At 49.5% G+C, this 72089-nt stretch overlaps 1 protein-coding gene across 1 annotated transcript; it reads right to left on the bottom strand.

Annotated features, from left to right (window-relative positions):
* Positions 1–47808: 47808 nt before the first annotated feature.
* Positions 47809–51339, bottom strand: LOC135397835 (uncharacterized). The gene is made up of 2 exons (XM_064629379.1): positions 51128–51339; positions 47809–48363 (listed from the first exon to the last, which is right to left on the bottom strand). The coding sequence occupies exons 1-2, from the start codon at positions 51260–51262 to the stop codon at positions 47914–47916; spliced, it is 585 nt and encodes a 194-aa protein (XP_064485449.1). The 5' UTR covers positions 51263–51339; the 3' UTR covers positions 47809–47913.
* Positions 51340–72089: the final 20750 nt, after the last annotated feature.

Raw genomic sequence — 72089 nt, 5'->3', positions numbered from 1 at the left:
GGGAAGAAGTGGAGAAGGAATGTTTCAGCAGCGAAAGTCCCCGCAACGAGCTCGTCATCACCGCTTTTCGCTACGTGATAGACATGGTAGGCTTTGGCAAAATAGGAGAGATCTCGCCAGGGCCACTGCAGGAGATGGTGCGTCGGGTCTACGCCCGTTACAAGAACGTCTGCATAACGGTTCCTGACGGACCCCTGGGACTGATGAGCGAATTTGTGAGTCTGGCCAACTCAGAATTCAACTACATCGCTGCAGACATCGTGGACCTTCTCGCTCGTGCCATCGCTCATATTAAGCACGCCCTGCGGAAGCAGCGACATTTGCAAGCAGTCTATATCGCCAACTTTGTCATTGATTTATTGAAATACCGCTTAGTTATTGACATGCAACGCATTAAACAGTCCGAATAACGTTGACGAGACTCTGTCTTTTCTTTCACTGAAACATGTTTATTGAATACAAACAAAGGAGTTGGACGATAGATGCCTGCCCCCTCCCTGACTTGTCTGATCTAACGAACAGAACGAGATGATCAGACGTGCCAGAAAAGGGGAATCTTCATCGCAGCGTCGTCATTGCGCGGGTTACGGTACCAGCACGATGACGGTATGGTCATTCTTTTCGTACACACATTCCGCTACCGCACTGCCACGATGACCCCTGCTTCTCCTGTCTGCGAGAGAGAGAGAGAGAGAGAGAAGTGTAGCAGCAGCGTCATAATCATCACCAGCACCGCCATCGGTTACGCGCAGCACTGCGCGTGACCCGAGCTTTCGTTTTCGGTTCATCGCCATTAACCGTCATTAAACCCATCAACCTCAGTAGAGCCTGGTCGCCTCATTTCTCGCTCTACAACTGGTGACCCGAACGTGATCCAACGTTCCACCATCATGAACGGTGACCAGCACTCCACCAGCTCTTCGCCTCCCAGCCGGCCACCGCCACTTCCACCGCTCGAGGCTTCCGTGGCACCGCTCCGCCTGCCGCCTTTCTCCATCTCCGACCCTCAGCTGTGGTTTGCGCAGGCGGAGGTTCTCTTCGACGGACGCCGCGTCACTTCTCAAGCCTCAAGGTTTGGCCACGCCATCGCAAACCTTCCTCCCGAAGCTGCGGCGGAAGTCCGTGACCTAATAATCCACCCTCACCCCGAGTTGCCCTACGACACCTTACGGGACGAGTTAATTCGCCGTACATCTGCTTCGGAGGAGCGGCGATTGCAGCAGCTTCTGAACAGGGAAGAGCTCGGCGATCGACGGCCCACCCAGCTCCTACGCCGCATGCGCGACCTCGCCGGCAACCCTACCACGGACGACTCACTACTACGCGAGCTCTTCCTACAACGTTTGCCCCACAACGTACGCATGATCCTGGCCGCCGGCGAAAATTCCCGCCTGGATGACTTGGCGAAGATGGCGGACCGTATTATGGATTTTGCTGGCCTTCCATCTCCAGGAGCCGTTGCCGCCCTGGCCCCCCGCACCTCCCCTCCACCGGTGGACGTTGCAATCAATGCCATCAGCACGTCGCTCCAGCAACTCCAGACTACGGTGGCGGCCCTTGTGAACCGGGTGGACGCCATTCCCCCGCAGCGACCACGTTCCCCTCGCCGCCCGTTTTGCCGTCGCTGCTCGCCATCCCGTCAACGGTCTCCTTCGCCCTCTCAGCACCACTTCTGCTGGTATCACCGAAAATTCGGCGATGCCGCAATGAACTGCCAGGCCCCTTGCTCGTGGCCGGGAAACGCTCCCCCCAACCATTAACGGCTGGCATGGCTGGGGGCGACAACAGCCGGCTCTTCCGGATCACGGACCGCGTGTCCGGCTGTCGCTTCCTGGTGGATACCGGGGCTGACGTGAGCGTCGTTCCACCAACCCCCGCAGAAAAACGACACTGACAACCAGACTTGGCTTTGCAGGCCGTCAACAAGTCCACCATCTCAACTTACGGTCAACGCTCCGTCACCCTTGACCTCGGCCTGCGCAGAGTATTTCGTTGGGTTTTTACCATCGCCGACCTCCCCTTCGCAATCCTTGGCGCCGACTTCCTCCACCATTTCGACCTTCTTGTGGATATTAGACGCCAGCGCCTCGTCGACAACACTACTTCTTTGCACGTTTATGGAGCTCCAGCGCATATAGCCGCCATTAGTCCCACCATACGGCTACCGTTGCCCACTGCTTTCGCCGACATTGTCACGGAGTTCCCCGCTGTCCTGCGCCAATCGCACGCCTCTTGCCCACCTCGCCACAGCGTCACTCACCACATCGTGACACGAGGCCCCCCTGTCTTCGCTCGCCCCAGACGGCTGGCTCCAGAGCGCCTCGTCATTGCCAAGAGGGAATTTGAGCACATGCTCGAACTGGGGATCATTCGGCCTTCCTCCAGCCCGTGGTCTTCCGCTCTCCACATGGTGCCCAAAGCAACACCTGGTGATTGGCGCCCATGTGGGGACTACCGTGCACTCAACATCGTCACGGTACCGGACAGATACCCGCTTCCCCATATTCAGGACTTCACCGCGAATCTTGACGGAGCGACCATCTTCTCCAAGATAGACCTCATCAAAGCCTATCACCAAATTCCCGTCCATCCCCCTGACATCCCGAAGACTGCTATAACCACCCCTTTTGGCCTCTTTGAATACGTGCGGATGCCCTTTGGCCTGCGTAATGCTGCGCAGACATTCCAACGATTCATCAACGAAGTGCTCCGCGGCCTGGACTTCGCATTCGCATACATGGATGACATCCTCGTCGCAAGTCCATCTCCGGAGGCTCATCGCGCCCACCTGCGCGCCCTGTTCTCGCGCCTGGAGGACTACGGAGTCTCCATCAATGCCGCGAAGTGCGAGTTTGGCGTTACCACCCTTACCTTCCTGGGACACACCATCACCCCGCAAGGCATCCGGCCACTCGCATCCAAGGTCCAGGCCATCCGAGACTTTCCTGCCCCCACTTCTCGCAAAGGACTTCGTTCATTCCTTGGCCTCGTGACTTTCTACCGACGTTTTGTGCCTCGCTGTGCTGCCTTGCTCCAGCCTCTCTACGCAGCTCTCGGCGCTGACCATCCGAAAGAGGCCCGTGCTGCCCCTCTGGAGTGGACACCGGCAGCAGAACGCGCGTTCGCAGAAGTCAAGCAGGCCCTGGCAGATGCTGTGCTGCTCCACCATCCTCGTCCTGACGCCGAGACAGCGTTGTTCGTCGACGCCTCCACTGCTGCTGTCGGCGCAGTCTTGCAGCAGCGTCAGGATGGCCACTGGAAACCTCTCGGTTTCTTTTCCCAACGCCTCTCGCCAGCCGAAACACGCTACAGCACCTTCGGGCGTGAGCTCCTCGCCGCCTACCTGGCATGCAGACACTACCGCCATTTTCTCGAGGGCCGCCCGTTTGTGCTGTACACCGACCACAAGCCTCTCATGTTCGCCCTGCGCTCGGCCTCCCTCAACCACTCGCCTCGTGAAACCCGCCACATGTGCTACCTCTTGGAGTTCACGACCGATGTGCGACACGTCGCAGGCGAAGACAATGCCGCTGCCGACGCACTCTCGCGGCCGGACGTCAATGCTCTCCATCCGCCCCCCGCGGTCGATTTGGACGGCATCGCCCAGGCGCAACAGGCAGATGAAGAGCTCGCCGCCCTTCGTTCATCCCCCGCCTCATCCACCACTTTTCGGGAGATCTCGCTCCCCGGTTCGACGGCAAGTCTATGGTGCGACACCTCTACTGGTACCCCGCGCCCTTTCGTTCCCCTGGCCTTCCGCCGGCATGTTTTCAACGCCCTCCACTCACTGTCCCACCCTGGCGTGCGCGGCACGCAAAAGATCGTCGCAGAGCGCTACATATGGCCTCGCATGAATGCCGATGTCCGTGACTGGGCGCGGGCCTGCCTAGCCTGCCAGCGGTCCAAAATCTACCGCCACACCATCTCGCCTCCATCGCGGTTCCTTCCGCCAGATGCACGTTTCGACCAGGTCCACATCGACTTGGTCGGCCCGCTTCCTCTGGCCAAAGGCTACCGCTACCTGCTCTCGTGCATCGACCGCTTTACCCGCTGGCCGGAGGTAACGCCGATTCCCGACATCACGGCAGAGACGGTGGCCCATGCATTCCTCTTCTCCTGGGTTTCCCGATTCGGCGTCCCGTCCACTGTAACCACGGACAGAGGACGCCAGTTTGAATCGGCCCTCTTCCGTCACCTGTGCAGCGCCCTCGGAACCCATCACATCCGAACCACGGCCTACCATCCGGCTGCCAACGGCCTGGTCGAGCGCCTTCATCGGCAGCTCAAGGCGTCCCTCCGCGCCACTGACCACGGCGACACAACCTGGCCCGAGCGTCTACCCTTCGTCCTGCTTGGCCTTCGCGCCGCGATCCGCCAGGATGACTGCAGCGCGGCCCACATGGTCTACGGCTGCCCGCTCCGCCTTCCCGGAGCATTCTTCAGCCCATCGGCCCCGCTCGTGCACGACCCTTCCTCCTACATCGACCGTCTCCGCCAGCTCTTCCGGGACCTCAAGCCCACGCCTACCCGCTCCGCTCCCGCAACACGCGTGTTCGTGAGCCCCGACCTTAATCAAGCCACCCACGTCTTCGTCCGCCGGGACTCTGTGCGCTCCAGCTTGCAGCCTCCCTATGACGGCCCCTACAGGGTCATCTCGCGAGCCGGGAAGTTCTTCCGCCTCGATCTTCCGCGGGGACCTGACACTGTGGCCATCGACAGGCTCAAGCCCGCATTCCTGGAGTCGGCACCTCTGGTATCGCCCGACCCGCCCTCCCTACATCCGTGCTCAGCTCCTGTCTCCAGCATTCCTCCCCCTCCACGTCGAGTGCATTGGGCGCCGCAGCTCGCACACTACGAGCCGCCCGCCGCCTCGGGTCCGGCTCCTGCACTCCTTGGCCTCGGCGCCCGACCTTTCCGCCAACCTCGGCCCTCCTCGCCAGCCTTGTCATCCGCCACGGGGGGGAGCCCTGTAGCAGCAGCGTCATAATCATCACCAGCACCGCCATCGGTTACGCGCAGCACTGCGCGTGACCCGAGCTTTCGTTTTCGGTTCATCGCCATTAACCGTCATTAAACCCATCAACCTCAGTAGAGCCTGGTCGCCTCATTTCTCGCTCTACAGAAGCATATCTCGACTACAACTTTTATTCTCGATTACATGCGCGTGCAGCTCTCTGTTCCGCGGTTACTCGATCCCTGACGACGACGCTCTCGGGCTCTCTTCCGGGTTTTCCGATGCTGCACAAAGAGAGAGCACTATCGTAATCCAATACGCGTCAAAACACTAGGAAAGCTTACCGTATTCGCAGCTTCCATAAGGGAAGGAGTGTACGGCATCCACGAGATAGCGCTTGTCGTCGTAGGGGACCAAGCTCTTCTTGAGTCTCGAAATGATGATGATGATGATGATGATGATTAGTATTTTAATGGCGCAGCAGCAACGGAGGCTACAATGCGCCAAAACATTGTTAAAAATGTCACTAGTTAAAAATGGAATGATAAGGTTAAAACCAGTACATGATACAAATTAGCTCAAGTACTGTGTTTTCAGAAAAATATCGTTAAAATTACAAGGCGTTTAAAAAACCAGTGTCTCTACTAAAATTATAGACTCTACTAAACGGTAAAAGAGCGTCATCACCCAGCAGTAGGGCTGGGTGGAGCGGTAGGTGATTCCTATAAACCTCCTGGAAGTGACGATGGCGAAGAGATTCATACGACGCACAAGAAATAAGGATGTGCAGAACAGAAAGGGGTTCCCCACAGTGTGTGCACTCGGGTGGCTCCTCCCTGTGAAGAAGGAAACTATGGGTGAGGTGAGTGTGGCGAAGTCTTAGCCGTGTCCGGGTTACTGCATGTGCTCTCTTTTCCAAGCTCTGTATAGGGTGTCCTATGTTATTTTTAACCAGGTGGAGTTTATTGCGTATCTGTGTATCCCAATATTCCTGCCATCTTTTGTTTATCGTCCTCTTGAGATGGGGCTTCAAGTCCTGAAAAGGTACATCAAACGGCGTCACATCAGCAGAGATCGCAGCAGCGGCAGCTTTGTCGGCAAGCTCGTTGCCTGCTATCCCTCTGTGGCTAGGCACCCAGCAGATGATAAGAGAAAGACCTCTGTTCACTACTCTGCTGGCTATATACTGTGCTCGCTGCACGAGGTGGTTCTTCTGTGGTTTAATGTTACATACCGATTGCAAAGCACTAAAAGAATCTGTGTATATGACAGATGATTCGATGTTATTTTCTAAAATGAAGTTCAGTGCTAAAATGATGGCAAAACCTCTGCAGTGAAGATGGGCGTGATGCGCTTTAAGCAGTGCGACCTTGTACATGAACCTGATACCATGGCACAAGAAACACCTGTGCTTGTTTTGGACCCATCTGTATATATTTCAGTGTGGTTCCGAAAACCACTCTTCAGGTGCTCAAATTCCTGTTGTAGCACTAACGAAGGTGTTACATGTTTCTTATACTTTGTAAGGTAGCAGTTATATTTCAGGGGTGGTTGCCATGGAGGTACCCTCGGACTGCATTCGGCGATCATGTAACTGTAAGCAGTGAAGCCATACAGTTGAATATCATTTGAAATTCGCATGCTAAATGGTGGGGTAATTGTTGGCTTGTTTAGGAAGAGTTGCTTAAAACGTGTGGTCTTAACGCAGGATAAAGAAAGGTGTTGAGGGTAGCCTCTTATCCTCAGTGCATACAAAATCCCAAGATAGAAGCGACGTTTCGCTAAGGACCACTCATTTGCTTCCACATACAGACTTTCAACAGGTGTCGTACGGAATGCCCCCAGTACAAGTCGCAGTCCCTGGTGGTGGATAGGATTCAAAGCCTTCAGCACAGATTGGCGTGCAGACCCGTATACAATGCATCCATAATCTAGTCGTGATCGGACAATACATGTGTACACGCGATATAGTGTTTCGCGATCTGCACCCCAAGATATGTGTGACAGGACTTTAAGAATATTTGAAGATTTCAAGCATTTCCCTTTCAGGTTCTTTATGTGAGCTGCAAACGTGAGCTTTGCATCAAAAATGACACCAAGGAATGTGTGTTCCGATCGTACTGCCAGTTCATGTCCATTTACGCTTAGCTTGGGATCTGGGAATACACCTCTTGCTCTAGAAAAAGGCACACAGACTGTCTTTTCAGCTGAAAACTTAAACCCGTTCTGCGATGACCATTTGACAAGCTTATTAATTGTGAGCTGGATTTGTCTCTCACACATGGCCAAGTTCGTAGATGAATATGCTATCTGAAGATCATCTACGTACAAAGAGTACATAATTGAGGGTGGAATTACATTGGCGATAGAGTTCATTTTGATAATGAAAAGTGTAACACTGAGCACTGACCCTTGTGGGACACCATTTTCCTGTATGAACAGACGAGAGAGTGATGTACCCAGCTGTACCCTGAAAGTCCCTCCCTGGAGGAAATTAGAAATGCAGCGGAACAGACGCCCACGTATTCCAAAATCGTGCAGGTCCCGGAGGATGCCGTATCGCCATGCTGTGTCGTAAGCCTTTTCAAGGTAAAAAAACACGGATAGGCAGTGCTGTCTCCTAACAAAGGCTTCACGGATGGTGGTCTCTAGTCGAATGAGGTGATCTACAGTGGAACGTCCCACACGGAAGCCACACTGGTATGGAGTGAGGCATTCATTCTCCTCCAGGTAGTGAATGAGACGGTTACTCACCATACGCTGAAAAGTTTTACCAAGACAACTTGTGAGCGCGATAGGTCTGTAACTAGTGGGTATGGAGGCATCTTTCCCTGGTTTGAGGAAAGGGAGGACTGTAGCTATTTTCCAACGAGAAGGGAGCTGTCCTTCTCTCCATACGAGATTGAAGAAATCAAGCAGGCATTTGAGTGATTCAGATGAAAGATGCCTTAGCATAGAGTATGTTATCCTATCTGGCCCCGGGGCCGTGTTCTTGGATGATGGCAATGCTCTCAACAACTCCGTTATGTGAAAAGGCATGTTGTATGCATAATTCTCACCATGGCCACTCGGTATATTCTTCTTTTCGGCAGATGCCTTGACTTTAAGGAAATCTTTACTGTAATGAGCGGAGCTAGAAATGTTTTGGAAGTGTTCGCCCAGTACATTTGCTTCTTCTTCAAGGGTCTCGCATGGTGCTCCATTAACCTGCAATAGTGGAATACATAGGCTGGAATATTCACCCCTAATATTTCGGAGCCTTTCCCAGATTTTCTTCGAGGGGGTATTATAGTTGAGTGATGAAACAAAGTTTCTCCAAGATCCCTGTTTAGCTTTTTTCCGTGTCCACCTAGCCTTGGCACGGGCTCTCTTAAAAGCAAGGAAGTTTTGTGAAGTTGGGTATCTGCGGAAGGTTCCCCAAAAGCGGTTTTGTTCCTTCCTTGTCCTTTCACAATCGCCTGTCCACCAAGGCTCGGGGCGCTTAGGAACACGTGTAGACGTTTGCGGAATAGCCTGGCTGGCAGCCTCTATAATTGTGGTAGTAAGTGTTTCGTTGGCTTCTTCAATACTTAACCCACGAAAGGAAGACTCAGACAGTACTGCTTTCTTTTCAAAGGAGTTCCAGTCCGCCAAACGCAGTTTCCAGCGGGGTGAGCGCGCAGTTAATGTATCTGTCTGACCACTTAGTTGCAAGATAATGGGGAAGTGGTCACTTCCCCTTGGGTTCTGCTGGACTGCCCAGTCAAAACAATCAAAGAGGGAGGGACTGCATAGTGAAATGTCCAGACAAGAGAAGCTTTGTGTTGCAGAGTTGATGTATGTAGGTTGTCCTGAATTGAGCAGGCAAACAGGCCTTGACATCAAAACCCTCTCTAGCATTTTCCCTCGACCATCCAGTCTTGTGCTACCCCACAAATGATTGTGAGCGTTTAGGTCACCAAGTATCATGAATGGCGGAGGAAGCTGGTCACAAAGATGCTCAAAGTCCTTTTGTTCGATTGAAATTGAAGGTGGAAGGTACAGTGAGCATAATGTAATGACTCTGTCGAGGCATATTTGTACAGCCACGGCTTCCAGGTCTGTGACAAGAGGAAAGCGGGTTGCAGGTATGGACTGTGGGACAATGACAGCGACACCTCCAGATGCGCGGGTGCTGTCTGTGCGGTCTTTTCTAAACAAATTGTGTCGGCGGAAGGGATTTATACTGTTCTCATGTAGATATGTCTCCTGTAAGCAACAGCCAACTGCCTTTTGTTCCTCTAAGAGGTCATTAATGTCATCAAGGTTGGAAAAGAGACCTCGACAATTCCATTGTACAATATTACCTAGACCCATGAGAAGGAAGACAGAGAGGAGAAGGAGCAATATCTTCATCGTGCCTTGGATGCAAGTACATATCCCTATGGACTGTGTGTACATGAATGTCTTATTCAAGGAGGGGTTATTCTTCGTGGAGGTAATTTCTGCATGTCTTTTGTTCTGCTGCCCCTACCACGACCAGATGTTTTCTCTCTCTTTTCTTTGCCCTGAGAGAACACCTGGCAGACTGGATGACGATTTCTGGGATAAGCAGTCATCGTCATCCAATTCCATGCTTTGTGACATGGTCTGGGATGGTTCCGTCGGTTAAATTCGATTCCACAAAATTCGCAGTGCGTAGCGCTCGCGTGCCGAAAGTGGTCTTCCACACTCATGACCAACGGTGAGGGAAGACGGTTCAGCCTATGGATTTGTTCGCTAAATCCCTTGAGCGCGAACAAGCATTTTTCTGCCGCGTTGGGTCCCAAATAGCCATCTACGCCCATTATTTTCCCGTCACAACTCCGCACTACAACGGTGCTGTACGAATTCATCCTGTGCACACTCACGGCGTCCTTAACAAGTGCATCCTTTTCCAAGACGCTCTCCGTGTCTAACACCGCGAAATAGGGGTAGGGATGCGTGTACTGTATCTTGTTGAAGGAGACACTCTCCCCCGCTTTTGGCATTTCGAGTATCACTTCGTCTACGTCTCGACACAGACGTTCGTGCTGCTCCAACGCCTGTCTTGTCCCATGGCCGCTCGTACACTTCTCACAATAAAAATAGTCACCACGTCCCATGAAAGTGCTAAATTTTTTAATGCCATAGAAATGCTCCCTAACCTCGAGCAGATAGACTTTATCCTTATAGAGCGTACAGGGAACCCGTCCGGTAGATATCGAACTCGTCTGCTCGTCGAACACGTCGATGTACACGGAGATTTTGTTTTTTCTCTCCCACAGGGTAATGTCTTCGCAAGTGACTGGGAAGCAGGGGGGCCAGTACGTCACGCGCGTCTCCGGGTTCCGCGGATTCATATATATTTGTGATCTGACATAATGGTTTGCATTCCTCTTTAACGGATGCAAGAGTGCCAGCACGCTATACTTGAAACACTCGTTTTCGTGATTCGGTGGAAGTTTGACATTTGTGAGAGTCTTTCCTTTTCTTTTTAGCAGCTCGGGAAGCTCGATCGTGCACCCAATCCGCTTCGGTTTTAAGCGCGTTAGTTTTAAGTCGACACATTGGACGTCGTTCGAGGTGAAACCAGACCCTTCTCTCGCATAGTTTTCAACGCGTTGCGAGGATTCTGCGATAGCAGCATTTATCGCGCCTTCGATTTCTTGACGGATGAACCACTCTCATGTGAAGGTTCACGTGAAGGAGATGAGAAGTCAACCCGTCGGCTCCGTCCTTAACCATGAGCGCCTTCGAGCACAGACAAAAATTGAAAGGCATGGGATAAGCTTCGAGGACGCGCGCGATTACTGGAGCTATGCTCGGTAGATAGAGTCGCAAATCGTCGACGTTGTCGTCGTGCGGGGAGCAGAGAAGCGTGTACCTAGTAGCCGTTCCGTCGAATGCCTCGTCTGTGACAAAAAAAGGAAGGAATCGTCTCTCCGTGACGGAGGGATGATTCTCTACGACGTGTTCTCGCAATTCAACGATTCTACGACCCTGGACAGGCTCAGCTTCGTTTTGAAATTCTGGACTTGCATCTGGTGATTCATCTCTAGCCCTACCAGACAGAGGAATGAAATCTGCATAGGACTGATACCCTTCCCACATGAGCAATTCGTCTGCATTGTCGTGCCCATTTAGGGGTTCGTCGTCGTCGTCGTCGTCGTCGTCGTCGTCCGTTTCTGGTATCACGAAAGGAGGGCTACTGACTCTGTCGTCGTCATCTGAAAGGACGACTGGGCTGTTACCGAGATTCTCTATTCTAGCTTCGTGCTCTCTTTCTACGGCCACGAGCATGGCATCGATGGGGTCGTACTGACATACGAGACAGCGCGGCACTGCGGTCAAACAAAATCAGTACGAGATCCCCCTCACGAAACAATGCTCACTTTTCCCTTCAGTTGAGGAACGCTTGAGATTGATGATGAGAAAGGATGGGATGAGTCCCTGTGTGTGTGCAGTGTCATGCGGAGACAGCGGCTATTGGTTCCTGAAAAACAATGTCATACATAGAATACACTCTCACAGCAGAGACGGTCAACTTACATTTTACTCCATGAAACGCCTCGCGTCGTGGATGGATGCCCCTCGTGGGCTTTCGATCAATCGTCGTAGAACCAGCGCACCTTTTATAGTCGCTACACCACTCTCCTCCTCCTCCTCGCATTGCGACGGCGTCGTCTGTACTTTGACCACCCCGCCTTCCGTCTTTCGCGCCTTTTTGCGATGTCGCATATGACAATGATACCATCGACGTTGAATAAAACATTACACTAATTTCTAGCTAACACTCTGGGCCGACTTGTATATGACGACGAGAAGATCCAGTGTGGGATTCGAACCCAGGATCCTTCTACACTGGGCGCGACACACTAACCACCAGTCTAATTTGTACTGCGTGACGTTTTTCGTATTGCGGGGTTCGTGTCTACACACGTCACAACATGTTCAAACACATCCAAACATGTTCAGACATGTTCAGTGACGTCACAACATGTTCAAACACGTCCAAACATGTTCAGACACGTTCAATGACGTCATAGAGAGGGTGAGAGGAACGAGTGTGTCCAGGGGCGACTTCGACGGTTCGCCGCCCGTGTCTGAACATGTTCAAACACGTCTTAACATGTCCAAACACGTTCAATGACGTCATGGAGAGTGAGAGGCAAAGCTTTATTATAAATGTCGAAGCGAACGTTCGATCGTCATTCTCGTGCCATCATGATTAGCTTGGTAGATCCTCGTAAGTAATACCCATCATCGTCGAAATGTTTGAAGAGTTTCGTTTCCAGTGTACAACACTTTTGCTGTGCGTGAAGTCGGTTTTTTTCCGCCTCACATATTTCGGGAGATTGGTAGCGCCCGCTTCTTCTGCACCAATTGCGGTGGATTGTGGTCCAAAGGTACGCTTCCTCGTTATTTTTTTTTTAAATACGTTCTATAATCGTTCACATTTTTTCAGAGCAAAAGCATTGGACGGACCGATTGATTCGCCCGTTTCTCGGCTGTCGGACGGTACCGTTCGACGTACGTTGCGAAGGACTTCGACTATTGAAGGAAGATGGAGAAGATGGACCATCAGTGTCACTCTGTGACTGAAGAAGATTGTACGTGTGTGTGTGTTTGAGATTTAAAAAAAACAAAAAAAACACGCGTTTCTCACGCTCTTTTTGTTGCAGATTACGAATGGCTACTGACGGGAGATCTACCCCTGGTCTTAACCTTCAAGCCTCCTCCGAAGACCTTCTTTTTGCGGATCGGCGATCAGTTGACAACCTGTCGTTGCGGTGGACTCTGGTCGAGAAACCCCAGCCATTGGTTAGACTCGAGCCTTCGTCCGTATTTGGGCTGCCTTCCCGGCTACGAAACCAAAGCTGGAGCCTAATTCATGTGTAACTAGAAATAAAAAAAGGTTGTCTACTCTCATTCCGTCTCAGTTATGATGACGCCCGAGCAGAGGTTTGCAACCTTTGTGCAAACGCGAATGTAGCGGGACTTGCTGCGATTACGCGATTATATTCACGGCGATAGCTGCGAGGGAGACTTTGGCTCGATTCTCAAGACGATACCCTTACGTCTGTTCACCGTCAGTGGGAAGATTGCAAAGAAAATGAAGCGTTTCGTAGATTACAAGCTCGAGCTGTTGGAAAAGTATAGACGAGGAGAGACAGTCGACCCGTGTCTCATCAACGCGGGTTTCAACCGACCTATCGTCCGTCGCTACTGGCTTCTCCACACATCCCTCGACGTCACGGTGCAGACCGGCGACGACGAGCGTCGGGTCAGCACGTTGGAAGATCGTCTCGCAAGGGTCTTGTGTATGTCGTGAAAAAATAAATAGTCTATTTTTACGAAACGAGTTCGCTCACGAGGAGACGTTTTATTGTTTCGTCATTCTCTTCGAGGTTACAGGAAAACATGGATACACAATTTTTCAAGCCGTAGCGTTTCGACATGCGCGTGGCTACGTAGATACAAAAAAGCCTGCAGTAAGGCGAAAAAGGCGATTGAATACACTTGTCGTTACACTCGTTCACTACAGGTAAAGTCCTTCGAAGGTTTGCTTCAATGGGGTCCGTAGCTGTCGAAAAACACGGCAGACTCGTCGTAGTTTTTCAGGTAGAGCACCCAGTGCTGCCCACGCCTTCTTCGCTCTTCCGTATTGATGATTAAATAGCCGGGCTTGCGTAAAACGAAGGCTTCGTCGGAAGCGCAAATGCCTCTCAGCATGGAGGAAGCGAGGGGGTTCAGGGACACGAGTTCCAAGATGTCGCTCTCGTACATCTTTTCTTATGAGAAGGTGACCGTACGGTCCTTGTCGACGCACATGAGCTTGGGACACTCGGAAATCAAGAGGACGGTGACCGCGTGTGGAAGGGCTTTAGCGAAGCGTAATTGCAGGCGAACGTTTCCTTTTCGCCACTTGTTCAAATGCGAAGGAGAAGAACACTTGTCCACGTCCAAGTTGAAGAAGAGAAGAAACCCGTTCGTTTTAAATCGCTCGTAGCTATACTTGAAATGTTTCTCTCCCAGTTCTTGCAAGAAGTTAAAGTAGGGAATTTTGACGAGGTCGTTCTGAAAGTCGTACTCGGCTCGCACTTGCTGGCCGTCCACGGAGAGCATCGAATGAGATAGGTCGTAATGGCGGAATTTGTAGGGGTTCGGTTGGATGTCGCCGAGAAAGTCGGACGTGGCGAGCAGGGCGACGCATAATTTGGAAGGCACCCTTTCGGGGTAAACGTTTTCAAAGTGAGCGTCCAAGCTCCCGGCACTCAAGCTCCGCACCTTGGTTTCCAATCCGCGTAACACGTAGATGGCTGGCGTGGTCTGAAGCCGCCGCTCGTATTCCAAAAACAGTGAAGGTGCCAGCGTCACCTTTTTCAAGTGTAACGTCATTTCTTTAAAGGGACTATGAAACGATTTTTTTCTTCGTTTCGTTCGAAAGAAGACATTTTTCTGAGTATAGAACCGAAATTTTACTTTCGTCGCGCGAGCGGATTTCTCGGGAGTGAATTTAAACGGAGCGGCGAAGGGAGGACAGCTAGCGCCGCGCCGTGGCGAGCTGCCGAGCGGAGACACAACGGGCAACTTGACGCGACCACGGCCGGCTCAGCAACACGTCATCGTGACGTGTTGCCGAGCCGAGGAATCCCGCCAGGAGCATGCGCCGTATGCGTTTATCGGGAGTGGAAATCTCCATGACAGCAGCTTTCGCGTGATCGGCAGATTTCGGCAGTGGCGGCAGCCACAGCGCGAGCTCGCGGCATTACTTGCCATTGTGCAACACCGGTGACGTAACGGAGAACCGAAGTGCGGTCCGTACAGTTACACCATCGGCAGGGAAATATGCGCGGGAGAGGAGGAACGCGGAAGAGACATTTCCAGCGCGCGCTCCTCGCACAGTGGAGCGATTTCGTCCGGAAAAATTTGTGGCATATTAGTTTCTCTGCGGGAAGAACAGTTTCCATCGAAAAAAAGTATGGGGGTTCGGGAAATTTCATAGTCCCTTTAATGTCCACCTCGTAATTGTACGTTTTCTTGTCGTTGGGGGCCGATATGAGTTTAAATTCGTCGTTGTTTAATAGGAAAACGACGCGAATTTCGACGGCAGGTACCACCAGGCGCGGCTGTTGAAACAGGTCGGTATTGATCTGTCCGACCAGGTTAAAGTATTTCCCACCCTTCGTCGCTTCGTAACGTTTTTTCGGACCGCGAGACGAGACGTCGTAATCGTTCTTTAAATGTTCGTCGTCCTCGACATAAAGTCCGGCCGCGTGCACTGTTTCTTGAGCCATGGGCGTGGAATGAAGCACGACGTCCAAAATACTCCTGTAGGCATACAACTCGTTGGAACTGACGAGCTTGTTGTTCGCATAAACGGTGACCGTCTTAAACATGCTGCTCAACAGGTGGTTTATTGGGAAAACGACATCTTTCTCGTCCATCTCTTCCCCATCGTCGCGAACAATGCGCACGGTCAAAGACACGAAACTGCCGTAGAGATCCAAGTGCGCCCTTTGCAAATTTTGAATAGAAAATTCGATTACGGAATTATTTACTCCGTTGACAGGATAAAAGAGTTGGTACGAAGTATCTTCCACGCCGTATTGAATGGAGGGGGGTTCGAATATCATCACGTCACTCGTAAGACAATGCGGTGACCGTTGCGTCTGTATTTTTGCTTTCGTTGACGTCATGACGGAGCGCGCGCAGCGGATGTGTGACCTTCACGGCGTACCAAAGATATCTGCAGGTGCGTCGTGTGTCGGCGCCTTTTGTTGTCTTTTGCGGCGTTTCTTTCCATTGTTGTTGTTTCCAGAGCCCTCCATGGAATCCAGCACGTCTCTCCCCGTTGCTATGACCGTCTTTTTTACTGCACGCGATATTCCTTCGCCATCGGCCAAATTCCGCGCCAAGCGCTTCAACGTTCTCTTGGCGATCGGTTTTATTTGCTGCCAGATTGGAACGATAAACTTGGATATGTTGCTCAACACACCGCCCCCTCGTTGGAAAAGGGGTCCTGTGTACACGGGAATTATTTTGGGGGAATTACGGTACATATTTGAAATGCAATGTTAGATTGGTTCTGCCTTTGGACCGCAACGGCAAACGTCTTCCCGTTTCGTCCGCGAGAACGATCGTCACTGAGGGAATTTCGAATTGAGACAGGTTAAAATACTGGATGTTATCTAACGTGTAGGTGACGACGTGCTTGTCTTTCTCGTAATAAAAGGGTAGCATTTTTAATATCGGTTTTTTCCCGCTCCCCACGTACGTGGGTTCCACGATATCCGTGTACACGATTATGTTGTGAAACGGAGGTTCCAGGAGTACCTCGACGGAGCTCGTGGCATCCTCCCCCGTGAACACGGTACGCGATTCGAAGCCCAAAAGCACGGCCAGGTACTCGGAAAGTCTTAGGGTGGAGGTACCCTCGGAAAGCCGAATTTTACATTTCTGTTCGGTTCCGTCGAAGCTGAAGCGCGCGCGTTCGCCTACGCGCTGGTTAATCGCATCCAGAAGTGCTTGCGGCGTCGCATAATAGCCGGGAGGCAGATGTACTTGCAAAGATCGAGGAATTTTCGTCTTGATCGTGAAAGAAAATTGGCGCGCTACGGGGAGAGAGATGCGTAGCGTTTCTCCGTGTCCCTCGACGGGTGTGAGATGTAGCAGCTTGACAAGGGGTTCTGGTACGTGCAACCCTTTCGGCGTTTTCAGACAGTAGACGTTATCCGCGAATTCTAGCGAGGCGTCCAGCTTGTGCGTCTGGAAATACTTGTTGAGTGTGTTCCGTAGGGACGTAGTTTCCGAATTCAGAGTGACGTCGCCGAAAGCGACGGGTGCGGCGTGCTCCAATAAGATGGAGGTGGCTTCGCGTTCGCTCAATTTGGGAGGTTTCACCGCACGGCCTGCTTCGCGGGACGCTAGCGAGGCGTCGAGCGCCTGTGCGAGCCGAGGGTCCAATTCCACGGCTTTCACGTGCACGGGTAAGACGAAGTCGTATCGCGATTTATTGTACGCGAAAGAAACGTTAAATTCCGAAAGGGCTTTTCCCAAATCCCTCTCGAGATCCGAGGTGACACGAAAAGTTCTGCCGGCTTCCACCGTGTCCTCGAAAGAAACCTCGATTTTCCCATCTTGCCTTTCGTACCCGATATTTAAAAAATCGTTACTTATGCTGAGATCCATCAGACCGACTTTATAGCGGTTCGAGAGCTGAAGCGGACTATCGAAAGCTACCGTGAAGGCGTTGAGTTTATTCGAGGGAAACTTATCCATGCTGGCGTTCGAGAGCAGGTGGACGTAGATGTCTGACGTCATTTTCCAATCTTGACCACGTTGCTGCTCGGAACCCAACTGTCGTGTTCTTTGTCGTAACCGAACCAGCGAACCAAGGAGAAGCTATGACCGTTCACTTGCTTCTTTCTCACCACTTTCGTTACTGGCCAAGGCTGATTGGCGTCTCGGATTAGGACGAGTACCTCCTCCGGGTAGAAAGATCCGTCCACTTCCTTACCCCGGTAATCTTCCAGGTGTACGACGGGAGGAGAGATGTCTCTCAGGCGGGAGACGGTGAAAATCTGAGGCGACCAACTCCCTTCCGAGCTCTTATGAAAACCTTTTCTGTGTAGTAGGACCCTCACTTTATCCCCCAGTTTGAGCTTCTTTTTCACGGAGGGTACGACAGGCTTCCCATTTATCTTATTGAACAGCTCCAATTCGTTTTCGGGCGTGACTTCGGACGGGCTGATGCCCAAAGTCCTGTGTTTGGTGTTGTTGTAGTCGCGCACGATCTTGGGAAGCGCAGAAACGAAGTGGTATTTTCCCGTTACTCTAAAATAACGGAATATTCTGTCGCGTAAAGTGCGTATGACGCGTTCTGCCTGCGATGCTTTGATTACTGGAGAGAAGGTCGAATACATGTGCACCTTCTTTCGTGAGAGATACTCCTTGACGGTCTTGTTGTAGAATTCCCCGCCTCTGTCGCAAAAGAGGTGTGTAGGTACGTTACCTCCACGAAAAAGTCTTATCATGGCCCTTTTCATTTCGGCGGGGCGTTTCGTCTTTAGTGGGAGGGTGCGCAGAAAGCGGGAGAGGGAATCGATTGCCACGAGAATGTAGCGGTAGCCACCGTTGAATCTCTTGTATTTTGAAAAATTGGCGAGGTCCATTTGCCACACTTCGTTGATCTTGAGCGCAATTATGCGTCTCCTATTAAACTTTCTTCTGACCGGATGGTGTAGCGTGTAGGCATCCAGCTTTCTGAGAATGGTGAGAGCCTTCTTTTTGCTCAAGTGATGCGCTTTTCTATAGCGTTCCACACCCCCCAAACCACCCTCTGGTTTCTCATATCCCTCCATAAGTCGTCCACGCAATGGAGGCCTGCTGCTGCTGTTGAGGCTCGCGAGATTTGGGCAGAGAAATCAGGCGCAATAGTTTCGAGACTTTGGGGAACCAGGAAGGTTTCTTTCCCGTCTTACGTTGCAACAAATAATTGACGAGTTCGTAAACGGAGGAGTGTCTGATGGGCTTGCCCGACACGGAGACACAACCCTCGCGATTCCAGGAAAGAACCTTCTTTAATTCCGAGACGACCCTTTCCGCTTCCTCTTCGTCCACCTCTGGAGAGAGGAGCGAATAGTCAAAGTCATTTGTAGCGTCGGACGCCTTGTTTTTATTGTCGTAGGGGTCAAATCTGTACTGCTTGAGTATGCGATACAGTGCTTGCAGTATGAGTTTCACTTTGACGTCGTCACTCTGCTTCGAGGAAAGAATGTTTCCGATGGAGGAGGAGGTGGTCACTTCAATTCTCTTGGCCATTGGCGAAAAGGCTCAACACGGCGGAAAGCAGGAGAGGAACCACCGACGAAAGAACGCCCTGTCCTCGCTGTTGAGACCGATAGCGCTTCAAACGTTGCGGATTCTTGTGAATCTTTTTGTAGGCGAGCCGTCGTAAAAAGCGTTTGTGCTTCTTCAAACGCGCGAACGTATCTGGAGCTAGAGCCACCTTTCCGTTCAATACATTGAGGCAAATTTTGGAAAGGTGTTTCATGTCGGACGAGGACGAACGTCTCAAGACGTCGCGGCGGCGTGGAGGGGGTAGAGTGGAGAGTACTTTGAGTAAAGTGAGGTGAGGGCGGAGATTCATTTCGGAGCGTAGATGTATTGACGTTCTCCCGGAAAGATATTGCTACGCAACCTGTGATCCTCGTGCGTATAGTTGTGAAGATCCACGAGTAAATATGCGTGGGGCGACGACATCGGTTGTTTATATGCGTCCAGAAAATACTCCAATCTTTTTCTGCCAAATAGCTGTTGGCCGAAATGTTCCATCTGGTGCATGCTGCGCATGGTGCGCCACAGGACGACGTAACTGGCGTTGTAGGATATTGTTCTAAAATGGCTACTGTCGAAAAAGATGTTGTGAACGAGTAAGAAGATCGACGCGTTGGCATGGTGAGAACCCCGAATGAAAAGATCGGTCACCTCCTTCAAGGAACCGCCGTCGGTCATGTGATCGTCGACGACGATCAGCGTAGCGCGCGACGTGTCCCACTCTCGCGGTAGCTCCTTGGTAAACTTTACGGAGTCCCCGAATTCGTCCTGCATGTTCGGCGAAGCATATTTCTGCACGTAGAATATTTGTGACGGAGGCTTGTCCACCACGTCAGGTTCCTCAGCACGTTAGCAACGAAAGTAGATTTGCCGCACATGGAGGGGCCGCTTAAGATACAGCGAAAAGGATGACGGAAACGAAAAGGTTCGGGGGGAAGACATGTTGCGTGCGTACACGTTTCACGAAGAGAAAGAAGAGACTGAGACTGGAAGAGAAATGCATCCCTTTTATTTACACGTTGTCGTCGTCGTCCTCTACATCGGAACTGCGTTCCCAATACAGATTATCCAGGCTAAAGTTGGACTTCTTTTTCGCCAGTCTGTCCGCCGCTAAGATGCGGTCGAGCGTCTTCATCTTGTCCTGACACATTTCTTGACGCGCTTGCAACCATTCCAGGCGGTGGACTTGAAAGGCTTCCTCCACGATGCCGCGTATAAATTCGCGAAGTTCTTCGTTTTTTGTCTTTTCCTTGCGACGACGAGAAACGCAGGAGAATAAACCACACATGGCGTTTTCCACGTATCGGACAGAATGATGACGCGAGCGCGGTGCGCGCTGCCTTTATACAGATAAACGCGCGCGCAAAGAAACGAGAGTGACACCAAAACTCAGAAGCCACCCGTCGCCGCTAGGAGCGCGCGCGCGCGCAGCGGAGAGCCGAAACCGAAAACACCCGCGGGCGGCGCAGAGGGAGCTAGGAGCGCGCGCGCATGCGTAGCTCCCGCGGCGCGTCGCCTGAGTCAGTCTAGCTCTGGCTCTCGTAGGTAGAAGACGTGCGGCCGGTCGCTCCGTCGTGACTTGATCCCTGGCTGTCGACGAGAGCGGACGCTCCGTCGCAGCGGGGAAAAAGGTGAGTGATTTACCGATGTTTGCGCGTTGGTTTTACCGTGCTCGTGTTAAGCCTTTTCTCACCGTACGCGAATGTTTAGACTTGTTTAGCGGTGTCCAAGCCTGTTGACGCACGTTTACCATCGTGTGGCTAGTGGTTCCCGCCATGTGTTAGCCGCGTAGTGTTGTGACGCTTTGGTTAGGCCTTGTCGATTGCCTTAAGCCTTTTCCCCCGATGTGTAGTGTTTTCTTCGTGCTGTTTAGCAGTAGCGGTTAGGCCTTTTCCCCACGCTCTGGCATGGTTAGACTTGTCGAGCAGTGTTGCCATTTTTACGTGTCGCTAGTACTTTCTTGTTCTCTGTGTTTCTCGTATAGAGCTACGATGCTGGCGCCATCTGATGTGACGCCTTGGAACTAGCGTGCCACCTGCCTCTGCAACCGTCGTGCTCCAGTCGCCCGCACCGGCGTGATTTCTTCAAGATGGCGTCGTTGATTTTCAAATAAATCATTTCCCACTGTCTGCTTCCTTTCTATCTAGTTTTTTATTTCCTACAACCCGAGTTTTACATAGAAAATCCACGACAAGTATTGCACTGAGTCAGATTTTGCCCAATTTCAAATTTTAAAAATTTAAATTTTTTAAAAAAATTTCAAGTAATTTTAAAATAATTTAAAGTAAAAAGTGCAATACTTGCTGTGGAACAAGAGATAAACTGATGTTCTGAGGCTGGAACTTGCTGTGGATTTTCTGTGCAAATCTTGGGTTGTAACATTACTACTCATTACGTCCAGAGCAGGATGTTAAAATACAATCCTCAGGATGTCATGCAATTGACAGCCCTTGTGACACTACCTATCGATGTCCTAATGACGTTTAAATTGGACGAGGACGTCTGGACCAGATGAGGACGTCCATGGGCTTTTTGTGGTTGAACACGTGCCGTGATAACCTTGTATTGCCGTTCCCCCTTGAAGCTATTGTTCTTGCAATCCGTGCATTATTGTACTGCACGTAAGTGGAAGCGTTTCGGCCACGCGCCAGCGGTTTAATCAGTCTGTTTTGAAAAGTTGAAGTGTGAGGACGTCGGCCGCGGATCTCGAGTAATTTGCGTTTTGTCTTCGGGATTCTAACTGTTTTTGAGGTATGTAGACCATGTGTCAAATATGCTTTTGTGAGTGATAGGCATTCCTGTTCACTTTTCGCTTTTACCACTGTTCGCAGGTACGCCCCAGTAAACCACCGATGTCCCATGGGCGTCCTGAAATGATCCCGAAGTGCTGATCCGTAGGAAATATCCCGTTGATGTAAATAAAGACGTCATTCGAAACGTCCTAGCATTGTCTAACCAGGATGTCTTTTCATGATATCACTGGGACTCAGAAATTGCGTCCCGATCGGATGTTGATTTGGAAGTAGAATACAAGCATATTTTCGATGTTAATTATATATTTGCAGCCTTATGAAAACGTTCAACAGCGTGCAGCAAGTAACTAAAACAGTGACGCTAATTTTTAACTGTGGTACCAAAGTGCACCACACAAAAATTATTCATCTGAATTTACAAAGAGACTGGCCCAACATGGTCTGAGCTTGGCAGATGTACGAAAGGTCTGTAGCTTCTGTTTCATTTTGCTGTAGTACCAATAAAGATAGTTGGGAAGGCCAACAAAGTCTGAGATATCTCCTGCAATATCTCCATGTAGAACAGAACACACTGATCTACATGTCTAGATGTGCTTCCCTGCCGGAACGAGAAGACATGACATATTGAATTATCGCCACAATTCCAACGAGATCACAAATTCCAAATTCCAAGATTCCAAAGACAAATCAGACAGCCAATTCGTTCATTACGTACCCGTCAGGTACAAGTTACTCACTGATGGAATCATGAGTTTTGCAGAGAAGCTACCTTCGCTGTTCCACTATGCTGTGCGGCGAAGACCGCACCCGCGGAATAAACAAGCAATTCAATGAATTGGCTTAATGGATATAAATGCTAAGCGCCGATTTCCAGTTGAGTTAATGTGATCGAACATGTATTGTACACACTGCACCAGTTCCAAGAATGTGAAATCAATTGAAGGAATTGGCCTACAGTATCAATAAAACAACAACTTTATTTCTAAGGCTAATATGGGGTGTTTCGTCGCTAGGGGCGATACTCTACCCCAGTGCTGACATAAGGGGGGTGAAAGAATGTGCCCCTTTACCATAAGGACCGAAGGCCTGTTGTGTCCAAAAAGACCAAAGAAGCTCTCATTGCCGAGCGTTGATGGGCTGGATTTGGCCAGGGGCCAAGCAATTTTGATAGAGAGAATGGGTGAAATTCCAACTGATCTCAGAAAGCGCCGTTCGGGAAGGTTGGTAGCATGGACAATTAGGGAGAATGTGCTCCAGGTCCCTAGGGAACCGTACAGCATCGATCAGAATACATCAGATATGTATAGAGATTCCAACTGAGCATTCCGCATGCCACTTAAGGTGGCGGTTGATACAGGCGTCTTTTAGCCATCCAGTGATGGTTTAACCCCATCGAGCGACATCGCGGTGTTGCTCGATAGGTTTTCGTGTTAATATCTTGGCCTGCAGCAGTCATATCAGGATGCGGTTTCTTGTTACGAATCTCCCTTTCCTTCCCCTTCGCGTGCACCTTGGGGCCTGTGAGAAGTCCTGACGGTTGTCGAGATATTTGAAAATTCTAGCCGCCGTCGGTGCTTCAGACACTTTGGAAGTCCTGTAGCTCCCGCCTCGATTGTCGTATGGAGACAAAAATGCATGTCCAAACGGGTCTGGAATAGCTCTATAATCGCTCAAATCACACAGGAGCTGAGGTCTGTTTTTGACGAGGAAAATGTCCTCTTTCCGATAGCGTTGGTCCCGTCTTCGCGCGACTTTCCGTCCCCTTGCCTTATTCCGAGGAGCGCCTGGGCAGCTCACCATCCTACCGGTTCTGCATTCCTGCCGTTTCTACGCTGCCGCCGCTGCGGGGCTGCGGCAAGGGGATGAAACTCGCGAGTTCGCTTGCGGACTAAAGTGAGGCGCTGCGAGCCTTTCGCGTCATCAAACGTCATGAAACGTCAAAATTTTTACGTCGAAGCGCGAGTTCTCTACCGAGAGCATCCCATTGGCCCATGTGGCCGCTCCCTCGGTATGCGAGCGCTCATTGGTCGGTTTGAAATTATAACGTTTTCGTGGCGCGCGTGAGCCGGCACCGCCGTGTCTGGGATGTCGGAGCAGCTCGCCATAAAGTTTCGAAATATGGTGCAGCAGGGACGCACGCAAAGCATCTTTGCCGTTACCGCTTTGGATGGTTTTTAGTGCCCATCGATACCGACTCTGAAAAACTCGATTCCGCTTGGATACTTCTGCAAGTAAATTCAGTGATAGATAAGTGGAAGGCAGGAAGGGAGGTAAGTCGGCTCCTATTCCTCTCGGCCGCTTAGCGTAGCATAGCATAGCACCACACCTGTGGCATATACGCAACTTTTCGGCCGATAGAATTTTTAGTTTTCACGTTTTCTGATCCCTGTTCTGGTCTTTCTTGCTCAGGTATCAACTAGGTGCTGCTCAACTCATATCTGCTTCAGACAAGCATCTGCATGGATGCAGTAGAAGGGGTAAGCCACTCTAAGTGGTTGGATCCTGCCGTTTCTGCGCTGCCGCCGCTGCTGGTCCAGCGGGGCTGCGGCGTCCATTTCGCTTGCAAACTTCGTTGAGTTCTCACGCTTTGATCTCGCTCCTGTTGTCTCGCGTTTCGTCATGGCTCTGGTGCCCTGGACTGCTGTGAATGTGGTGTTTTTATGCCCTACTAGTGTTGCCTGGGCGTGCTTTTATACTTGTACCTTGGAAGATACGTCCAGAAGTCCTGCGAGAAGCCCTGCGAGCCTCTCTGTCAGTATGTTTCGTGCAACTTTTGGTTGGTATATCCTTCCTAGCGTGTGGGTTTATATTACTTTATGCTAGCAGTGTCATTATTACCCTTTTGATTCCTATTACTTTATATGCTTTATCTGTCAGCTCAGTGTACCCGTGACCCTACTAGCACTTATCAGAGTGAAAATGTCACGTGTGATCCTTCAGTGGCCCGGTTATATACTAATGTCGAATCCGTGAATTTCAGGTGCTTCCGATATATTCATTGCGGTGAACAAAGCGGTTGGGATAGCACACACACGACGTGGGAAGATACATCCAGTGCCGGATTTAGGGAAGGGCAGACGGGGCACTTGCCCCGGGGCGCCACCACAAAGGGGCCCCCACCAGTAGAGGTCTTGTCGAAGGGAAATCTGTTTTGCATGCCTGAAACGCATCCATGAAACGGAAACTTGGTTCCTCCGTCCACGCATATCGACCCCGAACAACACATTGGATAGACATGAATAGAATATTTATTTCACTTGTCTACGAAATGTTCAAAATATGACAAAACCCGACTGCTGAAAAATCTCGGACTAGTGTGCCACACGGCCGCCGTCCTTTAGATACAAAACGATGTCATTTATAGACATATAACACACGAATACATAGAATAATACATAGAATACACGAGGGAGCCCCCACAGCACAGTGCCCCGGGGCCGCCACCACTGTAAATCCGGCACTGGATACATCACAGAAATGGTTAAAGATATCAGGTAAGTTACGCTGAGGTGCGTTGCAGGGTTCTTCACTGGCTTGTGTTTACTGCGAAACAGATGGGGCGCTGAATGCTTTTAATAAATAATTTGCAGAGAAGTAGAATGTGTCGCAGCTTACTCTTTTACAGATGTGTCGAAACGTCGTAGCGGATGAATGCGAATTATGGATCTCCGACAAGTGGCGTCATCCCTGCGTCATTTTCAAGATTTTACCCGTTTTCAAGGTAGTAGTAATATGTGAGACATTTACGCTGCTACTACGTGGTTATCCATGCGTTTACCCGTCTTCGCAGGCAATAGAACTGTTGATAGGAAAAACGCAAGGCTGCTGTCACACCGCAACCATAGGCGCTGTGTGTAAAGGTATGTGTATAGGTCGATGCATCCTTCACAGTGACACGCTGCTGCAGCGATGTTTTTCAAATTGCACCTCTTCCAGGTTAAGCTCACATGACACGGCAGGCAGGGGAGGCCGTATTTGTGATGAGATGGTGAAAACTGAAATCTCGCCGAAGTTTGATGGCGTTAATTTTTTAGCACGAAAGGCAAACTGGACGGGATATCGAAAATCTCCAGGTGTACGAAACACAGCGCAGCATGGTCGCCGATTATCTCAGTGCTCAGTGATCATATTTTTCATCGTCGCCGTTCGGACATTGCGGGTATATGCTTTTGAGTTTACCCCATGTGGACCAATGCTGTGTGTGTTCATGGACATCATGTTTTCAAAGCCATGTAAGTGCTCAAAAACCAGTTGCGGAAGAATGCCTGTCATGTTACGCTGTCACGTAATACCTTGTGAGGTGATACGATGCAATGACGCTCAGTTTCATTACGAAATAAAAAGTTTGATATCATGTTACTTGTTTGTATCACTCATATGCACTGTTGTCCGGTGTTGGTGTAATGTTCAGGGAACGACAATAAGACTGGCTAAGGCACAGGGAGAAGGTCCACTAGAGGTCCGTCAAAGGTCGTCACTGACGTACGACGGACTTGTTTGGGACGTGCGCGCATGTTATTTTGGCACTTCTGAGTACATCCCAAATATGTCAAGATTGTTTCAGGATGTCCTCAGGATGTTTTCATCGTCCTGAGTGTAACATTATATGGACGTCCTTGGGACATCGGTGGTTTACTCATTATGAGCGCCGATAGGAAGATTACCAACCACGTTAGGTTACCAACGGCGCTTTCTGCCAAACGGTACGTTATATACAGTCGACCCGCGTTTATCCGGACGGCCTCGTTTCCTGTGAAAATGTCCGGATAGCGGGGGAACCGGATAGCGGGGGAACCGGATAGCGGGGGAACCGGATAAGTGAAACACGAAAATCCAGAGTGATCCTAAAAGGACATCTTTATTGAGCATTACAGAGAAAACTATCCATTGTCATCTGTTTCATTCTAATACACGCATCCAGTTCTTGCAAACCTTTGCTAACAGCATTAACTTGCGAAATATTGTTTTGTTGCTCGGAAAATACTAGCGCTGTTCTCAGTGCCGCATGCGGATTTTCTACCGTCATAGCTGGTGCATCCCCGCATTCATCATCAGATTCTTTTTGAACACTATCGGAAGCGACGACACTGACGATGTCGTCATCTGCGATTACAGCGCAGGAGTCCTCGTTGCGGACCTTCTCACTCTGAAATGACCAGTCAGCTGAGTGGATTAACGTGCAAAGCCGGAAAGGGAGAAAATTCTTCATAGCAACACCGTCTTTGTGTCAGTAAAAAGGAGGCCACAACCAGGGTCCTCGACCTCGCTTGACTAGGTGAGAGCCAAGTGTCATTCCTGGACAAAAACCGGATAACTGAAGCCGATTATTGGGTATTAGTCACTTCTGTTCCGTGGAATTCTCGTCCGAGTCCGGAAGCTGAAGTCCGGATAAACGAGGGCGAAATACATGGGGAGAAATCCGTCCCCATGCTATTTGTCCGGATAGCGCAGGATTCGGATAAACGAAGTCCGGATAAACGCGGGGTCGACTGTATTTCAATGCCTACACACTCACTTACACTGACATTTTGAAATTGTATTTCTTACAGATGAATCTCGTACGAAGCGACAGGTGGTGAGAACCCAATCTCGCCAGTTAGTTGGCGTCTTACGCAAGCAAGGAAAACTAGACGGTGCATCCGGGTCCCCAAGTATACGTAAAACAGACGAACTTGATCACCGAGAAGCAGAGTTCCTCAAGAATATTTTCATCGCCGCTGTACGGACATTGCGAATATGTGTCCCATGAGTTCACGCTTTGTGGAATACGGCAGTATGTGTTGATGATGACTGTATGCTTTCGTAGACGTGTAAGTGCTAAATCTAGTTTCTGTTGCTGCTACTTACCGTTTCGTGCAGTTTCTTGCGAGCGATCCTTCAACAAATATTAGATCGATATTCAAAATTCTGCAAGACATTTGAAATAACTGCTAGATAATCTGATAGCAGTGTGCATGCCTTGAGTGTATCTGTACAATCGAAGGAACTCAATATATGTGGAGTTTTGTGACATGTACTTGTCTGTATCTATCTCTGGTGTATCATAGCACTGTATGATTGTACCGCTCCGACGACAGGTGCAGCGTAGACGGCGAAATTGAACATTGATGTTCCGATGTCAGATCTGGGCATTAGCTTCTGAGAGGTCCTGAGAGGTCCTGTCCAATCTGAGAGGTCCTCTCAGCCTCAGAGGTCCACCAGCCTGAGAGGACCTCTCAGTCCCATAACACATTAGACCTGAGGTGCCCAACACAAGGACCTTCGTTTTATTCTCAGCCCTTGCCCGTGTTCTAACTAACCTCTTCGCTTCTTCTTCTTCCGACCCGTCGGCACCCTACACTACATATCAGCGCTTATCGTTCCGGTGAAGGGCAAGAGCTGTGTACAGCAGTATGAAAGGAGTGATACGGCGAGCGACTGCCAACACAAGATGGAAGAAAAGAAAGCCAAAAAGAAACCCAGAACAAATACCGTGAAACATACCGCGATAAGGGATTGCCAGAATCGCATATGTCGTTTTTCTGTGACGTTAAGTGATGGCGGGGATATCGACGTCACTATCGCTCTTTTGTCGATCACTTGCGGTTCGCCCAGACGGCGGAGGTGAAAGAGGTCTGCAGCGCGGGCTCCGATTACTTTTGTGCTTCATCAGTAGTTCGAGCGGATCATGTGGAGATAAATCTTTAATATCACAACTGCAATGTGCTCCCTAAACTCAACAATTAAGAAGTTGATAAAATACGTCTGTTCATTAGTCCCCCTAATTGAGACAAAACACGGTTTCCTAGTAGCAGCCCCGTCGAGTAATCCAATGAGCAACGTAAAACGCCCTAAGGAAACTCTTTTATGAAAATTCGTTGCAGCGAAAAGAAACACCCTGTATAGCGCCGTTTTACTCCTCGTTCATCACTAATAATAACGCTGGAAATCCGACAGGAATTGGTGGCGTTGTTCATGTGCAGTGTGATGTAGCACGTAGACGCCGCATGTTGAGAGTATTCCGGGATTCCCTATCTGGAAAAGTCACCCGACAAAGGCCAATCAGTGAGCGCCCTTTGGCGCAGACAAAATCAATCACGGAGCGGCTGGGTGGACCTTGGTAGCTTTGCCGACCGACCGACAGGTGGGCGGGCGAGCCAGAACACTAGGGTACGGCGTCTGCTCTGTGATCGGATTGCGGAATGTTCTTTCTGTTTAGCGTCGGACGTGTTCGTACATCCAGGAGCGTAACACCGTGCTCCACCCCACATGGTCGTCCCGGAACAAACACTGGTGAGCGAAAGTCGGCATATTTACCGAGAATTTCACTTACTATATTGTAATGCGAACGTCAAGCAGACGACCTCGGAGACAATCGCCTGCGCTGCGCTCCCATTCGTGTGCCTGGCTTACGCCATCATGGTGCTAGCTGCAGAGGGATTGCGAATCTTTGAAACTCGTCTATTTAATATATAAGCTGTTTTCAGAAGGGAAAATTGGCCAAGTTTCCTGTGATGCGGTGACGAACATTGTCGTATCGGTCTCATACATACGTTTCCGGATGCGGTAGTCCCTTTGAGGAAGCACAGACAACTATGTGACACACAAAGACGACTATAAAATTTTGCCTCTCAATTATTTCGTTCGTGATCGCATTCTCTGGATCGAATACCCAGAACCTCATTATCATTAACATTCTAGTTTTGGGGACAGAGTTATCGCTCTTGGCGATGAAACTCCCAATCTTCACCTTTCCAATAAAGTAGATAAAGTAGTTGTTGCTGTTCTCGCCTCGTTACATGCTGCTGCGCAGAAAATCGAGCACATGAAACTACAAGCACGCCAAATAAATGTATATATATACTGCAAATGTACACCACGAACTATGCTGTGTGTCGTGGCTGGAGGGTACGATGATGATATTCTCAGGACGTCCATTCGCTATCTTGAGGAGTCGCCTGTGGTACCATCCTGATATTCGTTCGAATGGGATTGGACTGTCGACACAACAGTATCTGCAGAAGGCTCGGTCAATATAGGGCCCTCGTCTCCCCGCCTGCCGCCTGGGTTCGGTTTAGTCATCTTGGCGCTGGTGAGATTTGTACCACTGACGGTGGTCTCCAACGATTCGCTCGATGTGGTTCCAGACAGTGCCCTGCAGTACGATGATGAAACCCCCCTGCGACAAGGCACAAGCAGAGGCCCACGCACAACAGGAGCGGTATGGCTGCAGCGGCGTCTCCACCGAGGGCGTCCGAGAGGATGCCGTCTTGGTCACGCACCACTTCCACCTGCATTCGACCACCAGGGCGAGCCGGGGCAGCAGCGGGGGCGGGTCCCACTGCCGCGTTTCCTTGACCACCGCCTGTTGATTGTCCCAAATTGCTCAAGCTCTGTAAGGTATAAAGTATGAGTTATGAGTAAAATCAGTCTCGTTAGAATAATACATGTCTGTTGCGTTCTAAAATGGGTGGTTTGGGATGAACCATCTACTGAAAGCGATAAGGGCCATAAGGAGGAGAACGTAAAGGAGACAGACGTCATAGCATCACACGAAGATTAGCCTGTACTGCACAACAGACAACCCTCACATTGATCTAAAGAGGCGGCCCTTTGAGTTTTTGTAACTATTTTTGTAACCGCCTCGGCTTAGGTGTTGTATTACCTGACCCTGAGTCCGAGTTTGCCCATGTAAACGGTACATTTGCAAATTTTTTGCTTCTACTTGTCTGTCTTGGGATTCAAGGATTTACGACAAATGTCGGCTTCTTCCATGTGTCAGACACGTTGTTCGTGGAAGAACAAACTTCGTGTTATGAAACCGTAGCAGTTGTGTTCCCCGCGAAAACGTCAGAATCATCAAATGAATCATCGTTTGTCAACTGAACGCGACTAATGCGAGGCATGTTTTGAGAAGTAGCTTGTTGAGAAGTAAAATCAAGGTGCCTGCAAAGTAGCCACGTGGGCCTTGCGTCAGCATGGACCATGAGCGACAGACGCCATAGCATGACGCGTCTTGGAAGCGCAGTCTGCCCGACAAACACCACGCGCTCTTGCACAAAAGTGATTTTGCGATCCACTTTGCGGCCGTAAAAGGATGAGTGTGGTTGACGTCACTCCTTAACCAGGTGGGCCCGATCACGATACCCTTGACGGGGCATCCTCACGGCTCCTACGTTACGCTGGGCTTCTTACACCACAGATGCGACTGACTGATTTATTGGTGCATTTTTGAAAATTGAATTCCGTGGTGATAAAACACCTTGCATGGTCCCTCCTGATAGAGTGCTTGGTGAATTAAACAGTGTTTAAAGTCAAATCTTCTCAACACACACTTCGCTGCTCCTCTAAAGGCAGATTTGGGGTCCGACGTAGTCCGACGTTCCACGCCGACAGCGAGCGTTCGCTACGCAACGCTTCCTCATTCTACCGGGATCATATTCGGACGTGATTCAGCGCAGCGCAACGAAAATGCTACCGAACATTTTCACATTTTGTAGTGGGAAAGCAGTCATATCTGGCAACTATCCGCGTGCTGGAATTCGACTATAAAGACAATCCGTGTTCCACCGTTGGCACGGCTATGTTTGTACTACTGTAATACGTTTGCTGCCGCAAACATGGACACTGAATTCAACAAGAAACTCCCACGTCTTTCCAGCTGTTCTTTTACCTGGCTCTAAATCCATCCGTCGTGTTTTATATAGGCACGGATGTTCCTTAACAGTTTCCATCAACAGCTGAATAGGTGACGCCATGTTGCGAGAGTCCAATGGAGACAACGCCGGTCACAGTTCGCTGGCCACCGCCAGATGTAGAGCATTGCTCTCCCCCTTGAAATGTAGTTAACTTGAAAATATTGTCGCCACTCGTAGGTATTGGTCGTTTTGGTCTATCCTTCGCCACAAATCTTTCAAATGACATTCGTTCAAGTCATATGTGCAAGCGTGAAGACACGCTAAAGAAGGACCCAGCAAATGTCCCTAAGATATCTCGCCGGACGTTTGGATATCCATTGGAGTTTGCCAGTTTCGTAGATTACAAGCTCGAGCTGTTGGAAAAAGTATAGACGAGGAGAGACAGTCGACCCGTGTCTCATCAACGCGGGTTTCAAACCGACCTATCGTCCGTCGCTACTGGCTTCTCCACACATCCCTCGACGTCACGGTGCAGACCGGCGACGGACGAGCGTCGGGTCAGCACGTTGGAAGATCGTCTCGCAAGGGTCTTGTGTATGTCGTGAAAAAATAAATAGTCTATTTTTACGAAACGAGTTCGCTCACGAGGAGACGTTTTATTGTTTCGTCATTCTCTTCGAGGTTACAGGAAAACATGGATACACAATTTTTCAAGCCGTAGCGTTTCGACATGCGCGTGGCTACGTAGATACAAAAAAGCCTGCAGTAAGGCGAAAAAGGCGATTGAATACACTTGTCGTTACACTCGTTCACTACAGGTAAAGTCCTTCGAAGGTTTGCTTCAATGGGGGGAAGTCCGTAGCTGTCGAAAAACACGGCAGACTCGTCGTAGTTTTTCAGGTAGAGCACCCAGTGCTGCCCACGCCTTCTTCGCTCTTCCGTATTGATGATTAAATAGCCGGGCTTGCGTAAAACGAAGGCTTCGTCGGAAGCGCAAATGCCTCTCAGCATGGAGGAAGCGAGGGGGTTCAGGGACACGAGTTCCAAGATGTCGCTCTCGTACATCTTTTCTTATGAGAAGGTGACCGTACGGTCCTTGTCGACGCACATGAGCTTGGGACACTCGGAAATCAAGAGGACGGTGACCGCGTGTGGAAGGGCTTTAGCGAAGCGTAATTGCAGGCGAACGTTTCCTTTTCGCCACTTGTTCAAATGCGAAGGAGAAGAACACTTGTCCACGTCCAAGTTGAAGAAGAGAAGAAACCCGTTCGTTTTAAATCGCTCGTAGCTATACTTGAAATGTTTCTCTCCCAGTTCTTGCAAGAAGTTAAAGTAGGGAATTTTGACGAGGTCGTTCTGAAAGTCGTACTCGGCTCGCACTTGCTGGCCGTCCACGGAGAGCATCGAATGAGATAGGTCGTAATGGCGGAATTTGTAGGGGTTCGGTTGGATGTCGCCGAGAAAGTCGGACGTGGCGAGCAGGGCGACGCATAATTTGGAAGGCACCCTTTCGGGGGTAAACGTTTTCAAAGTGAGCGTCCAAGCTCCCGGCACTCAAGCTCCGCACCTTGGTTTCCAATTCGCGTAACACGTAGATGGCTGGCGTGGTCTGAAGCCGCCGCTCGTATTCCAAAAACAGTGAAGGTGCCAGCGTCACCTTTTTCAAGTGTAACGTCATTTCTTTAAAGGGACTATGAAACGATTTTTTTCTTCGTTTCGTTCGAAAGAAGACATTTTTCTGAGTATAGAACCGAAATTTTTACTTTCGTCGCGCGAGCGGATTTCTCGGGAGTGAATTTAACGGAGCGGCGAAGGGAGGACAGCTAGCGCCGCGCCGTGGCGAGCTGCCGAGCGGAGACACAACGGGCAACTTGACGCGACCACGGCCGGCTCAGCAACACGTCATCGTGACGTGTTGCCGAGCCGAGGAATCCCGCCAGGAGCATGCGCCGTATGCGTTTATTCGGGAGTGGAAATCTCCATGACAGCAGCTTTCGCGTGATCGGCAGATTTCGGCAGTGGCGGCAGCCACAGCGCGAGCTCGCGGCATTACTTGCCATTGTGCAACACCGGTGACGTAACGGAGAACCGAAGTGCGGTCCGTACAGTTACACCATCGGCAGGGAAATATGCGCGGGAGAGGAGGAACGCGGAAGAGACATTTCCAGCGCGCGCTCCTCGCACAGTGGAGCGATTTCGTCCGGAAAAATTTGTGGCATATTAGTTTCTCTGCGGGAAGAACAGTTTCCATCGAAAAAAAGTATGGGGGTTCGGGAAATTTCATAGTCCCTTTAATGTCCACCTCGTAATTGTAGCTTTTTCTTGTCGTTGGGGGCCGATATGAGTTTAAATTCGTCGTTGTTTAATAGGAAAACGACGCGAATTTCGACGGCAGGTACCACCAGGCGCGGCTGTTGAAACAGGTCGGTATTGATCTGTCCGACCAGGTTAAAGTATTTCCCACCCTTCGTCGCTTCGTAACGTTTTTTCGGACCGCGAGACGAGACGTCGTAATCGTTCTTTAAATGTTCGTCGTCCTCGACATAAAGTCCGGCCGCGTGCACTGTTTCTTGAGCCATGGGCGTGGAATGAAGCACGACGTCCAAAATACTCCTGTAGGCATACAACTCGTTGGAACTGACGAGCTTGTTGTTCGCATAAACGGTGACCGTCTTAAACATGCTGCTCAACAGGTGGTTTATTGGGAAAACGACATCTTTCTCGTCCATCTCTTCCCCATCGTCGCGAACAATTGCGCACGGTCAAAGACACGAACTGCCGTAGAGATCCAAGTGCGCCCTTTGCAAATTTTGAATAGAAAATTCGATTACGGAATTATTTACTCCGTTGACAGGATAAAAGAGTTGGTACGAAGTATCTTCCACGCCGTATTGAATGGAGGGGGGTTCGAATATCATCACGTCACTCGTAAGACAATGCGGTGACCGTTGCGTCTGTATTTTTGCTTTCGTTGACGTCATGACGGAGCGCGCGCAGCGGATGTGTTACCCTTCACGGCGTACCAAAGATATCTGCAGGTGCGTCGTGTGTCGGCGCCTTTTGTTGTCTTTTGCGGCGTTTCTTTCCATTGTTGTTGTTTCCAGAGCCCTCATGGAATCCAGCACGTCTCTCCCCGTTGCTATGACCGTCTTTTTTACTGCACGCGATATTCCTTCGCCATCGGCCAAATTCCGCGCCAAGCGCTTCAACGTTCTCTTGGCGATCGGTTTTATTTGCTGCCAGATTGGAACGATAAACTTGGATATGTTGCTCAACACACCGCCCCCTCGTTGGAAAAGGGGTCCTGTGTACACGGGAATTATTTTGGGGGAATTACGGTACATATTTGAAATGCAATGTTAGATTGGTTCTGCCTTTGGACCGCAACGGCAAACGTCTTCCCGTTTCGTCCGCGAGAACGATCGTCACTGAGGGAATTTCGAATTGAGACAGGTTAAAATACTGGATGTTATCTAACGTGTAGGTGACGACGTGCTTGTCTTTCTCGTAATAAAAGGGTAGCATTTTTAATATCGGTTTTTTCTCCCGCTCCCCACGTACGTGGGTTCCACGATATCCGTGTACACGATTATGTTGTGAAACGGGGGTTCCAGGAGTACCTCGACGGAGCTCGTGGCATCCTCCCCCGTGAACACGGTACGCGATTCGAAGCCCAAAGCACGGCCAGGTACTCGGAAAGTCTTAGGGTGGAGGTACCCTCGGAAAGCCGAATTTTACATTTCTGTTCGGTTCCGTCGAAGCTGAAGCGCGCGCGTTCGCCTACGCGCTGGTTAATCGCATCCAGAAGTGCTTGCGGCGTCGCATAATAGCCGGGAGGCAGATGTACTTGCAAAGATCGAGGAATTTTCGTCTTGATCGTGAAAGAAAATTGGCGCGCTACGGGGAGAGAGATGCGTAGCGTTTCTCCGTTGTCCCTCGACGGGTGTGAGATGTAGCAGCTTGACAAGGGGTTCTGGTACGTGCAACCCTTTCGGCGTTTTCAGACAGTAGACGTTATCCGCGAATTCTAGCGAGGCGTCCAGCTTGTGCGTCTGGGAAATACTTGTTGAGTGTGTTCCGTAGGGACGTAGTTTCCGAATTCAGAGTGACGTCGCCGAAAGCGACGGGTGCGGCGTGCTCCAATAAGATGGAGGTGGCTTCGCGTTCGCTCAATTTGGGAGGTTTCACCGCACGGCCTGCTTCGCGGGACGCTAGCGAGGCGTCGAGCGCCTGTGCGAGCCGAGGGTCCAATTCCACGGCTTTCACGTGCACGGGTAAGACGAAGTCGTATCGCGATTTATTGTACGCGAAAGAACGTTAAATTCCGAAAGGGCTTTTCCCAAATCCCTCTCGAGATCCGAGGTGACACGAAAAGTTCTGCCGGCTTCCACCGTGTCCTCGAAAGAACCTCGATTTTCCCATCTTGCTTTCGTACCCGATATTTAAAAATCGTTACTTATGCTGAGATCCATCAGACCGACTTTATAGCGGTTCGAGAGCTGAAGCGGACTATCGAAAGCTACCGTGAAGGCGTTGAGTTTATTCGAGGGAAACTTATCCATGCTGGCGTTCGAGAGCAGGTGGACGTAGATGTCTGACGTCATTTTCCAATCTTGACCACGTTGCTGCTCGGAACCCAACTGTCGTGTTCTTTGTCGTAACCGAACCAGCGAACCAAGGAGAAGCTATGACCGTTCACTTGCTTCTTTCTCACCACTTTCGTTACTGGCCAAGGCTGATTGGCGTCTCGGATTAGGACGAGTACCTCCTCCGGGTAGAAAGATCCGTCCACTTCCTTACCCCGGTAATCTTCCAGGTGTACGACGGGAGGAGAGATGTCTCTCAGGCGGGAGACGGTGAAAATCTGAGGCGACCAACTCCCTTCCGAGCTCTTATGAAAACCTTTTCTGTGTAGTAGGACCCTCACTTTATCCCCCAGTTTGAGCTTCTTTTTCACGGAGGGTACGACAGGCTTCCCATTTATCTTATTGACCAGCTCCAATTCGTTTTCGGGCGTGACTTCGGACGGGCTGATGCCCAAAGTCCTGTGTTTGGTGTTGTTGTAGTCGCGCACGATCTTGGGAAGCGCAGAAACGAAGTGGTATTTTCCGTTACTCTAAAATAACGGAATATTCTGTCGCGTAAAGTGCGTATGACGCGTTCTGCCTGCGATGCTTTGATTACTGGAGAGAAGGTCGAATACATGTGCACCTTCTTTCGTGAGAGATACTCCTTGACGGTCTTGTTGTAGAATTCCCCGCCTCTGTCGCAAAAGAGGTGTGTAGGTACGTTACCTCCACGAAAAAGTCTTATCATGGCCCTTTTCATTTCGGCGGGGCGTTTCGTCTTTAGTGGGAGGGTGCGCAGAAAGCGGGAGAGGGAATCGATTGCCACGAGAATGTAGCGGTAGCCACCGTTGAATCTCTTGTATTTTGAAAAATTGGCGAGGTCCATTTGCCACACTTCGTTGATCTTGAGCGCAATTATGCGTCTCCTATTAAACTTTCTTCTGACCGGATGGTGTAGCGTGTAGGCATCCAGCTTTCTGAGAATGGTGAGAGCCTTCTTTTTGCTCAAGTGATGCGCTTTTCTATAGCGTTCCACACCCCCCAAACCACCCTCTGGTTTCTCATATCCCTCCATAAGTCGTCCACGCAATGGAGGCCTGCTGCTGCTGTTGAGGCTCGCGAGATTTGGGCAGAGAAATCAGGCGCAATAGTTTCGAGACTTTGGGGAACCAGAAAGGTTTCTTTCCCGTCTTACGTTGCAACAAATAATTGACGAGTTCGTAAACGGAGGAGTGTCTGATGGGCTTGCCCGACACGGAGACACAACCCTCGCGATTCCAGGAAAGAACCTTCTTTAATTCCGAGACGACCCTTTCCGCTTCCTCTTCGTCCACCTCTGGAGAGAGGAGCGAATAGTCAAAGTCATTTGTAGCGTCGGACGCCTTGTTTTTATTGTCGTAGGGGTCAAATCTGTACTGCTTGAGTATGCGATACAGTGCTTGCAGTATGAGTTTCACTTTGACGTCGTCACTCTGCTTCGAGGAAAGAATGTTTCCGATGGAGGAGGAGGTGGTCACTTCAATTCTCTTGGCCATTGGCGAAAAGGTTCAACACGGCGGAAAGCAGGAGAGGAACCACCGACGAAAGAACGCCCTGTCCTCGCTGTTGAGACCGATAGCGCTTCAAACGTTGCGGATTCTTGTGAATCTTTTTGTAGGCGAGCCGTCGTAAAAAGCGTTTGTGCTTCTTCAAACGCGCGAACGTATCTGGAGCTAGAGCCACCTTTCCGTTCAATACATTGAGGCAAATTTTGGAAAGGTGTTTCATGTCGGACGAGGACGAACGTCTCAAGACGTCGCGGCGGCGTGGAGGGGGTAGAGTGGAGAGTACTTTGAGTAAAGTGAGGTGAGGGCGGAGATTCATTTCGGAGCGTAGATGTATTGACGTTCTCCCGGAAAGATATTGCTACGCAACCTGTGATCCTCGTGCGTATAGTTGTGAAGATCCACGAGTAAATATGCGTGGGGCGACGACATCGGTTGTTTATATGCGTCCAGAAAATACTCCAATCTTTTTCTGCCAAATAGCTGTTGGCCGAAATGTTCCATCTGGTGCATGCTGCGCACGGTGCGCCACAGGACGACGTAACTGGCGTTGTAGGATATTGTTCTAAAATGGCTACTGTCGAAAAAGATGTTGTGAACGAGTAAGAAGATCGACGCGTTGGCATGGTGAGAACCCCGAATGAAAAGATCGGTCACCTCCTTCAAGGAACCGCCGTCGGTCATGTGATCGTCGACGACGATCAGCGTAGCGCGCGACGTGTCCCACTCTCGCGGTAGCTCCTTGGTAAACTTTACGGAGTCCCCGAATTCGTCCTGCATGTTCGGCGAAGCATATTTCTGCACGTAGAATATTTGTGACGGAGGCTTGTCCACCACGTCAGGTTCCTCAGCACGTTAGCAACGAAAGTAGATTTGCCGCACATGGAGGGGCCGCTTAAGATACAGCGAAAAGGATGACGGAAACGAAAAGGTTCGGGGGGAAGACATGTTGCGTGCGTACACGTTTCACGAAGAGAAAGAAGAGACTGAGACTGGAAGAGAAATGCATCGCTTTTATTTACACGTTGTCGTCGTCGTCCTCTACATCGGAACTGCGTTCCCAATACAGATTATCCAGGCTAAAGTTGGACTTCTTTTTCGCCAGTCTGTCCGCCGCTAAGATGCGGTCGAGCGTCTTCATCTTGTCCTGACACATTTCTTGACGCGCTTGCAACCATTCCAGGCGGTGGACTTGAAAGGCTTCCTCCACGATGCCGCGTATAAATTCGCGAAGTTCTTCGTTTTTTGTCTTTTCCTTGCGATGACGAGAAACGCAGGAGAATAAACCACACATGGCGTTTTCCCGTATCGGACAGAATGATGACGCGAGCGCGGTGCGCGCTGCCTTTATACAGATAAACGCGCGCGCAAAGAAACGAGAGTGACACCAAAACTCAGAAGCCACCCGTCGCCGCTAGGAGCGCGCGCGCGCGCAGCGGAGAGCCGAAACCGAAAACACCCGCGGGCGGCGCAGAGGGAGCTAGGAGCGCGCGCGCATGCGTAGCTCCCGCGGCGCGTCGCCTGAGTCAGTCTAGCTCTGGCTCTCGTAGGTAGAAGACGTGCGGCCGGTCGCTCCGTCGTGACTTGATCCCTGGCTGTCGACGAGAGCGGACGCTCCGTCGCAGCGGGGAAAAAGGTGAGTGATTTACCGATGTTTGCGCGTTGGTTTTACCGTGCTCGTGTTAAGCCTTTTCTCACCGTACGCGAATGTTTAGACTTGTTTAGCGGTGTCCAAGCCTGTTGACGCACGTTTACCATCGTGTGGCTAGTGGTTCCCGCCATGTGTTAGCCGCGTAGTGTTGTGACGCTTTGGTTAGGCCTTGTCGATTGCCTTAAGCCTTTTCCCCCGATGTGTAGTGTTTTCTTCGTGCTGTTTAGCAGTAGCGGTTAGGCCTTTTCCCCACGCTCTGGCATGGTTAGACTTGTCGAGCAGTGTTGCCATTTTTACGTGTCGCTAGTACTTTCTTGTTCTCTGTGTTTCTCGTATAGAGCTACGATGCTGGCGCCATCTGATGTGACGCCTTGGAACTAGCGTGCCACCTGCCTCTGCAACCGTCGTGCTCCAGTCGCCCGCACCGGCGTGATTTCTTCAAGATGGCGTCGTTGATTTTCAAATAAATCATTTCCCACTGTCTGCTTCCTTTCTATCTAGTTTTTTATTTCCTACAACCCGAGTTTTACATAGAAAATCCACGACAAGTATTGCACTGAGTCAGATTTTGCCCAATTTCAAATTTTAAAAATTTAAATTTTTTAAAAAATTTCAAGTAATTTTAAAAGAATTTAAAGTAAAAAGTGCAATACTTGCTGTGGAACAAGAGATAAACTGATGTTCTGAGGCTGGAACTTGCTGTGGATTTTCTGTGCAAATCTTGGGTTGTAACATTACTACTCATTACGTCCAGAGCAGGATGTTAAAATACAATCCTCAGGATGTCATGCAATTGACAGCCCTTGTGACACTACCTATCGATGTCCTAATGACGTTTAAATTGGACGAGGACGTCTGGACCAGATGAGGACGTCCATGGGCTTTTTGTGGTTGAACACGTGCCGTGATAACCTTGTATTGCCGTTCCCCCTTGAAGCTATTGTTCTTGCAATCCGTGCATTATTGTACTGCACGTAAGTGGAAGCGTTTCGGCCACGCGCCAGCGGTTTAATCAGTCTGTTTTGAAAAGTTGAAGTGTGAGGACGTCGGCCGCGGATCTCGAGTAATTTGCGTTTTGTCTTCGGGATTCTAACTGTTTTTGAGGTATGTAGACCATGTGTCAAATATGCTTTTGTGAGTGATAGGCATTCCTGTTCACTTTTCGCTTTTACCACTGTTCGCAGGTACGCCCCAGTAAACCACCGATGTCCCATGGGCGTCCTGAAATGATCCCGAAGTGCTGATCCGTAGGAAATATCCCGTTGATGTAAATAAAGACGTCATTCGAAACGTCCTAGCATTGTCTAACCAGGATGTCTTTTCATGATATCACTGGGACTCAGAAATTGCGTCCCGATCGGATGTTGATTTGGAAGTAGAATACAAGCATATTTTCGATGTTAATTATATATTTGCAGCCTTATGAAAACGTTCAACAGCGTGCAGCAAGTAACTAAAACAGTGACGCTAATTTTTAACTGTGGTACCAAAGTGCACCACACAAAAATTATTCATCTGAATTTACAAAGAGACTGGCCCAACATGGTCTGAGCTTGGCAGATGTACGAAAGGTCTGTAGCTTCTGTTTCATTTTGCTGTAGTACCAATAAAGATAGTTGGGAAGGCCAACAAAGTCTGAGATATCTCCTGCAATATCTCCATGTAGAACAGAACACACTGATCTACATGTCTAGATGTGCTTCCCTGCCGGAACGAGAAGACATGACATATTGAATTATCGCCACAATTCCAACGAGATCACAAATTCCAAATTCCAAGATTCCAAAGACAAATCAGACAGCCAATTCGTTCATTACGTACCCGTCAGGTACAAGTTACTCACTGATGGAATCATGAGTTTTGCAGAGAAGCTACCTTCGCTGTTCCACTATGCTGTGCGGCGAAGACCGCACCCGCGGAATAAACAAGCAATTCAATGAATTGGCTTAATGGATATAAATGCTAAGCGCCGATTTCCAGTTGAGTTAATGTGATCGAACATGTATTGTACACACTGCACCAGTTCCAAGAATGTGAAATCAATTGAAGGAATTGGCCTACAGTATCAATAAAACAACAACTTTATTTCTAAGGCTAATATGGGGTGTTTCGTCGCTAGGGGCGATACTCTACCCCAGTGCTGACATAAGGGGGGTGAAAGAATGTGCCCCTTCACCATAAGGACCGAAGGCCTGTTGTGTCCAAAAAGACCAAAGAAGCTCTCATTGCCGAGCGTTGATGGGCTGGATTTGGCCAGGGGCCAAGCAATTTTGATAGAGAGAATGGGTGAAATTCCAACTGATCTCAGAAAGCGCCGTTCGGGAAGGTTGGTAGCATGGACCAATTAGGGAGAATGTGCTCCAGGTCCCCTAGGGAACCGTACAGCATCGATCAGAATACATCAGATATGTATAGAGATTCCAACTGAGCATTCCGCATGCCACTTAAGGTGGCGGTTGATACAGGCGTCTTTTAGCCATCCAGTGATGGTTTAACCCATCGAGCGACATCGCGGTGTTGCTCGATAGGTTTTCGTGTTAATATCTTGGCCTGCAGCAGTCATATCAGGATGCGGTTTCTTGTTACGAATCTCCCTTTCCTTCCCCTTCGCGTGCACCTTGGGGCCTGTGAGAAGTCCTGACGGTTGTCGAGATATTTGAAAATTCTAGCCGCCGTCGGTGCTTCAGACACTTGGAAGTCCTGTAGCTCCCGCCTCGATTGTCGTATGGAGACAAAAATGCATGTCCAAACGGGTCTGGAATAGCTCTATAATCGCTCAAATCACACAGGAGCTGAGGTCTGTTTTTGACGAGGAAAATGTCCTCTTTCCGATAGCGTTGGTCCCGTCTTCGCGCGACTTTCCGTCCCCTTGCCTTATTCCGAGGAGCGCCTGGGCAGCTCACCATCCTACCGGTTCTGCATTCCTGCCGTTTCTACGCTGCCGCCGCTGCGGGGCTGCGGCAAGGGGATGAAACTCGCGAGTTCGCTTGCGGACTAAAGTGAGGCGCTGCGAGCCTTTCGCGTCATCAAACGTCATGAAACGTCAAAATTTTTACGTCGAAGCGCGAGTTCTCTACCGAGAGCATCCCATTGGCCCATGTGGCCGCTCCCTCGGTATGCGAGCGCTCATTGGTCGGTTTGAAATTATAACGTTTTCGTGGCGCGCGTGAGCCGGCACCGCCGTGTCTGGGATGTCGGAGCAGCTCGCCGTAAAGTTTCGAAATATGGTGCAGCAGGGACGCACGCAAAGCATCTTTGCCGTTACCGCTTTGGATGGTTTTTAGTGCCCATCGATACCGACTCTGAAAAACTCGATTCCGCTTGGATACTTCTGCAAGTAAATTCAGTGATAGATAAGTGGAAGGCAGGAAGGGAGGTAAGTCGGCTCCTATTCCACTCGGCCGCTTAGCGTAGCATAGCATAGCACCACACCTGTGGCATATACGCAACTTTTCGGCCGATAGAATTTTTAGTTTTCACGTTTTCTGATCCCTGTTCTGGTCTTTCTTGCTCAGGTATCAACTAGGTGCTGCTCAACTCATATCTGCTTCAGAAAAGCATCTGCATGGATGCAGTAGAAGGGGTAAGCCACTCTAAGTGGTTGGATCCTGCCGTTTCTGCGCTGCCGCCGCTGCTGGTCCAGCGGGGCTGCGGCGTCCATTTCGCTTGCAAACTTCGTTGAGTTCTCACGCTTTGATCTCGCTCCTGTTGTCTCGCGTTTCGTCATGGCTCTGGTGCCCTGGACTGCTGTGAATGTGGTGTTTTTATGCCCTACTAGTGTTGCCTGGGCGTGCTTTTATACTTGTACCTTGGAAGATACGTCCAGAAGTCCTGCGAGAAGCCCTGCGAGCCTCTCTGTCAGTATGTTTCGTGCAACTTTTGGTTGGTATATCCTTCCTAGCGTGTGGGTTTATATTACTTTATGCTAGCAGTGTCATTATTACCCTTTTGATTCCTATTACTTTATATGCTTTATCTGTCAGCTCAGTGTACCCGTGACCCTACTAGCACTTATCAGAGTGAAAATGTCACGTGTGATCCTTCAGTGGCCCGGTTATATACTAATGTCGAATCCGTGAATTTCAGGTGCTTCCGATATATTCATTGCGGTGAACAAAGCGGTTGGGATAGCACACACACGACGTGGGAAGATACATCCAGTGCCGGATTTAGGGAAGGGCAGACGGGGCACTTGCCCCGGGGCGCCACCACAAAGGGGCCCCCACCAGTAGAGGTCTTGTCGAAGGGAAATCTGTTTTGCATGCCTGAAACGCATCCATGAAACGGAAACTTGGTTCCTCCGTCCACGCATATCGACCCCGAACAACACATTGGATAGACATGAATAGAATATTTATTTCACTTGTCTACGAAATGTTCAAATATGACAAAACCCGACTGCTGAAAAATCTCGGACTAGTGTGCCACACGGCCGCCGTCCTTTAGATACAAAACGATGTCATTTATAGACATATAACACACGAATACATAGAATAATACATAGAATACACGAGGGAGCCCCCACAGCACAGTGCCCCGGGGCCGCCACCACTGTAAATCCGGCACTGGATACATCACAGAAATGGTTAAAGATATCAGGTAAGTTACGCTGAGGTGCGTTGCAGGGTTCTTCACTGGCTTGTGTTTACTGCGAAACAGATGGGGCGCTGAATGCTTTAATAAATAATTTGCAGAGAAGTAGAATGTGTCGCAGCTTACTCTTTTACAGATGTGTCGAAACGTCGTAGCGGATGAATGCGAATTATGGATCTCCGACAAGTGGCGTCATCCCTGCGTCATTTTCAAGATTTTACCCGTTTTCAAGGTAGTAGTAATATGTGAGACATTTACGCTGCTACTACGTGGTTATCCATGCGTTTACCCGTCTTCGCAGGCAATAGAACTGTTGATAGGAAAAACGCAAGGCTGCTGTCACACCGCAACCATAGGCGCTGTGTGTAAAGGTATGTGTATAGGTCGATGCATCCTTCACAGTGACACGCTGCTGCAGCGATGTTTTTCAAATTGCACCTCTTCCAGGTTAAGCTCACATGACACGGCAGGCAGGGGAGGCCGTATTTGTGATGAGATGGTGAAAACTGAAATCTCGCCGAAGTTTGATGGCGTTAATTTTTTAGCACGAAAGGCAAACTGGACGGGATATCGAAAATCTCCAGGTGTACGAAACACAGCGCAGCATGGTCGCCGATTATCTCAGTGCTCAGTGATCATATTTTTCATCGTCGCCGTTCGGACATTGCGGGTATATGCTTTTGAGTTTACCCCATGTGGACCAATGCTGTGTGTGTTCATGGACATCATGTTTTCAAAGCATGTAAGTGCTCAAAAACCAGTTGCGGAAGAATGCCTGTCATGTTACGCTGTCACGTAATACCTTGTGAGGTGATACGATGCAATGACGCTCAGTTTCATACGAAATAAAAGTTTGATATCATGTTACTTGTTTGTATCACTCATATGCACTGTTGTCCGGTGTTGGTGTAATGTTCAGGGAACGACAATAAGACTGGCTAAGGCACAGGGAGAAGGTCCACTAGAGGTCCGTCAAAGGTCGTCACTGACGTACGACGGACTTGTTTGGGACGTGCGCGCATGTTATTTTGGCACTTCTGAGTACATCCCAAATATGTCAAGATTGTTTCAGGATGTCCTCAGGATGTTTTCATCGTCCTGAGTGTAACATTATATGGACGTCCTTGGGACATCGGTGGTTTACTCATTATGAGCGCCGATAGGAAGATTACCAACCACGTTAGGTTACCAACGGCGCTTTGTGCCAAACGGTACGTTATATACAGTCGACCCGCGTTTATCCGGACGGCCTCGTTTCCTGTGAAAATGTCGGATAGAGGGGGAACCGGATAGCGGGGGAACCGGATAAGTGAAACACGAAATCCAGAGTGATCCTAAAAGGACATCTTTATTGAGCATTACAGAGAAAACTATCCATTGTCATCTGTTTCATTCTAATACACGCATCCAGTTCTTGCAAACCTTTGCTAACAGCATTAACTTGCGAAATATTGTTTTGTTGCTCGGAAAATACTAGCGCTGTTCCCAGTGCCGCATGCGGATTTTCTACCGTCATAGCTGGTGCATCCCCGCATTCATCATCAGATTCTTTTTGAACACTATCGGAAGCGACGACACTGACGATGTCGTCATCTGCGATTACAGCGCAGGAGTCCTCGTTGCGGACCTTCTCACTCTGAATGACCAGTCAGCTGAGTGGATTAACGTGCAAAGCCGGAAAGGGAGAAAATTCTTCATAGCAACACCGTCTTTGTGTCAGTAAAAAGGAGGCCACAACCAGGGTCCTCGACCTCGCTTGACTAGGTGAGAGCCAAGTGTCATTCCTGGACAAAAAACCGGATAACTGAAGCCGATTATTGGGTATTAGTCACTTCTGTTCCGTGGAATTCTCGTCCGAGTCCGGAAGCTGAAGTCCGGATAAACGAGGGCGAAATACATGGGGAGAAATCCGTCCCCATGCTATTTTGTCCGGATAGCGCAGGATTCGGATAAACGAAGTCCGGATAAACGCGGGTCGACTGTATTTCAATGCCTACACACTCACTTACACTGACATTTTGAAATTGTATTTCTTACAGATGAATCTCGTACGAAGCGACAGGTGGTGAGAACCCAATCTCGCCAGTTAGTTGGCGTCTTACGCAAGCAAGGAAAACCAGACGGTGGCATCCGGGTCCCCAAGTATACGTAAAACAGACGAACTTGATCACCGAGAAGCAGAGTTCCTCAAGAATATTTTTCATCGCCGCTGTACGGACATTGCGAATATGTGTCCCATGAGTTCACGCTTTGTGGAATACGGCAGTATGTGTTGATGATGACTGTATGCTTTCGTAGACGTGTAAGTGCTAAATCTAGTTTCTGTTGCTGCTACTTACCGTTTCGTGCAGTTTCTTGCGAGCGATCCTTCAACAAATATTAGATCGATATTCAAAATTCTGCAAGACATTTGAAATAACTGTTAGATAATCTGATAGCAGTGTGCATGCCTTGAGTGTATCTGTACAATCGAAGGAACTCAATATATGTGGAGTTTTGTGACATGTACTTGTCTGTATCTATCTCTGGTGTATCATAGCACTGTATGATTGTACCGCTCCGACGACAGGTGCAGCGTAGACGGCGAAATTGAACATTGATGTTCCGATGTCAGATCTGGGCATTAGCTTCTGAGAGGTCCTGAGAGGTCCTGTCAATCTGAGAGGTCCTCTCAGCCTCAGAGGTCCACCAGCCTGAGAGGACCTCTCAGTCCCATAACACATTAGACCTGAGGTGCCCAACACAAGGACCTTCGTTTTATTCTCAGCCCTTGCCCGTGTTCTAACTAACCTCTTCGCTTCTTCTTCTTCCGACCCGTCGGCACCCTACACTACATATCAGCGCTTATCGTTCCGGTGAAGGGCAAGAGCTGTGTACAGCAGTATGAAAGGAGTGATACGGCGAGCGACTGCCAACACAAGATGGAAGAAAAGAAAGCCAAAAAGAAACCCAGAACAAATACCGTGAAACATACCGCGATAAGGGATTGCCAGAATCGCATATGTCGTTTTTCTGTGACGTTAAGTGATGGCGGGGATATCGACGTCACTATCGCTCTTTTGTCGATCACTTGCGGTTCGCCCAGACGGCGGAGGTGAAAGAGGTCTGCAGCGCGGGCTCCGATTACTTTTGTGCTTCATCAGTAGTTCGAGCGGATCATGTGGAGATAAATCTTTAATATCACAACTGCAATGTGCTCCCTAAACTCAACAATTAAGAAGTTGATAAAATACGTCTGTTCATTAGTCCCCCTAATTGAGACAAAACACGGTTTCCTAGTAGCAGCCCCGTCGAGTAATCCAATGAGCAACGTAAAACGCCCTAAGGAAACTCTTTTATGAAAATTCGTTGCAGCGAAAAAGAAACACCCTGTATAGCGCCGTTTTACTCCTCGTTCATCACTAATAATAACGCTGGAAATCCGACAGGAATTGGTGGCGTTGTTCATGTGCAGTGTGATGTAGCACGTAGACGCCGCATGTTGAGAGTATTCCGGGATTCCCTATCTGGAAAAGTCACCCGACAAAGGCCAATCAGTGAGCGCCCTTTGGCGCAGACAAAATCAATCACGGAGCGGCTGGGTGGACCTTGGTAGCTTTGCCGACCGACCGACAGGTGGGCGGGCGAGCCAGAACACTAGGGTACGGCGTCTGCTCTGTGATCGGATTGCGGAATGTTCTTTCTGTTTAGCGTCGGACGTGTTCGTACATCCAGGAGCGTAACACCGTGCTCCACCCCACATGGTCGTCCCGGAACAAACACTGGTGAGCGAAAGTCGGCATATTTACCGAGAATTTTCACTTACTATATTGTAATGCGAACGTCAAGCAGACGACCTCGGAGACAATCGCCTGCGCTGCGCTCCCATTCGTGTGCCTGGCTTACGCCATCATGGTGCTAGCTGCAGAGGGATTGCGAATCTTTGAAACTCGTCTATTTAATATATAAGCTGTTTTCAGAAGGGAAAATTGGCCAAGTTTCCTGTGATGCGGTGACGAACATTGTCGTATCGGTCTCATACATACGTTTCCGGATGCGGTAGTCCCTTTGAGGAAGCACAGACAACTATGTGACACACAAAGACGACTATAAAATTTTGCCTCTCAATTATTTCGTTCGTGATCGCATTCTCTGGATCGAATACCCAGAACCTCATTATCATTAACATTCTAGTTTTGGGGACAGAGTTATCGCTCTTGGCGATGAAACTCCCCAATCTTCACCTTTCCAATAAAGTAGATAAAGTAGTTGTTGCTGTTCTCGCCTCGTTACATGCTGCTGCGCAGAAAAATCGAGCACATGAAACTACAAGCACGCCAAATAAATGTATATATATACTGCAAATGTACACCACGAACTATGCTGTGTGTCGTGGCTGGAGGGTACGATGATGATATTCTCAGGACGTCCATTCGCTATCTTGAGGAGTCGCCTGTGGTACCATCCTGATATTCGTTCGAATGGGATTGGACTGTCGACACAACAGTATCTGCAGAAGGCTCGGTCAATATAGGGCCCTCGTCTCCCCGCCTGCCGCCTGGGTTCGGTTTAGTCATCTTGGCGCTGGTGAGATTTGTACCACTGACGGTGGTCTCCAACGATTCGCTCGATGTGGTTCCGGACAGTGCCTGCAGTACGATGATGAAACCCCCTGCGACAAGGCACAAGCAGAGGCCCACGCACAACAGGAGCGGTATGGCTGCAGCGGCGTCTCCACCGAGGGCGTCCGAGAGGATGCCGTCTTGGTCACGCACCACTTCCACCTGCATTCGACCACCAGGGCGAGCCGGGGCAGCAGCGGGGGCGGGTCCCACTGCCGCGTTTCCTTGACCACCGCCTGTTGATTGTCCCAAATTGCTCAAGCTCTGTAAGGTATAAAGTATGAGTTATGAGTAAAATCAGTCTCGTTAGAATAATACATGTCTGTTGCGTTCTAAAATGGGTGGTTTGGGATGAACCATCTACTGAAAGCGATAAGGGCCATAAGGAGGAGAACGTAAAGGAGACAGACGTCATAGCATCACACGAAGATTAGCCTGTACTGCACAACAGACAACCCTCACATTGATCTAAAGAGGCGGCCCTTTGAGTTTTTGTAACTATTTTTGTAACCGCCTCGGCTTAGGTGTTGTATTACCTGACCCTGAGTCCGAGTTTGCCCATGTAAACGGTACATTTGCAAATTTTTTTGCTTCTACTTGTCTGTCTTGGGATTCAAGGATTTACGACAAATGTCGGCTTCTTCCATGTGTCAGACACGTTGTTCGTGGAAGAACAAACTTCGTGTTATGAACCGTAGCAGTTGTGTTCCCCGCGAAAACGTCAGAATCATCGAATGAATCATCGTTTGTCAACTGAACGCGACTAATGCGAGCATGTTTTGAGAAGTAGCTTGTTGAGAAGTAAAATCAAGGTGCCTGCAAAGTAGCCACGTGGGCCTTGCGTCAGCATGGACCATGAGCGACAGACGCCATAGCATGACGCGTCTTGGAAGCGCAGTCTGCCCGACAAACACCACGCGCTCTTGCACAAAAGTGATTTTGCGATCCACTTTGCGGCCGTAAAAGGATGAGTGTGGTTGACGTCACTCCTTAACCAGGTGGGCCCGATCACGATACCCTTGACGGGGCATCCTCACGGCTCCTACGTTACGCTGGGCTTCTTACACCACAGATGCGACTGACTGATTTATTGGTGCATTTTTGAAAATTGAATTCCGTGGTGATAAAACACCTTGCATGGTCCCTCCTGATAGAGTGCTTGGTGAATTAAACAGTGTTTAAAGTCAAATCTTCTCAACACACACTTCGCTGCTCCTCTAAAGGCAGATTTGGGGTCCGACGTAGTCCGACGTTCCACGCCGACAGCGAGCGTTCGCTACGCCACGCTTCCTCATTCTACCGGGATCATATTCGGACGTGATTCAGCGCAGCGCAACGAAAATGCTACCGAACATTTTCACATTTTGTAGTGGGAAAGCAGTCATATCTGGCAACTATCCGCGTGCTGGAATTCGACTATAAAGACAATCCGTGTTCCACCGTTGGCACGGCTATGTTTGTACTACTGTAATACGTTTGCTGCCCGCAAACATGGACACTGAATTCAACAAGAAACTCCCACGTCTTTCCAGCTGTTCTTTTACCTGGCTCTAAATCCATCCGTCGTGTTTTATATAGGCACGGATGTTCCTTAACAGTTTCCATCAACAGCTGAATAGGTGACGCCATGTTGCGAGAGTCCAATGGAGACAACGCCGGCCACAGTTCGCTGGCCACCGCCAGATGTAGAGCATTGCTCTCCCCTTGAAATGTAGTTAACTTGAAAATATTGTCGCCACTCGTAGGTATTGGTCGTTTTGGTCTATCCTTCGCCACAAATCTTTCAAATGACATTCGTTCAAGTCATATGTGCAAGCGTGAAGACACGCTAAAGAAGGACCCAGCAAATGTCCCTAAGATATCTCGCCCGGGACGTTTGGATATCCATTGGAGTTTGCCACAGATCCGTTTTACATCCATGCGATATCCCAGCGACTAGCATTTCTGCCATGTTTGTAGATCCACTGAAAGTCCCTACGACATCTGTCACGGATATTTGGATATATATGGGAGATTACGAAATTTTGCATTTAAAAATTTTGTGCATGAGATATTTAGTGTTTGTAGAGTGCTTCTGCAACTGTGTACCAGCAAATAATATTTATTGTGTGTTTTAACCCGTTTGATACCATTGTTCCCGTTTGGGAACAAACACATTACCTGAGCCTAACAAGATTCATCACAGTACAGCAACACCGTGGGACCTGCCAGCATATGTGCCGGACCCTGCCCACCTCACTTGGACCACTTGGAATAACCCGCAGTAGCATCTATTTGTGAGTTGGATGGAACGTATACTGAAATACAAATCGTTACACACACGTTCGTTAAGGGTAGCGTGGCGTAAACCATTTGTAACGGTGACGAGGATGTATCTTCGCAATTCCTGTGTATCTGTATCAACTCAAAGTATACCCACTAACATTCCTGACATCCCTTCCTATTAACTACTGTGTTTTTAATTCAGGTTACTATCTCTATAAGGACAAACAAATCTTTCCTGGATCTCCCATAGATATCCCTAGGATCTGCAGGCTGCCTGTCATGGGACATTCAAACATCTAGAGCGCGATATCCTTCCAACATACCAGGGACATCTGTTGTTTATTGAAATAAGCCCAAAACGCGATAAAATTGTGCGATATCCCATAGATATCCTATGGATGTCGAGATATTCAGGACGTTCGCGATCTTGTAGGGATGTCCCAGGGATATTAATGGTTTGCTGGGGAGTACATTCTAGTCAAGTTCTTCTATGTATACGCTAGGTGGCACGTAAAAATAATTAAATAACGGAAGAAAAAGAAAGAAACCTACTTGAAAATAACGTCCCACGGCGCAGGCAAAATGACGCTACTTGATACGCTACTACGGTAAAAAGAATGACGGTACTCCCCCTCCTCAACACAGGTGTTGTGTATTATGGTCACCTTTATACAAGACACACACAAACACCGTAGAACAGACCATTGTGTCTCTATTAATCCAAAGAGTAGGACTGCATGAACGAGAGAAACTTTACACTTACCGGCCGTTTCGCAATGAAAGCCTCTGGTGGTGGGATCGGTTCGTCATCCGGATTTTTAACATTTGCTGCGAAGGATAGCCTGCGCTTGATCTTAGACGTTGCGAATTTCTGCAGGATACTTTTCACTTGGGACATGGCTAGCAATGTAAAATACACCCAGACCAAAGGCCACTTTACTTCTCAAAAGGGTCTTCCAGAAGGCTAGTTGCTGTCACGTGAGATCCCTGCTTCTTCTTCTTTCTCACAGTTTCTGACCGTGATTGAGTAGCTTGGTCAGGACTGCGAAAAACTATTGGTGCTAGCTCTGACCGATCCACAGAACTCTCATAATAACTAGAAACCAAGCCAGCTAAGGGGGGCATCTCAACATGTGAACCGCCATGGTCGATACGGAACAGACCTTGCATGTTACGAACGGTGCTCCTACGAGTTCCGTGCGCCGTTCTTTCATGTCGCAGCACAAGGTTTAAACCGTACGATACTCGTTCCCTATCCAATCGCACAGGTGATGGCAGACAAAACAAACACACTTGAGCACACGGCATGGCACATGGAGCCCAGCAGAAGCGGAAGCCACTTGCATACTATTGCGCCGAACACACCTGGTCTTCACACGTGGAAAGGCTGCGGCCGAATCCGGCCGAACCCAGAATATCGATCATGGCGTCTCCCGGACTTGGACATTAGGAGAGGGTCTTGGCTCCGTACAACTAAAGTCCCTGAATACGAAGTATAGGCCTCTAGCGCTGAAGTTTGCCTGGCTACGCGAGCACCAATTCAAGGCCTAGCGGTAGCAAAGCGAACTCTTCGGTCGTACAGGAGGCCGGGACGGTAGAGGTAAAGCATGCAGCGTGCGCGACAAAATCCTGCTTTGGGCACGCCAACACGCAAGAAACGTAGGAGAACGCAGTATTGCTGCGTTGTTGGCTGCCACAACAGCTTAGAAAATGTCAGAGGACGTGTTCCAAGCATCGCGTTCTATCGCTTCCCTGGGAAGCCCTGGGAGGCTGAAAGGCGGAACGCTTGGATTGCCACTGTGTACCGTAAAAAGTAAGTAAATTTCATAGTTACCGTTCATGTCACCATGCCCAAAATCGGACGATAACACGCTTTGTGCGCGTGTGAGTCTGTGTTCTATTGCAATTTAACCGTGAGACACATGTTTATCCAAACAGTGATGACGGGTCTGACTGGGTTCCGTCCGCGACGTCAAGGATTTGCAGCGTTCATTTAGTCGGCAACTGCAAGAGAGAAACTGAGATGCACCCCTCCTATGTGCCATCCATTTTTTCGACTGAGTACCACAAGAAAGCGGCAAGCGGAGAACGACACATGGGGTATGTACACACACGTTACGTTTCGACGCGAAACGGGATTAGACAAACGAATATAAGTGCTTGACTGCGTCGCAAGGAGGAGGTGGTTGTTGCATCCTGAGCGGGGTACCTACCACTTCTTGGACTTCATAGGCATCTCCATGTGTCCAGTTTCTGGTACCTACCCTAGTAACACACATTGTTGCTGCAACTTTGAGAATCTTGAGAACAACATTGAGAATGTTGTCCAATGTGGAGCAACGTTTTTCAACATTCATTAACATTACTATAATATTTCCAAAAGTGGGCCAATGTTACTATCCATTTTACTATGTTCTTGCAACGTTGCTAACGTTGCAATGTTGCTAAGGAACAGTGTCTAAACGTTCCTCAGTCACCTTCGAGCAACATTACTCATCTAAGCACCTGACCGCACCATATAGTCGCACCATCTTTTGCAGGACCATTGTGGAAATGTTACCTTGAACATAGTGCTAATGCGGGTAATGTCCCCTTGAAAAATTGTTTGCCAGCAACGATGCTGGAGAACATTTCCGCAACATAGTGACAGCGTCACAGCCATGTTCCGTCAACGCAAATAAAACATGGAGGGAACGTTTGTGTTATGTTGCTGCAACATTGAGACAGCGTCACAGCCATATTCCGTAACGCTAATAAAACATGGAGGGAACGTTTGTGTTATGTAACTGCAACATTGAGACAACGTCACAGCCATATCAACGTCAATGCCGTCACAATGCCACAACGTCACAGCCGTCAATGCAAATAAAACATCGAGGCTACGCTTTTATGCTAAACGCTTTTATGCTAAGCCAGTTGAATGTGTCAACAATGAGCTTGAACTAAAGCTACCTGGCACTTATTTATTGATAACAAATTCAAGGTGGCAGAGGCGGTCAGCTGCTGCATCTGCTGCCAGGTTCAGCGTGGCTGAATCCTCAAGTGCATTGTTCACTGCATTGCATTGTGGAACGCAACGCATCTGACCACATTGCATTGTGCATTGTGGGGGAAGTTCAGGAAGAGGAAGGGTGTGCCTTAGACTGGAGCACAAATGACGAGTCAGAGGACGTACACTCTAAAAAAAAGGTATGATTTTCTACCCATTTCGGTAGAGCTGCATTGCAACCACATTTCTACTCCAACAAGTTTTACCTTTTGGGTGTAACTTGTGGTGAATCCGGCCACCACACATATATGGCAGCAGGCAAAACCTGTGTCTAGGTCAGATGTTAGCCTCACGCGCTGTGAGAGGGGCCTTGGCTTGGACAGATCAAAAACCGTGAGCGCGTGTGAGCGAGATGAGAGCCTGGAGCGGCTGGCCTCGGAGACGGTGTGTGGAACGACAGGCTTGGAGAACATTCTCGGTGTAAAGATTCCATTATGGGAGTTACTAAATATCATGTTTCTTTCCGTATTTTGGCTTTGTCTCTGTGCCTCGCTTTCCACGGGGGTCGAATGGACGGGCTTTGCCCCCGAGAGTGGGAATAGGCTCCCACAAATGGCGCCCAGACGTGGGGCACGAGCTCGTTCGTTCGATGACGTGGAAGACGCAGCACGTTTCATTTACTGTTGCGCTATTTTGACGTTTGAAATTTTTTGTTCATCGTGGTACCGCTGGATTGTGCTGCTTTGATCATTTTGTGTTTTCATTTCTCCGGCGTATCCGGTTTTGTCAGGGCAGCACTTTTGCTGTTTATCTTTTGTTTGAGTATTGTAGTTGTGTCCGGTGTCCGAGCCCTTACAGCTGAGGGACCGTACGCCTCCACGCGGGTACAACGAGGAGCGAAGGCCCCGGTACCCCAACGGTCCCACTCGGAGGAGCGGCCGGTACACGTCGCCCTGGCGCCTACGGAGCCGAGAGGACCGGCCGGCGATGAGAAGGCACCTGCCGTGCCTCCATCCCAAGGTACGTCGACTGCGGTATCTGCAGTGCCGCAGTCAGACACCACAGCAACGGCAGAGCTTCTGTTACGTATGGCAGAGCTGTGCTCGTTGATGACGCGACGCCTTGATGCCGGGTTGGTTTCGCCGCCGCAGGCACAAGCGCCCGTCCGACTGACAATCCCTGTTCCTACGTTCTCAGGGTACACCGATAGAAAGTCAGTCGCAGACTTCTTGGATGACCTTACCGCCTATCAGGCTGGTATGGGAATCTCAGACGAGGTCTTGATCCTACGCATCCTGCAGGTTGCTTTGGTAGAAGACGCCGCCCGCTGGCTTCGACTGCAGTGGAGGTTCACGTCCTTGCAGGACTTCAAGCAGCGGTTTAAAAACGATTTCCTTCCCCCGGATTACGAATATCGTATCCTGGAGGAGCTGCACAAACATACTCAGCATCCAGATGAGACGTTGGCAGAATTCGTACGGGCCCTGCAAGAGCTGTACAGCAGAGCACAACCAACTGCAACAGAGCAGCAGCGAGTAGCACGGGCTATCCGTCAGTGCCACCCACGCTTCCGGCCCTACCTTCGAGCCCATCGCTTTGATAGTCTTGAAGCGTTGGCGCAGGAGGCTCGTACCATACAGGGCGACCTCCTAGCCGAACTCGAATATCGGCCCCCGTTGCCGCCTGAATGGGCGTTAGAACCACGCTGTGCGTAGTCAGCGGGAGCAGCCTCGGTCGAACGCCTACCTGCAGTGGGACAGGATGAGCACCATCGCAATCCTTATGCGGAGCCATCCCGCCGAGCAATTGATCCCTTCCGTCATGGACAGAGGGCGATCCCCGCGGGAACGAGCCATGACAGACCCGTCCTGCCTAATGATCGTGGTCAACCCGGCAACACAGCTGGCGAAACTATGGACAGGCAGCGGGAACGGCAGCATCTGCATGCCGCGCCCGCAGCCGCAAAGGTCCGTCGTCTGTTGGAATTGCGGCAGCCCTGAACATTTCCGTCGGGACTGTCCGCACCGAGGGCCGAATACCCGTAATGTGCCAACGGGAAACGGCCGCAGCCGATGTCCATGAACGCTCGCTTAACGACGTCGGCTATCTGCCGAAAGAGCGAACGAACGGTCGCTAGCAGCGGCCTTGATCATGCAAAAGCTGGCTCTGCAAGCAGCAAGACAACCAAAGGAGACGCATTAGCTCCTTTTGCTCTCTCTCTGTTCGGAATGACATTCAGGACAGAGAAACAAATATCGCAGGTCGCATTTTGGGCAGAAACTACATCGCCCTTATAGACACGGGAGCTACACTCTCTCTCATCGGCGACTGTGTTTACGAGCACTGCCTGCAAAGACAAGTAGTTCTGCAGACTACTGAGGTCACCCTTCGTCTTGCTTCCAATGACGTCATTCCAGCACAATCTGCAGTTGTGCTGTGGCTCCGTTTCGATGGGAGACGGCGAAAGCAGCGCTTCGTCCACCTTCCTGGCCTGGCAGTGCCCGTTATCCTGGGCAGGGATTTCATCATTCGGCACAAGTTGGCGCTGGACCTGCCCAATGGAGGATACGTTTACCATGGCTCAACAGGGTTCTTCCCCTTCGCTACAGCAGCGGACGATTGCACAGCACAGCAAGCTGCAGCAGTCTCCACCGAACCGTCTGCACTCCCGACTGTCTTGGGGTCATTCCATGGTCCTGAGGAGGAGCGCCGTCAGCTTCAACAAGTATTGCGGCAGTACGACGGTATCTTTACGGAAAAACCCGGTAAGACGTCTCTGTTACAGCATAGCATAGACACGGGTAACGCTAGGCCCTGGCGTTGTAATCCAAGACCTTTGAGCGTACATAAGCGCGCTTTGTTAGACGCTGCTCTAGAAGAAATGCTCCAAACCGGTGCAGTTCAGAGATCCCAGAGCCCTTGGACGTTTCCTGTCGTCCTGGCTCCGAAACGTGATGGTACGGCAAGGTTATGCGTCGACTATCGTCGACTTAACGCAGTAACTGTAATGGACTTTTATCCTTTCCCGTCCATCGAATCAATCATGTATTCCCTGGACAACGCTGCGGTGTTTTCAACGCTTGATTGTAGCAGAGGGTTCTTGCAGAGCCAAGTTGCCCAAGAGGATGTCCCGAAGACAGCCTTTACCTGTCATACACTCTTAACTCGGTACCCTTTAGTAAAGGGTAAAAAATCGCAATATTTTACCCTCTATTTCAGAAGTTACCAAGTACCCTCTGAGCAGTACCTTTTATAAAAGTTACAAGGAAACCCACTAATTAGAGGTTACGACCTTCAATCCAGCACCTGCCCATAAAGGTTACGCCAACGTGCGGCTTTTTATACAGGATGTTCATTTTTATTCGCAACAGAGTATCGCTCATTTGGCAGGTGAGTTATGTGAATCTTTGCTAATTAATCGATCCGTAGTTACAAACACATGCGTCAGGAAATGTCGGAAATGTTTGTAACTACGGATGGGTTAATTTGCGAAAATTAACATAACCCACCTGTCAAATGAGCGCTGCTATGATGCGAATAAAAACAAACACCCTGTGTGTGGGATATGGACAGACATTTACAGAACACACCAATATACCAAAATGCACCAGCAGAAAAGGAGATCTTGCATATATGTATATTACAAAAACAGAAGTCTATCTAGAGGTGACACATTGTGCACAAGTGCGATTCTGATGTGAGGAGAAACCATGGTCGCTTTACCAAAGGTATGTGGAAAAAAGAACTATCTTCTAAGTGAGAAGCAATGCATAAAAGTGCGAGGAAGCCAGTGAGTCAAAACAACTGACCTATGTTTCCTAAGCTGAACAGACCCAACGAAATGGAGAATTGCAGAAGAAAAAAATTTTATTCCACATTCGTGTTGCAGAGGCGAGCGCAAAGGGCAATACAGTATTACATAAAACGCACACAACCTTGAGGAATATGAGTGTACAGTAACGCAGGAGACACCACATAACTGCGTTATCAGCGTTGGAGGCGCTCTGGGACGAGTTTGTGAGGTACTGCATTGCGCTGGTGACGGTATGTGAACCTGCATGTGGGATCCTGGGTACAAAAGTTTGGGCAATGAGAGTAACATTTACGGAACCATTCAAATCCGTACAAAGCACAAGGTACACTGAGAGAGCAGCATAAATGCGGGAAGGCGTTCACTCCGCGATTTACTCTTAGAATATCGTAAGAATACAACAAGTATGAAGCTGCGAATTATATATCTCGATGCATATATCCGCAGCTCGCAAAATGCACGCCGGTGTATTGACTTGGCGACCAAGTAAGAGCAGGAAAGTAGCAAGCGTAAGTGGCGTTCATATGCAGGATCGCAAAACGCTTGCCATAATCACAACAAACATGCGCTAAGAGCTCTTGCTATCAAAATAACGCACGTACCTAGCACAAAATGTACACTTACCCAGTGTATGAAGTGTGTGAATTAGGGCTGCGGTGGATGACGTTCGTTTTCGGTTATATATTCTTTGCAGTCTTCGCACTCACTACACTTTCCCTTGAGAACACCGAAAATATCCTTGTTTGCTAGCGACATCTAGCTTTTCCGTTGTTCCTGACGATACTATGATAAGCGCGAGGAAAACCACTGATTAAAACAGATTACACTTGTTAACGGACGGACGACGAGCGTTAAGCGTTTCAAGGAAACCGCTCTCAGTGTGGATAGACCTAGACCAGGCCCAGCTACGCAGCGAAATCGGAAATCTTGGTGGTTGCGGCATTGACAATGGTTTTCCACCCTTTAGAAAGAAACATTCTAACAGTATTCCAGACTGCGAACTTATAATCTGTGTTCATACAGCATTGATAACATGTAGTCGACGTTTAGATGACGCTGAAACAGATAAAAAATAACAGCGTAGATTCGCAACAGAAGGAAAACAAACGATAAGAAATTAACAAAGAAATTATCGTTGGAGATTTCGCTTAGAAGTTACAGTGTCGGAGTAGAGGGAACATTTATAAGTTACAACAAGCTGTTTTTGTTTTTTCCGAGATGTAACTTCTATTCGTGTTGTAAAGACATGACTTTGGTCGCTTTTAACCTCTAAATATACGTTACAGTGGTGTAACCTATAAGAAATCTCGAAATCTACGTCTATATAGAAGTTACATGTTTCTAAATGTTACAATAAAAGGTACGGGTTTAAGAGTGTAGGGGTCTGTTCGAGTCCGTACGGATGCCTTTCGGTCTGTCTAACTCACCAGCCAGTTTCCAGCGGTTGATGGACACTGTATTAGGAGATGCGAAGTACAATTTCGCGACGGCGTACATGGATGATGTCGCAGTGTTTTCCAGAAGTTTTCAGGAATACTTGGAACACCTGTCAATCGTCCTTGCAAGGATGAAGCAGGCGGGGCTAACCATTAACCCCCGCAAGGTACAGCTGGCATCCCCTAGGATCAGCCTTCTCGGCTTCGTGGTGGACGGAGTCACCATCAGTCCTAGCGATGACAAACTAAAGGCGATCATGGAGTTTCCGGTTCCCGGTAACGTAAAAGCCTTGCAGCGTTTTCTAGGTATGGTTGGTTTTTACCGGCAATTCATTCCTAATTGTGCTGAGTTAGCGCAGCCGCTTAACCAGTTGTTGCGCAAAGACACACGCTGGCATTGGGGAGAACAGCAGGAACAATCCTTCCGAGCTCTATCTCATGCAATCGCTAATACGGCGAGGCTATATTTGCCCGACCTAAATAAACCGTTTGTTGTGCAAACAGATGCTAGCGATTATGGCGTTGGCGCAGTCTCTTGCAGGAGCATGACGCTATTCTCTGTCCAGTGGCTTTTGCAAGTTGCACGCTGAATCCGGCAGAACGGAACTATTCCGTCACGGAAAAGGAGTGCCTGGCGATCATCTTCGCTCTCAGGAAGTTTGATCACTACCTGGATGGCAGCACTTTCACCGTCCAGACTGACCACCAGACACTCTCATGGCTGCAGCGGCTCCACAACCCAGCTGGACGTCTCGCCAGGTGGGCCCTGAAGCTACAAGGCTACTCCTTCAATGTGGAGTACAGGCGGGGGCTCCACGAACGTGGTAGCGGACGCGCTATCCCGTGCGCCTCTACCGGAGGGGGAAGAGGTAGGCACCGAGGCGCCTCCTCAACTCCTGGCAGCAGCACAAGTGGCACGGGACGGATCCTAGTCCTGGGGTACGGTCGTGAGCAGAGAGCAGCTCCTAGACGCTCAGAGAGCGGACGGCCTTTGTCAGCGGGTGTCTCAATGGTTAGCTGAACAGGTCTCGGCAGACACCGGAACGACTCCTATGTCCTGGGCGAGGATGGCATCCTTTTCAGGTACATACCCCAGGCGGATGATGACGACGGTACATGCCCATTCAGAGTCGTGGTGCCACGGAAGCTGCGTAAGTCTTTCATACGTTACTTTCATGACTCGGCTTTGGCAGGTCACAGCAGTGGCAGGAAAACTTATGAAAAGTTATGTCGTGTTGCGACATGACCAGGAATGAGGCAGGACGTAACTAAGTATGTTCGTACTTGTCCGATATGCCAGAGAGCAAAACCTCGTGGTGGTTTACCCCCCGGGCGCTTACAGCCGGTTCAGAGCAATAGGCCCTGGCAGATAGTTGCTTGTGATGTGATGGGACCTTTTTCTCGTAGTCCTAGAGGTAACCAGTACCTGTTTGTGGTTACTGATCATTTCACAAAGTGGGTTGAGCTGTTTCCTCTCAGGACGCTGACTTTCCAAAGCGTATGGGAACGACTACTCGACACCTTTTGCCGGTTCGGGTTTCCCGCTCAGCTGATCACTGACAACGCAACCTACTTTACACGTAAGGTGTTCTCAGATTCTCGCTGTCTTAGGCATTCAGCACAAGAAGACTTTCCCGTATCACCCTCAGGCTAATATTACCGAACGTGTTAGTCGGAACCCGAAGATGATGTTGGTTGGTTTTACTAGTCAGCACCACCGTGATTGGGATCTTCGCCTGACTGAGCTGGCATTCGCTACACGGACGACGGTCAACAGATCTACAGGCTTCACCCCGGCGTTCCTGAACTTGGGACGAGAGGCTCCTTTTCCAGTAGAGAATGCTCTGGGCCTCCGGGATGGCAGTACCCAGTCTCCTTATTCAAGGTACGCTGACCTCCAGAGCCGACTGGACGTCGCAGCTCGGACGGCTCGGGAGAACTTGGACGTCGCAAGGTTGGACCAGGCTCGCCAGTACAACCGTGGACGACGGAATCTCACCTACAGCGTCGGTGACCTTGTCCTTCGACGGACTCACCCACTTAGTGATGCGTCACGCGGCTTTGCAGCTTCGCTCGGAGATAGGTGGGACGGCCCCTTCGAGGTAAGTGCGTGCTTCTCCGGCCTCACTTACAGGCTTCGTCACTGCGACACCGGCGAAGAAACTGGGCCAGTACACATCTCGGATCTGAAAGCTTACCACCTTCGGGACCCCGACGGAGAGGAGACCGATCATCAGCCGTCTCCTCCCCAGGACCTGGACCAGGATTCCGCTTCCGGACCAGCACCCAGTCGCTACAGTTTGCGTCCCTGCAGGCGGCGCACGTAGCTTCCACTATCCTAGTCGCTAAATCCTAGTGCTCTTGTGTAGTTGGTCTTTCTTAGTGTGATTTCTGGTTTGCAGTCTTCAGCTATAATCTTCTGGGGGAGAGCCTTTTCAGATTCTCACGGTTTGAAATTGCTTTCTCGCCGGATTCCCCTTTTCTTCCCCGGCAGACTACGATGCCTCCCCGTGGGAAGTACTACAGCAGGAGGGCTCCCCCTCCGACACGGTCCTCGCCCAAAGGAGGTGGACCCTCATGCCGGTCCCGTTCCCCGCTCGGAGCCACTTCGGGGACGTCCACGAGGCGTCCGCGGCCACTGATCAAAGAGCCGCCTTGCCGAGAGCCACAGGCCTATAGGGGCTTTACGTACAACTCCTTTGCTCTTCCCCATCCTCTCTCTCCCAACTTTTTCCTAGCCTCTCTCCTTATGATTTCTATGGGCCGATCAGAACTGTGTGTGTGTGTGCACGCGTGTGTGTGTGTGTGCGTGCATGTGCGTGCGCACGCACTTATTAGTGAAACGAGCTGATAATCGAAAACAGAACATCACCGCTCAACACGGCCGCCATTACGCCCAGTCATGCAGTTATCGCTGCTGATTTCAGGAGAGAGCTGCTCACACGGCTTTTCGGCGAGGGTTCAAAAGAAATGCAACAGAAGCACCATAGTGGTAAAGACGTAGGTCTAGAAGCGGCAAGAGTGAGTTACGATGGGTTGTAAGATATGCCACGGAGTACTTTCCCACATGAGCTGTCCCATATGATAACAAGGATACTAATGAATTGGAGCTCCCCTCCTGTGGAAAGGCGCAAGTAAACGACAACAACAACTTTATTTTGGCTTTGGAGATTGGGGAGGTTCATCGCCACATGCGATACTCTATCCCATTGCTGGTGGGAATGTGGGGAATAAAATAACGAGCCCCTTCACAATAACGATCGAAGTCCGATGGTGTCCAGAAATGTCAGAAGAGCTTTGAGAGCAGAGCCTTGCTGGGCTGGATTAGGCCAGGGACCAAGCAGTTTCGATAGGGAGAAGGGGCGAGAGTCCAGCTGACGAAGAGACTCGGAGAGTGTGGTTCGGGAAGGTTGGTAGTGGGAGCAATGAAGAAGAATATGCTCCAGATCCTCAAGCACACCACAGTGGCAGCAGGTGAGAGAGTCAACTTGTCTCAAGCGGTAGCGCCACTGAGCTGTAAAGGCCACATCGAGGCGCATTCGGTGGATTAATGCAGCATCGTGACGAGAGGTGTTCCGTGGCATGCGGAAAGCGAGCGTTGGATCAACTCTGCTCAACATAGAGGGGGGAAGAATGTCGGTTGTCCATTCGCGGGAAGCCAGGGGTGTCACTAGGCGTCGGAGAATTGAACGGCGGTCTCCTCTCAGCAGAACAATACTGGTCCGTTTCCGATACGAGAGTGCTGCTTCTGCGGCGCTGTCGGCCTGCTCGTTCCCGACGACACCAAAATGGGCTGGAACCCACGGGAGAACTAGCCTGTGGCCTGCTGCGTAGATAGTGTGGTAAGCCATTAACACATCTGTGACGAGGGGTGCGGATGGGCCTCGTATGCCGGAATTTTCAATTGTTTGAAGTGCAGATTTGAAGTCTGTGAAGACTGCCCATTCCCGCGGTGTAAAATCAGCGATATGTTGTAGAAAGAAAAGGATGGCATAGAGTTCCGCAGCTGTGGAGGAGGTTGGATGTGAAAGCCGTCTTCTGTGCACTACGCCTTCACTAGGCGCAAGTAAACAGATCCGGCAGTGACGATGACAAAAACTACAGTGGATGAAAAATAAAAGATTGACACTGCGACACTCTTTGAGATTCAATGAGGACAACTGGCGAACACGAAGCAACAGCACAAGTCCGTTGTCGTCCCTCGATCTAAAGGAATGTCACCGTGTCTCCTGTCTCGATTATCACCAGCTCGCTTACGTCGCACTTTTATGTCGAGAATGCAATGTTTCAGTCGTCGAGAATTCCAAACAGTGGCAAGAAGCGAATCCGCACCTCATGGTTATTGGTCAAGTGCGCTGTACCATTACGCTGCAGTGGCACTGCTTATATACAGGGTGTTACCCTATAAAAGTATACCCGTGCTGCCATGCCGTACTCGCCAATTACTCAACGCAGGTGGCACATTGTGCGATCTTCATATAGAGCGCATAAGGACATTTAATGTTGGCAAATTTCCAAGTAATTGAGCGCCGCAGCACGAAGATATAACTCAAAACGTGCAATTCCCGTAGTCAAAACAATCAAGACGGCGGCGTTGAGACGAGCACTTGACATGCTGCTCCCCAGACGACGACGTGTCGCATATCCTGTCAGTCAGATGGAACTTAGTTTTCATTTCCCTTTCGTGTAACTGTCGTATTTTGCTCAGAAGTAAGCAACGTGAGTAACGACAAATGCCGACGTACTCGGCAGACGACACCCAAAAGGGATGTCGTCTGCATACTGAGAGGCGCCATCTTAGCCGTTTTGACTACTGGAACCTCACTGTTTTGCGCTATAACTTTGCGTTACGGTGCTCAATCATTTCGATATTTACCATGATGGAATGTCCTTATGAGTTTTACACGTAGGCAGCACATTGCACCGCCTGCATTGAATAATTGGGGAGCACGTCTTGCCGGCGCGTGCAGACTTTTATAGGGTAACACCCTGTACATACAGTCGGGATAGCAGACGCGGAATCCTGATAACAAGGACGTTATATTGTGTGGTACCCGTGTGGCACGTGAGTGGGGATCAGGCTCATCGGTCGCATGTGCGACGCTAGGGCCTTGCTAAGGCGCGTCAGTCGAGATGCTTATTTAACTCTTTTCTTACCGCCGCAAAAAATGGCCATTTTTGGGTTCTTTGACAAATATATTTTTATAGCTGACAATATCACTTCCAAAATATGTTGCTATAGGAAGATGTAGCCAAATTAATGCCCTATCGAATGATGTAGGTTTCAGAAACAAATATATTCATGTATTTCCAAAATGAATTTTGGAACACAAAAATGGCGCAAACAGCAGAAACCTCATGAAGATAGGCCTGTAACTTAAAAAAAAAAAAGAAAGATATGATGCAAGTTATACCAAGTCAACGACAGCGACAGAGCTGTTTGTTTGAGCTCGAACATAATAAGGTCACCGCCACAGCCAACGCGACAATCCGATATTACCGATCTGCGTCTTGCAACTTTATTCTCTTCTTCTTCGCTTCGTTTCTTCTCTTCTGTGTTTCGGCGATGCGACGTGGGAACATCTTCGCGAAATTGAGACCTTAACAGCTGTCGCTGTAAAATATATATAAATACACATGAGGTGTGGGAAATAACGTCAGCACTCATGTTGGACCAAGAAGTTCACGAATTGTGGAAAATAATGTTAACACTTATGTTGTTTGTGTAACTGAGTGACAGAGTTCATTGAAGGAGTAAAACAGAAATGAACATCATAAGACGTGTACATACATAATTTCTGCAGGAAACATTAGTTTCTAGCTCAACTTCCCCTGTTCTTGTACCACATTTTGCTATTTCACCGCTTTTCAATTACTTTTGACAGAGGAAGGAGAGCAATAGTCAGGTTATACATGTCCAGACATTCAGGACAAAAATCTGATTATCTAACACGTTCAGAGTCGTCATTTGCATTCTAATAAACGAAATCTAACCCAAATATGCTTCAAATGCGAGTATTGCGCATTTGCCAAAGAGGTACGCCTCGAGAACGCGAAGCTGCGACCAAGATAAAATCTTCACACTGCCTCCTTGGCGCAGATCCAGCTTCATAAATCATCGCCACGACGAAAAGTTAAAAGTGTAAACGAAACTCATCCAGTGGAGTTTTTAGTATCCACCAAATGCCACCACCTGTCCATATCTGCTTTGGAGGCCGAGTGGCGCCGCTCGAAAACCGTCGATCACCGGTGATCCAGGCTCTATGGGCGTGGTAAGGAACGTGTTAAGCGCTGAGCATGGCTTGGCTGTGGACTTTTGTGGTCCTGCTGCTCGGCACCGACGGAACCTTTGACATGTAAGGAATAAGCATTGTTTGTTTTTGAGTTCGAGGTTTTTTATTGTCTTTTTTTTATTTACTGACACATTGCTCGTACACTGATGAAATGTGTGACTGCGAGGCCGCAGCCTGAAAGCCTGAGGTTCATTATCATTCGTTATTTGTTAGCTGTTGCTGTGGTTTGCGTTCTTCGGGGTTACTACCAGGGATTTGTGGGCCATGAATCCCACAAAACTGGCGCCCAACAGGGGTGTCTTCTACCCGTCTTACCATTTCCCCAAATGGCACAGCATGTACTGTAGGTATTTTGTGTATCTTTTTTATCATTATTTGCTTTTTTTTCTTTTCTCATTCTGCCGCTGTCTTCGTTGCAGCGCAGGTTCTTGTGACGGTGATGCCTCCCAAGAAGGCCAACCACGACAGTGACGAGGACTTGTTTCGACAGATGGCATCCCTCTGTACGTTACGGACGTAGCAGATTGGTAACAGCACGTCCAGACGCGCCGCTGCGCCTGAACTTGCCGATACCGACATTTTCGAGTACAGCGACTCCATGTCAGCGGAAGACTTCCTCATTGACTTGGATGCTTGCCAAACGGCCGTTGGAGTCACCGACGACGACGACCTGCGTCGAGTTCTGCCGCAGCACTGCTCACCTGCTTCGAAGCTCAGCTGCTTCGTGGAGTAGGACCCAGCCCTATTTCTCTCTATGAGAGTATTTAAGCAGCGGTTTCAGGAAGAGATTCTTCTCCAAGACTATGTAATTCGTATGCGCGAAGAGCTTGCAGGTCAAACGCAGCATAGCGAGGAGAGCCTTCTAGAATACATTCGGGCTATTCAGGAGCTATACCGCAGAGCTGAACCGCTCGCGAAAGAAAGCGGGAAGGTAGCCCATACTATCCACCAATGCCACCCTCGTTTTAAGCCTTACTTGTGTGGCTCACCATTGTGGTGCACCATTCAAGCCGACCTCATAGCTGAATTGCGCAACCGCCCACCACCTAGACCGAAGGAAACTCTTGAGCCTAGTTGTGAATGGGACGGACCTGTACAAACACTGCAGCAGCACCGCTGGCCTGCAGGACTGAGTAGCGGAACGTCAGCAGAGCCTTCGTACCGCGCACTGGGCTCATTTCCGTAACAGCACAGGAACCGGGTGACCTGAGGAAACTTCAGGCGCAAGACCGACTGATAACGAGCTTCGCCGAACGTCGGAATACCAGAATCACGTCCGGTCGAGGGAACAACCCCTCTGAGCTCGAATGAACTACACGTCGGAAGACCACGTTCCTACGGATGCAGCGCGCGCGAATAGAACATCTCGGTACGTACGACCAGGTACGACCTAAAGCTCGCCTCTGATGCGGTTGTACATGCCGGTGGCGTGGTACGCCTTACCTTGACCACCAATGGAGATCGGGTCAGACAACGTTTTGCCTACCTTCCTGCGCTGAGAGGAGCAATAATCCTGGGACGCGACTTCATTGTCCTCCCTGCACTTACGTCGCCTTCTACCCATTCCTGGAGTGGACAACGCCTCGTACGGACCGACGCAAGACTGGTGAGGGAACTCAGGAAGTCTGCCCAAGGGGAAACCAGGAACCGACTGACAACAATAATGACCCGACGCAGAAAGCCTCCGGAGTACTTCATGGCGCTGGACCATCACCCGTTGGAGACATGACCTACTACTATACTAGAGACCTGGACATCCGCAATGCTGCCAGCACCGGTGTAGTAGTTCTGGCAATCGCCGCTTGGCTATGGGATTTGGCGCTAGCTCGCACTATTCGTTACGACGTGACTTGTCGAAACCGCGGCGATGTATGGTAGGCTGTGTTGACAACGACGAAGCAGCATAAGAGAGATAATAGCGCGTGCTTAGCAACAGCCCGTGTATCCCTGCGTAGCAGACTAAAGGCGGTGGCAAGGGTGCTTCCCTCTCCCCAATAATGCTATGTGGCGCTTGCGGCAGTCACTAACGTAACTAACCCGTGACCCGTCTCTCCCATAGGGGATCGCCAGCTGTCCAGGTCTCTAGTATAGAGTAGGTCGTGGTTGGAGATCATCATGGAACAGAATACCAAACAGCTGTAGTTGCAATTGCTGCCTTGCGCGGTTAGAGGCAAACTTGCCTTGACAGCGTGGACAATTGTACAGTCGCATTCTGGGGACTCAGACTTCTGAGGTTATATCTTATTTCAACGCAAAGTGTCTGAGCACAGAGGTGACATTCGTTTCCAGAACATTGACAGTGTAACTTTATTGCACCTTTACTGCAGCCCTCAGAATATCCCAGTGCTTCTGTTTTTCTCAAGCCAGCACCAGCAGTACCTCAAAACAACAACAACAACAACAATAGATGATGACGATGAGATGGGGAGTTTCACCGCGGTTGTGCGGTCCATTGCACGTGCAACATTATATGAAGACGATGAAGGAAGGATGAAAATACGAGAAGGAATTAAAGCGTCTGGAGCAATTCAGTGGACGACAGGAAGTCCACGAACAGGTGAAGAACCCGACGATGGAGCCCAGGATCTTCATATGGGCCAATGTGTGCAGCTAAATTGAGCGGTCTTTCGCTGATATACGGGCAAGCCCGTCCCACAGTATCCGACACAAAAAAACTGCGCAGAGACAGGACGTGAGTAGACAACTAACAACTGCGGTTTATGGGGAAGAAATGAAAACTAGTTAGTGGTTGACATACTGGATCCCGTGGGAAAGAGGGTTAATGGAACGCATGCTCACACTGTTATCACCTATTATGAATTTGAATAGCTTTGAAGATTTCACTGGCCCTTTTACCTCGATATCGTCCTAACACACGCGTGTCTTCAAGCAGAGGACGCCATCCGCAATCACGGCAATGCTCCCCGTGTGTGTTACAGGACGATGTGTTAATGACAGACTCCGGGAACACGCCAGGTCACTCACTACACACACGGGGAGCAACCTAGCCATTCATTGCCGTGATTGCGGATGCCGTCCTCTGCTTGAAGACATACGTGTGTTAGGACGATATCGAGATTTAAGGGCCATGGAAGCTTTCGAAGCTATTCAAATTCATAATAGAGCTGATAACAGTGTGAGCATGCCTGCCATTAACCTCCTTTCCCACGAGATCCGGTATGTCAACCACTAACTAGTTTTCATTCCTTCCCAATAAACCGCAGTTGTTAGTCAGCGCTTCGTTTGTCTACTCACGTCCTGTCTCTGCGCTGTTTTTTGTGTCAGTATGTACCAACTCGCCCACACGGTTGCTTTGCCACAGTATCCGCCTTTGCAGGCGGACACCGCAGGTGGAACAGAGGCTTGTGTCACAGCATCTGATCATGCACTTGAATTGTGAGGTGAAAGCCACATTGAAGCGGAGTATATGCAGGAGGGAGGTAAAATGGCCTAATAATGGGCAGGGAAAGAGAACGACAAATTTGGGTCTACCGAATACGTGAGGCTACTTCCATCTCAAATCGAACAACCCGGTGCATTTGATGTATCGAATGAACGGGAAAAACTATATGTTGAAGCCATTGGTGAGTTGGGAGAAATAAACGCTTTCGGAATTCGCAGCGCTGCGTGGTTCGGGAAATAGGAGAGGAGGAAACTGCGTCTCAGAAGATGATGTTGTCGTGCGCAGGTTTGAGTGTCTAATGCAAGGGTATTTCTTGTCGCATTATAGTGATTGATTTCTGCTGTGCCTTTAGACTACCTAAGGTACAAGAGGCTCCTGCGTTGGCAGTGCTGTGTCGTTTTTTGTTTTTCCGGAAAAAATTATAAAAGTTGACTCAGAGCTCCAAAAAGCACCATATTCAGTGCAACTGTCCAGACGATGTATAAAACGGATAAGATTGAGCTTTATGTCATTTAATGTCCCATTCATGGGGCTATCGAGTGGTATATTATTTGTTGCTCTACTCTATCAGGAACGTAAGCGATACCTTTTTAAGTAGCACCACACCTCCGAAAAAAATCACGTATTTCGGAAGCCTTTATCTAGAAAACCCCACAAAAACTTTCCTAGAAAATTTGATATGTCGTATATAGTCCCTTAGACTACATACAGAAGAAACATTAAAGGTCGGACTTGATCGGTATGCTCACTGTGAATTCTTTGCCGGCCCTATACGAGGAGCCCTATCAGGCGCTGGCTCCGCCCTCTGCTGGGGCAAAATCGACTTGAACTTTCGAAACTTTCCTTGAAAAACCGAAACTTTCAGCTTATATCTTTACATGAAAACTAACTGATATCATTTGAAGCCATTCTGAGCGTTTGAGTTCATAACAGTGTTATAATCGCTGAATGTAGATTGTGAAGCAACCAGATGCGCTCGCATTTTTCATCGGACGTCACACATGCATTGCAAGTGCAGAGCCCGTGAGGGAGAGGATGCTTTTGCATGTTTCAAAGATGTATATTTGCTCCCGGTGGTCATATAGAACCTACTGTTCACATTATATCCGAAGATGACTTCCAGCATTCTCTAAACCTTTCCTTTCGTATACGGTCCCATGACTCGGGACTGCGGAAACCTCACAGAGGAAGGTGTCGCTCTGTTTTGCGCAAGCACTCAAGGCTAATTCATGGTGCCTTTTATGAAGCTTGTCGAAACGGCCCGACTGGCGCCACTGACCAACACCCATGGTCTTCAGTGCGACATGCTGCGACCATGGGGAGGTCCTAATCGCATTAACTCCTGGGAGACAGCTTGCGCGCCAAGTTTCGCATCATCATCCTCGGCTACAGAAGAGCACTGAGGCCCTTTATACACCGCGTGAAAACATCTGCATTACTGCACTGTGTCGTCCGTGGCATCACACCCACCTCGCGTCCAGTGAAAAATGCGAGCACATCTGGTTGCTGCACAAACTACATAACTGACTATAACGCTGTTATAAACGCAAACGCTCAGAACGGCTTCAAATGAAAGCAATTAGTTTTCATGAGAAGAATTTTATTTTTAATTCTGTGTTAGCGCCGCTAAACAACTGTGGCTATGAGCGGCATACACATGTGGATAAATTGAGAGAGAACAGCAGGAAGGAGTGGGGGAACAGGGGTTTAGTATACGTCCTGGGCCGACTTCAGGGGGAACTGTGCCGATATTCACCTGGAAAGCCGTGAAGACAAGAGTTGAAAGTCCGTGTGAAAAAAAAATCGATTTTGCCACATGCGGGAGACGGTGCCACCGCTTAATTACCCTCCGCGTATCGGGCCGACAAAAAAATTCACAGTGCGCCTACCCGTCAAGTCCGAATTTTAGTTTTTCTTCTGTGTGTAGTCTAAGGGTCTGTCTACGATATATCAAATTTTCGAGGCAAGTTTTTGGTGTGCTTTTTTAGATAAAGGCTTCCGAAATTCGTCATTTTTCGGAGGTATGGTGCAACTTAAAGAGCTATCGCTTACGTGCCTGGTGCAGTAGAGCAAGAAATTATATATTATTCGATGGCCCTATCAATTATTAATTAAATGGCATAAAGCTCAATCTTATCCATCTTGCACATGGCGCGGAAAGTTGCACTGAATATGGTGCTTTTGGGCGCTCTGTGTCAACTTTGATAATTTTTTTTTAGATAAATAAAAAACGACAGAGCACTGCCAACGCAGGAGCCACTTGTGCCCTAGATGGTCTGCGACAAGAAATAGCCTTGCAGGGGACGGTCAAACCGGCGTGCGACGACATTGGATTCTGACAGGCAGTTTTTTCCTCCCCTCCTATTTCGCAAACCACGCAGTGCAGAGAATTTCGAAAGCGTTTATTTCTACGAACTCACCAATGGCTTCAACATATATTTTCCCCCGTTCATTCTAGACATCAAATGTACCGGCTTGTTCGATTTGACATGGAACTAGCCCACAGCGAAATAAGTACCGCTAGGAATGGGACCAATCTTTCCCCAGGATTTCATTTGAGCCTCATGAACAGGATAACGGCAATTAATCGGCTTTATTCGAGAGATAAATATGTGCAAGATAGGGCAACAGGCGAGCGGACGCCTCTCCTACAGGACTGCGTCTCATTGGAGCGGCCACAGCGAAATAAGTACCGCTAAGAATGGGACTAATATTTCCCCAGAATTTCATTTGAGCCTCATGAACAAGATAACAGCAATTAATCGGCTTTATTCGAGAGATAAATATGTGCCAGATAGGGCAACAGCCGAACGGGCGCCTCTCCTACAGGATTGCATCTGATTGGAGCGGCCATAGCAAAATAAGTACCGCTAGGAATGGGACTAATATTTCCGCGCCTCTGCTACAGGACTGCGTCTTCTTCGAGAGGCCACAGCGAAACCCACTCAGAATTTCACGAATGTCTCCCTAGAAGCTCATTTGGGCCTGCTGAACAGGATAAGGACAATTAATCGACTTTAGTCAATGGATAAATATGTGTAAGATAAGGCAACAAGTAAGTAAGGGCAACAGGCGAGCGGGTGCCTCTCCTATAGGGCTGCGTCTGCTTGGCCGGACATTGGAACTCATTTGGCTGACCAAGATAGTTGGCTGTCAACTAAGCGCCGAGTAATTGCCAACCGTTGGCCATCGGCCACTTTCAATTGGGAATAGTATCTATTGGGTGTTCGTCTTTGCTCTGCGTGGTAATAGAGCTGAAAGCGAATCTGTCTCGGACGACACGAACAGATGAAAAATGGGGTGGCGGGACACTCAGGGCGAAATTTCAGGGGGTGGGGGCGACCGCCCTCCCTGTCCCCACCTTCCGACGCCCGTGACCCTCGTTCATTGGCACAGCCGTCCCGAGGCGAGCTTCCCCCTGGGAACGATAACGCGATTGCACCGTGGATAACATATATTACAAAGGAAGGAAGTTGCCTCAGGACAGAAGCCGCCGATATTTCGAACAGAGACTGTTCTTTTTCTGGGTACCGTCCTCATCATTGGCATGGTATTTAAAGGGTTAGGTGTGACGTGTTTAAAGGTTCATGCGAATTGTGGGTCAACAGCCCGGAGGGAAGAAAGGTTCCGTACGGGCTTCTACGGCCGGAGTGAATGGCTGCTTTGTGTGGAGGGGATTATGTGAACGTAGTGATCTAGGCTACAGACCGGTTACAGAAAAATGGAAGGTTCACGAACACGTGGACGAAACGGGACAAGCTGAAAACTGACAGGCAAGAATTGGCAAGCATAG

Source organism: Ornithodoros turicata, chromosome 6 (assembly GCF_037126465.1).
Source record: "Ornithodoros turicata isolate Travis chromosome 6, ASM3712646v1, whole genome shotgun sequence".
NCBI classification, from domain to species: Eukaryota; Metazoa; Arthropoda; class Arachnida; order Ixodida; family Argasidae; genus Ornithodoros; species Ornithodoros turicata.
This window is presented reverse-complemented; position numbering and strand designations above follow the sequence as displayed.

Excerpts from the sequence above, each read along its gene's own strand:
- LOC135397835 (XM_064629379.1), bottom strand. The coding sequence starts at position 51,262 with ATGTCCCAAGTGAAAAGTATCCTGCAGAAATTCGCAACGTCTAAGATC. Across the intron at positions 48,364-51,127 it reads CTTTCATTGCGAAACGGCCG|AGCTTGAGCAATTTGGGACA; the intron begins GTAAGTGTAAAG and ends TATACCTTACAG.